Source organism: Pyrus communis, chromosome 8, assembly GCF_041283825.1.
Source record: "Pyrus communis isolate YQ-2024b chromosome 8, ASM4128382v1, whole genome shotgun sequence".
NCBI classification, from domain to species: domain Eukaryota; kingdom Viridiplantae; phylum Streptophyta; class Magnoliopsida; order Rosales; family Rosaceae; genus Pyrus; species Pyrus communis.
Genome location: NC_142572.1, coordinates 13,123,147 through 13,193,369, shown reverse-complemented (window position 1 = coordinate 13,193,369; position 70,223 = coordinate 13,123,147). Strand labels below are relative to the sequence as shown.

The following is a 70,223-nucleotide window of genomic DNA, read 5'->3' as shown; positions in this document are numbered from 1 at the left end:
ACAATCACCTCTCTTTCAACAAAAAAAAAAAGACTAGATATTAGTCGAAAAGTACTCACGAAAATAAGCTTGCAGTATCGAACCCAAAAATAGCTATAATTCCTGTCCTTTTCCAATCTAGAATATCAGAGAAAATATAAAACAACATGAGAGCTTAATGATCAGATCCTGCAAATGAATATGAAAAATATAATCTGCATTGCCTTTGGATTAAGCTGACTTCAAACATGAGTAAAATAACGATGAATGCAGTTCACAATTCATAAATAAATACAAATGTATAATAAGATTGCTGTGATGGAACTTCTATTGATGTAATTTGTACCTGGAAATCATTGCACTGACTCTTCGGAGACGCCAGAGGCGGAGGATATTGAAGTATCCATAAGTCTCGAGAGGAGGAGGCAGAACACGCTGAGCAAGTTCCGAAGGGATTGTGGAGATAATGTCAAAGGCCAGCCATGTTTTGGCATATCTCAGAGCGATGAGCTTGCGGTTGTCAATGAGGAGATAAGTAGTTTTATCAAGGTAGGCCACAAAGAATGTCAATACAATGTCGATAGCGAAAAGTGCATTGACAACATTATCAGCAATGGCAATAAGTCCTTTTGCTCTGTCCAAGAATCCAAATTCAAAGGGACACACCCAAGCAGTGTAGAAAACCAGGAGGATAAGAAATGACTGCCAAAGTCTGCAAATTAAAAACCAAAAGAAAATGTTATACTCGAATTATGTTTTCTTTTTTTGGTAGGACGATATTCTAAATTGCTCTGATTTATAGAGCGGGGATCAAACTAAGTGCAAGGTACATTGGTTGACCAAGTGGCCTAACGCACATCACGCAATTATTCATAAAACAATAATGGAACTACAATTAGAAAATTAAAGTCTCCAAAACAAAACCAAAAAAAAAAAAAAACCATGAACGATTGAAACATCATTTAAGGAGAACAAAATTGGGCAATAAATTCTAGTTCTTCATGATCTTGTGCCGCCATGAATTTATACAAATACAGTCCAAGATTCAAACACAGCCTAAATTTAAAACTTGCTACATGCAATTCATATCAGATCAACCCAACTGATAACACACATGGACGTGTAAAAACAACAAGAAAAATTGAAAAATTGCTAGAGAGAGAGAGAGAGAGAGAGAGATTTGTCACTTGTAATAATAATTAAATGGGGAGATGATGAAACGGCGGAACTTGTGTTTGGGACGGTTTGGAGCAGTGGCGCCAAGAGACGGCAAAATGCCATCGATGAGGTTAAACTGGCTGGCATGGCTGCCGTCCCTCGACATTTCTTCCGCCTTCTCCTGTTTTCCTCCACCACACCCTTGCCCGCACATTGACATCGACATTGCCATTGACCCCTTCCTCATTATTCCCACTTGGTTCAGCAGTCATCATCTTCCATGTTCCTCTCCCTTCAGTCCCTTGAAGCTCACTTTTCCTGTCTCTCTAAGATTTAACGCAAAAGTTCTCCTCTTTGGTATCAGCAATGTTGGACAAGAGTGAAGACCCACCACGGAAGGAAAAGGAGAGAAGCAATGGAAGCTGCTAACTCTCTCTCCCAGTCTGTGTGTGCCTCTCTCTCTCTAGGATTCTTGGCTCACTTTATCTCTCTCTCTCGGTTTCTCTGTGATTTGTTCTCTTTTTTCCCGGACGTTACGTGGAGAGAGCCTTTGTGTGTTGTAGTGTGTACAACGTTACACGACGTTGGCTGAAGGACTAACACAGATCAAGGGCTCACCCTGATGATCTCGTACAACTTAACCGTAATAAGAAATTATTATCCCCACTTTATTATTATTAGACGATTCCACAGTAATAGTACTAATTATGGATTGAATGTAAAACCAATTGGAAATATAGGAAGTGGCCCAAACTTATTTGTAAATGCAAGATTCTTTCTTTCCTCGATATATGATTTATACTCTCGACACATCCTCTCAGATGTGATGAATTTTTAAGTCTAACACGTGCACAACATAAATTGTGTGATGTTCAGCACGTGTTGATGTTGGACTTTACACGTGGGACAACATATTCTGATACATGCAAGATTTTATTTTATTTTTTTTTCTTTCTTTTTTAAAATGTAGAATTCATACTCTCATCAATAACACGTGTATTAGTAATACCACAAGACCTCCCAATTGGCGCTCCGCGTCTACGCTTTCATTTGACAACAACTAAGAGCTTTTATAAAGACGATGAACAAATAGTCCATCAATATGGTGCTTTTTTTTTACAACAAACAATATTATTTACACTAAAGTGAGGGATGTGCTTAGCCTTACAATGGATTAGCAATAATATGGTTCAAACTTTCCACCACTAGACCGTAGTATTAAGTGGCATCAATACAGTGTTTAAGTTACATGCCAATTGCCCGTTAATATACATGGTGTTCATCAGTGAGTCCGTGAGTGCAGAGAGAAGGTAACCTGCTGTAGATCTAAACAATTATATCAAATTCATCTAGACTATAATTCAATTAATATTCTGCTATTCATATAGAAAAGATATCGATTGAAGGGAAATGAAATAAAAGAGGTATTGGATCTTTTAAGGCAAATGATAACCCTACATTATTTTATTTCTCACACATTCATGTTTAATTTTGTTCGTTGATAGTATTTGATTTGTTCAAATTAATGATTAAAAGATGTGAGAGGCTGAAAAAGGTGTGAAAATCATTTTCCTTTAGGAAAAATAAAACAAATTGGACACTAAAAATTCTAAAACCCACGTGCATTTGTTATTAATAGTATACTTAAAAGTTGTTGTGATTCATTTGACTTATAGGACGTGCATGACCTAGTAATATCACGCGACGATAAAACTATTACATTAAAAAAATATTTTTCTTGAGTGTGATTAGAGAAGTATATACACATAAATGCTGTACATGTATGAATTAATTGAAGGCAATAAGAATCTGAAATTTGAACCAATGGATGAATGAGATATCAGTGTCAAGTTCACCTTTCTCTTTGTTTTAAAGCATCGTCTACAAATTAGAGTCCATTAATTTGTCTTTGGACAGGTTCCTGTAAACTTTAATTGCATCAGTGATCTTACATGAGCCAGGCATGCATCGAATGTCAACGATTTAAGTAAGAAGTTTGAATTTAAGTTTAGATTGGTGAAGGAGATTTTTTTTGTTAGTATATTGATGAATTTAACATAATATTTTATGATCTTATAGAATGGTTGATTTCTACTTTTCAAGTGCTAAAGGGAAAACACATAGAATCAAAACAAGTGTTTGGGTCTGACAGAGGATAATTTGAACAAATATCTTATTCGTTTGAAGAGTTAAAACAAAAAAGTAATAAGATCATCTGCCTTTTGATCATCTTGTTTTAGTGTTCAAACAAAGGGTCGTCGATTTAAATTTTTTAAAATATTATTTCTAAATAAAAATCTAAAATGGTTTTTTATTTTTGTCAAACAATAGATTTTTGTTAGATTAACCATCAACGGAATTCAAACCCATGATGTTAAGTAATGGCTCAGCTCATTTCCACCACTGTAATAAAGAGCCACTTGCTGAAAAGCTTATTTAATTTCTTAAAAAAATGACATAAGTTTATCAAGCATATTAGTGCAGCAGTGCTTTTCTTATCAAAATTGAAAGTGATAACAAATTCGAATATTTTGGCTGACCATCTATCCTCGACAAGAAAACAAAAAAAATCAGCAATTAAATAAATTTCAAGAGAAAAGTACAAGCAATAATTTGACTGGGTATGAACCATTAAGAACAGAACTTTTTTTTTTTTTTTTTTTTGAGAAACGATAGTAGTATTAGATTCAAGTAGTTGCGGGTTACAAAAGAGCCATACTATGGTTGAGGAGTTTCATCGACCAGTAAGTCCATAATGAAAAGGGTTGGGGATTCAACCCAATTACAGTCATTGGAAAGCGAAAGACCATAACGAGCAAGTCGAAAGGCAATACCATTGGCTTGACGGCGAACATGGGAGACCATAGTGATCGTCAAGAGCGGTGCTTTGATGTCCTCAATGATATGACCAATGGAGGAAAGATTAACAGCGAAGTCACGAAGTGAGTTAACGATCTGAAGCGAGTCAGATTCAAAACAATAGCTATAAAAAACCCTAGTTGTCACCCAAATCATAGCCAAACAAACAGCGAGGGCCTTTGCATGGAGGAGAGAGGGAACATCATTCAGTGAACCGGCCGACCCATGACCCAGAAGAATCCCAAGCCCTATTGATGTTTATCTTCAGAGAACTAAATGGAGGAAGGTTCCATGTAATCAAGGAAGGGGCAGGGCATGGGGATCGAGACATCTCCAAATTGATAAAGTCCTACCACCAAGCGATTATTGAGAAAAAAAACCGCACTTCAACTTGTGATGGGATAGATTTAAGTTGGTGTCCAAATGGGAAATCTGACGCAATAACTAAGGGTTCTCCGTCCGTATCCTTGCATAGTTTTTGGACTTCAAGTACAACAAAGTTTCAAACAACCAGATCCACAAATTTTAAAGCGATAATGTAAATAAGTTGCAATGAAAAGGAATGCAAAAGTACGTTCAACTTATAACAACAAAATAAAAGGAAAATTACCTGAAAAGCATACAAAAACTCCCTCAAGTTATAGGAGTCCCGGATTGCAACCCCTAGTTTCTCTACAACTTTTTCTTTTACAACTTGTGGTAGTTGAAGCTATCGAGGATATGCTTGGCATCAACACCTGGAATGATGCGGATCCCCAAGGATATGTTTCCCATTTTTCTTCATTATCTACCAACTGAAGCATGTGGTAGTCAATGGTTGAGTCATTCTATTTGCCCAAAACAGCAAAGTGGGCGAAGTACAGTAGGCCGAGCTTGTACGTATCCTCTAGATTTTGGCACAAGTTGAATTGATCCTCCAATTGTTTCAAGGTTATCTTCTTCTTCCCCCTGAAATAAATGTCTCTAAGACGATATTCATCTTCCTTCTCTTGGGGGAGGGGGATTCTCCGAAATTGAATCTGGTCACCAAACAGTATTTATGGCTCTTGAAAGTCGTGACATGTTCCCCAAAAAGGAAGCAGACGGAATCATCACTCGCTCTCCCAAAGTGTTGGAAAGGTGTCCTAAAACCAATCATATGATGGTACTTTACAAACATTTCACATGTTAAACTAATCTTGTTTAATATAAAGGGCAAAGATTATTGTTTTAAGCTGTCTCATATAAATGTTATATGCTTAAACAATAAGTCCAAGGAATATGCAACTGGGAGAATGTGATCTAAAGAAGTTAGATACATGAGACCATTCTCTTTCGTATACATATCATAAACGTTCCTGATCATAGGATTGCCAATTGGGCATTAACTGTCCGTTAAGATCAGTACGTGTTATGTCTTCTCTTAGGAAGAGTGACTGGTCTCGAGTCATTAGTGTGATTAACATCAAGACAAGCATGTAGGTGCTCAATAGAGAATGAGTCCAGTAAACACGATCAACGAAGAGTTCTCATACTTATGTCACATGAGAACTCATGGTTGGGATAATGCAAAGTAGTCATTTGACCTAAGGCATCATAGTTGTCTTGTGGTTAGGTGCTTGATCTTTGACTATGTCAAAGTCACTCCATCAGAAGGTGTCCACAACATAGTTGTGGTCAAGCCACTTAGCCATGGAGGCAAGTGAATGCACAACAAGGGATCTCTAACCTTCAAATCATTTGAGGGAGAATACTCTATGATATGATTAAGAATCTCTGGCCAGAGTATGAATGAGATTTAGGAAGTCGTTCCAAATCACATTCAAGGTTATCATATAAGTAAAAGAATCACATTGGATAGTAGACATGAATAAACTATCAAACCAAACAATGTTGTCAAGAGTATTGTATTAGAAAAAGACCGTAGTGCATTGTAATCCTAAATTGAATAGGTTCTCCACCTTCTCTGATTTACTTGGGTAACCATACATACTGCTAAGTGTCACTCATGGTTTGTGGAAGCCCTAAACGTGTATAATCACTAAAGGAAGAATTGAAAGTAAGTCTCAATTCACAATCGATTTGAAGTGTTCTAATCGCACACTGCCTCACTAAAGGAACCTAATGGATCGTACACTGAGTAAGGTATAGATTAAAGAAACAACGGAGATGAGTAAGGATAATTAAATGGTTTAATTATTTATGGCTAGTATTAATTAATATGTTAATTAATCAAACGAATATGTTCGTGATAGACAACTTAATGAATAAAGATTCAAGAAGGCCCAAACAACCCAATGACCATAGAAGGGCGGCCATATGTTGAAAGAAAGGCTTTTTGTTCTTTTGTCACTTAAGTGAAGTGACTATATAAAGAATTTTATCGCCAAAATTCATTTAGGGTTTCTTTTGGAGAAAATACGAGAACACAAGCTCCCTTGTCTCTCTAAGAGGTGGGCCACCCTAGGAAGGTTTTACTAGCATCTAAATCTTCCTAGGTCACTCATCTTCTCATCAAAGCTCTCCTTGGTGTGGAAAAATTAGAGGTTCTCTATTTTGGGAACTTGGAGAATCCTTTCAACCACCCTCCTCCAAGAAATCTATGGAGCTAAGAAGTAAGAAATGAAGGCCCTATCTCTTGGGTGATTAGCCTTTGCTTATGCAAAAAGGAATCAACAAAGGTATAATATTTCTCAACTCACTTTGTTCTTGAGTTGAGTCTTGGTTCACGCAACTACTAGGCTTTGAATTTCATGGGTTAAGTTTTGTTTTTGAGTGCATACAAGCATGATTCCGCCTTTAATTGTTAATTGCATGCATAGATGTTGCTCAAATGAACTAGTTTTCACAAATTTATCATTCACAAAGGATGGCGTAGTGGGTGAGCTACCCAAACCAATCAATGCCGTCCACATCAACCAAATGATCGAAACACAAATCCTCAAATTTCTTTAGTAAATCCTTTTTAAATAGGCCTCTAATATTACCAGACACATTGAGGCATATGATAGACAAGAAATGGTAATAGGAAATACCTCATCCGGCAGACACACAATTTCCGACGGAAATGAAGATTTGGCTTTTGACCTGCAAGATTTTCAACATAAGCAAATCAATTCAATAAGACAAACATCCACACAAGATATGCGTAGTATATGCAAATTGTCTGCCCAAATTAAACCAGTTCAGCAACCAAATACAACCAAGTATGCCCAACATCAACGCATGCACAGAATATGTACATAATATTCACATACTATGCACAAAATATGCACATAGTATCTACCATTTCATGAAAAAAATTCAATCGATTATTTCCAATAATATCAAAAGGATATGCATATAATATACATATAGTATGCACAAATTCAACCAATTCATTAACCAAATTCAAGCGTGCCCAATATTTAGACATACACGGATTATGCACGCAATATACACGAATTGATGAACAAATTTCAATCAATTAATTTCCACCAACGTCTAAACCACATGCACAACACAAATTAACATCAAACAACTTAACAGTACAAAACACAAAGTCGCACTCAATTTTACAAAACCTAGGTTCAAATAATGAAATTTCATTTCAAAGAGTACCTTTTCTTTATTTTGCCATTGAAATTTTTTGAAATGATGTGCAAGCGCTGGGGTGGAAACAATTTTTTCAAATTTTTTGGAAGGATGTGCAAATGCACATCTCAAAACCTCTGAAATATATAAAGCAAATTCCAAACTTTACGTCGGTTGAAAACTAGGGTGGAAAAGGGTAGCGTCGGCCGGAAATGGGGTGGAAAAGGTTGTGTCGGTAGGAAATATGGTGGAAAAGGGTCCCGTCGTTTGGGGTTAGGGTTCTTGGAGCTAAGGGTTGGGTGCCACAGATTTTCAAACAAGGAGGTCGAAATGCTAACTGGGTTTGACAAATGAACCCATTTAAATACAAGGGCAATTCTTAACTCTCAAGATTAAGAAAATGGGTCATTTTGGTTTATTTCCCCAAAAAAATATATATATATTAGTTTCATCACTCCAAACTGGTGGTTTTTAGTTTTAAATGAGAAAGTAATGAAGGTAAGAAAAAGAAGAAATAAAACCTAATAAAATGCATTAGATTTATTTTTCTTTTCTAAAAAAGAATGCACAGAGTAATTAATTATACGTAGTAAAATACTTTGTAAATTAAGGGTTGTTCTATTTAAGTCTCAACATTAAGAAAATGCGTCATTTTTGTCTATTTTCCAAAAAAAAAAATCGTTTCATTACTCCAAATTGGTGGTTTTTAGTTTTAAATGAGAAAGTAACGAAGGTAAGAAAAAGAAGAAATAAAACCTAATAAAATGCATTATGTTGCAGTCCTATAAATTAGGAATGTGATTGTATAAATCTTTGTAGATCTAGGAATATGTCTTATATTCCTATTTAGAGTTGATTACCTATTAAGAGTTGTAATCCTAAAATGGAAAGGAATTAACCTTCCCTACTACTATAAATAAAGGCACAATGAGGTGGAATAGAACACACCTCACAATTGCACATCTCTCTCTATGCCGCACCTTCCCTCTCTCTTTGGACTCCATAATTGTTCAGTAAATTATGCCTGCAATACATTATCAGCACGCTCTTGACGCTGCGCTAAAGAGAGTTTGATCTTTAATCAGGGGAGTATTACGTTTTAATCATTCTTTTATGATTAATTTAGTATTTTATTGAATTAATCCACATGTTATTGATTCAATTTAATTTTTCTATGTTGAATATGATACAATGCATTAGAGATGCAATTCCGGCTTTCCAAGAAGGATCTTCTACAAATTCAAAGGTTTTTATTGTTTTCTGCCAATTAGATATGCTTAAAATAAAGGAAGATATTTGAAACGATCTTGAAGCATGAAAACATTCCTCATGATGCACAAACCCCCTATGTTTATATTTTCCTTACGATATATATATATATATATATATATTGTATATGTACATATATTTGTCAATATATATACACGTTTCATGCATTACGTAATTTTTGCTATGTGGAATTTGTGAGTCAAAGCATCAAAATAAATTAGAAGCAATTAGGGTTTTTCAAACCCTAAAAAATTAGGGGGGAAAAAAAGATTAAAAATTGGGAAATTTTTTGGCTAAGGCCACGGCCTGGGTTTTTTACTGTTGCAAGACCCGAATGCTTGGGTTCCACACAATTGAGCCTGCAACCTCAATCTGTGCGTCGACCCATCTCACCAGAAGCTAGCACTGCTGGGCTTCATCCATGCCATGATCTGCCTCCAGCAACCCATGTTGCTGGACCTTTGCTTTTCTGGTTTTCCCCACCCCGGCCCACTTCACTGCTGCCTGCAACAGTTTCACCCAACCTGTCAGCCACCCGCTGACTAGGCTTGCATCAGCAACGAGCCTGCATTCAATGGCAAGCTTGTAGCTTGCTTTGTACGCTGGGCTGCACAGCAGCCTTTCCAAGCCCAAATCTCGGCCCGTGGCATTGCAGTAAGCATGCATCTCACTTTGAATGTCATTGGGCTGCCCGATGCAGCCTACCCGAACCCCATTTGGGCCTAATTTATTTGTATGGCCTGCAGCCAACATTAAATAATAAATGGGCCTAGACAAATTTTATTTTGCTTCTACGATTGACCCCGAATAGTTTCGATCTATTGAATTAATTAAAAGTGACCTGCAGTCCATTAATCTGATAATTAATCCAAAATTATTGACCTGGATATCACTTTTGGACATTAACGATTCAATAACTTATTTTTATACTTTGAACCGTTGACGCACTTTCGTAGTCCCGAAACACTCACACTTGAGTTCCTGAAGTAACTCAAATCCACTACACTTAAATCAGCATATCGCATTTTGTGTTCATGTAGGAACCTCACTTTTGTGAACTAAACGTTCATAAACTAAATTGAACCTGTAGTTTCAAATTTAGTGCCTTTGAAATCCGAAGTTTTCATAAAACAATACACCTATGAAAACCTAGCGTTTTTCATGAAAATCATGTCTTAGAACTCGAATGTTCTAACCTTGATGCTTATGGATGATTCATTCTCATAGCACTAATCACAATCTTGTTCCCTCTAATTCAGTGGATTGTCGAACCGTCACACGTTCGATTTTCCTGGTTTGGACATTTCTAATAGAAACCACTTTATGTGAGGTACAAGACATTGCCTGAAGCACACTATGATTACGTCCATAAATTAGTACAATTCTGAAGTTTATAAATTCGATTGAATTTTGACTGGAGAATATTTTTCTCATTCTTCCATGTTTCTAACTCGCTTTTGACGTAGCAGTGTAGAAAGCGGAAGTTTACCAAATTCTCGGATCTGATTACTACCACAAACGTGAGAGAAAGGTATAAACCCAGTTCGGTCAAAACCTATTGAATGGGGGTGCCCTACTTCAGCAGAGGTGCACCGAACAGTAATACTCTACTTCGGTAGGGACCTACCGAACAGACCCCTCCAGCTTCGGCTGAAGCCTACCGAATCCAATTTTGGGTCTGTCTCTCACAATCTAATTTCGAGTTTATTTTTAGAACATATGGTAGAATCAGGGCCTGCCAAGCTGTGGCACCATGCCCGAAGCATGATCCTTGGTACATAAGACCTAAAACTTCAAGAATAAGGGAAAATATTCCTGAACCTTAACCCTGTAGAATCTAGTTACGTCTCAATGGAATGGATCATTGGTTATGCATATGTTCATGCCCCTACCAATGTCATTGAGGAGTACCATTCTTATAGCCAATCTGTGAGACTAATTTTGCTTTACCAAACATCATTGGAAGAGCAGAATTTTGACATGGATGGCCTTGTTAGCCGAATCCCCTTAGTAAACCATTTACTTTGTGAACATTTTTCCATGTTCTTGGATTCAAGTTTGGTGTATGTTTTACTTATGGATAATCTTATTGATATTGTCCTCGAATATGAGTTAATTGAATCATGTTTTAATACATGTGACTCGATTCAATTAAACACGTGATTAGGTAGGAATGTAGGAAAGTTAGTTGTCTAGATGAATGCGATACTACACACACTAACTTTACACCTTTAACAACGACTTCAGGTCTATCCAACCTGACTAAGAGCATTGGCACACTCCTCGTTGTATGAATGGTATTGGATCACCATTTAAGGGACCTTAAATTCTCCCTGTCGTTGAGTTTTTAAGGATATTCGAGATAACAATGTTCATTAATGAAACCAATGAAGAAAATAAAGTGAAATATCTTTGCACCACCTCCAAAAATGAGCCTGAAGCTTTGATTTGGGGCTAATGGGTTGTCTTCTAACTGGAAACACACCACATCTGACCGGCCTAAAGCCGAGTGATTCGAGCAATTTACTTGTTTTGGCACGACCTTTTGGGACACTTAGATTAAACAATGATGCTACGACGCATCTCCTTACCCGAAGTAAGGATCTTATGCCTACAAGCACACGTTGGCAAGCATGCTCATTAGGGAAATTTGATTTCTAAATCATCCTTAGCAATGATACAAAAAGGCTCTCTTTTCACAGTGGATTCAAGGGAATATATGTGGACTAATCCAACCAAAATATAGGCCATATAAATACTTATGATTTTGGTTGATGAATCGACAAACTGTTCACATATTTGTCCGCATAAATTGCTACTAAACCTCCAGGCCGATTAAAGGTTCACCACCCTACTTATCCCTTAAAGTCTGGGAGACTGGATAATGCTGGAGAGTTTATATCAACGATTTTCGATAAAGTATTGCATGTATTTTGGGTTTATAATTGAACATCGAATTCCCATGTTCACCCCAAATAACCTCACCTAACGATCATAAAGCGCAATTTAAATGATCGCCCAGATTTTGGTGAACATACCAAGTTTTCGGTTTTTACCTAGGGCTATGCAATCTTGTACACAGCTATGTTGGTCCGCCTTGAGGCCCATTGCCACCCGACCTATATGATGTTATAGTTGGTTACTGGGTACGAACCTGACGTTTTTCGTATTTACGCATTTGGGTGTGCATTCCATGTGCCAAGTTGCACTGCCGCAACGTACCAACATGGCCCTCAATGAAAGATATGAATCTTTGTCAATTATGATTCTCCTTTACACTAGCTCTCTTAGACCCCTTGCATGCGATCTCTTTACTACTCATTTGCGGGTTGTCACTTTAATGAGACAGTCTTCCAGCCATTAAGGGGATATAAGAACGTCAACATTTCTGGTGAACAACGCAAATTTGCGTCGACATTGCCCATTATGTCTTATCTCGATCCCCATGCAGGGGTGTGTCGCCCCTGTTAGATAGTCTGGTATACCGCCGGATAAAGAATCAATCTGTCTTGGCCTGGAGCATGACAGATCACTCAGTTCGTAGGATTCACTTCCTTAGAAAAGGAAGACACGGCACAATAATGAAACCATACTTGATGGCTGTCTCAAATCATTTTCATCTCATGAGATTATTCCGGATTACTCCTGAGACTTTAAGTTCTTGGTCTAGTATACTAGTTTGGATTAGCTAAATGGAATTGAAATGAGATTACCATCGATGATGTTTTTACTTATATGGTAGCTACCAACATAAATGAAAAACGATGATATCAAACTATGTTCCATTGATTAAGTGACAACGTAGAACTGATTGGATAGCCAAAATAATAATCCTCAAATTCTTTACCAAAGTGTGTTTGGATCTGTCGTTCCTACACTGCCCAAGGTAACCCTGTTGTGTTACAAGTGGGAAAGGAAGCATTATGAGATGAATGAAATAGTGTGATATGATGCACGCCTTACGGTGCAAGGTTTCTCTCAAAACATCTTGTGATTAATAGCAGCATGATGAAATGTGGTTAGCGTTTTCTCCATATGGATATAGATACGGAGATTTACATGTAAGTTCCTAAAGAATTACATGGACTAGTTCAAATAGTTCCAAGACCACGGAACACTCTCTTAACTTGTTTGAGGCGTTCACTTACAATCTGACAGATGTGGTATACCCGTCTAAGTGATTATTTTATACCCTTGCATGTTAAACTATGAAGTCTTATTTCGAATTTCTAGAGTTACAATTTATGTTGTTGACACGAATCTCACTAAGACTCTAGAAGAGTTTGAGAAAACTGTCTTGCACCTAAAGATGGAATTTGAGATGAATGATCTTAGGAAAATTCATTTATGCCTTGACCTAAAGTTCAAGCATTGTTTTGATACTACCTTGGTCTACCAGTCGAACTATAACCCAAATGTGTTACCTTTGAGTATACCTATGATCGTCCATACGTTATATGCAAATGAGACCCTTGAAGAAGTTATGGAATCTGAAATTCCATATCTAAAGTTCAACTTTGCACTTTGTTGTACTTAGCTCATTGTATTAGACAGGATATCTCATTTGTTGTTGATCTATTAGTAAAGATACAGCACCACACCTACACGCAACCACTGAATTGCTATTAAAGACGTACCCTAAAGGTACTACGAAGGCAATCTCAGTGGATCCAACCCCCTTGATCCTCGAAATGATGCTTGCCTTGTTTGTTATTCTGACGAAGGTTACTTATCAAACCTGAACAAGGAAAATCCTCAAATGATTATGTCTTTACTGTTAGGGATATCGCAATATCTTGGAGGCCCACAATATGACCTTAGTTGCGAAATCTTCGAATTGTTCCAAGACTCACCTTACTTCACTACGCCACAAGTGAGACATGGTTTGGAGTTCATGTTAAGCATATTCGAAGTACTTGCTGTTTTCATCCATCGTTAAGTCCCAACGACGATCCATGAAGATTATGCCACATGTAACCACCTGACCAAGCCATGATACATCAATGAAGTCAACACCAAGACATATTGTGTCTACATCTACATCAGCAAAGCATCAGAAGATTGAAGTCATGCAAGCCGATCCCAGACAATCTTGCCGACCTCTACATGACGTCACTGCCGAAGTCAACCTTCCAGAAGCTTGTCTGAAGAATTGGTATACCTAACTATTCATATGCAATGTTTGTATTTCTCATTTGGAAATTCTGTCAAACTCAAATGGAGTATCCAGAAGTATACTCATTTGATCTTAATGTACTCTTTTTCCCTACGATTAGGAGCATTTTTCCCACTGGGTTTTTGCTACCTAACTAGGTTTTAACGAGGCACCCATCTTAGGATGATCATACCCTTACCCTTGTGAGCTCTTCTACTTACGTCCAAAAGACGTATAGTTTTGACTTAATGCAACTTCTCACTTTTCTCCTTAGTCTATGAGTGTTTTCCCACCTTGGGTTTTACCATAGTAAGGTTTTGTAAGTTTTACTTTTTTATGCATTCTTCCGTTCATATGAGACTCACATTCGCTCATTGTGCCGACAACTTTATCAATTATACTTGCTTCATCGCTGAAGACCTGATGTGTCATTTACTTAAGTATTTACACATTCAAGGAGGAATGTTGCAGTCCTATTTGCTAAGGAAGGTGATTATGTAAATCCTTGTAGATCTAAGAATATCTCTTATATTCCTATTAGGAGTTGATTACCTATTAAGAGTTGTAATCCTAAAAGGGTAAGGAATTAATCTTCCCTACTACCATAAATAAAGGCATAATGGGGTGGAATAGAACACACCTCACAATTACACATATCTCTCTTCTCTCTCTATGCCGCACCTTCCCTCTCTCTGGCCTCCATAATTGTTCAGTAATTTATGCCTACAACGCATGAGATTGATTTTTCGTTTCTAAAAAAGAATGCACATAGTAATTAATTATATATAGTAAAATACGTTATAAATTAATGGCTTGTTTGGAATAGTTTGTTTGGAAGTGCTTTTAAAATGACTGAAAACGCTTTTGATGAAAATATTTTTGAAGCCGATCCTTAGTAAAAATTCAATTGGATCATAGAAATTACTTGAAGTGCTTCTTACAAGAAGCTCATGTCTGATACTTCTTCCAAAAAGCACTTAAAGTGTTTTTGGAATCCAAAATAATTTTCATCAAAAACGTTTTCAATCATTTTAAATGCAATTCCAAATGAACAGCATTTGTTAATTTAAAAAGTTACTATTCTTATATTGTGCCCGATTGAAATTTATTAAATTAAAAAGAGTTACTCTTCTCAGACTGAACCCGATTGAAATCTTATTCAGCATTGATTGACATAAAATAAATCTTAGAGTAACTGCATATCGTACTAAAATGGGTGGTATGGGGTTTGAATACAGGTCGGCAAAGGCAAACAATGGTTGGGATCTTAGCCATTGGAGAGCCTAATGAGACTTTGGAACTCTCATCATGTGGACAAGCAAGGAGGCGAGTGACGGGAGAAGAGGGAGAAGAGGGAGGATAGACTAGCTATGACGTGTCGGAAGATAATTATCTAGTTATAAAATAAATTAAAAACTTAAAAGATGATTGGTTAAAATAATAATTTATTGTGAAATTAACTGCTTACAAGTTCGGCTTAATTGTGGACAATTTGGACGAACATTTGTATGAATGAGGTTGCAAAATTGACGTAAAAATAATGCCTTTGGACGTTTCAAATATACAAGAATTTCGAATGCTTTTTCAAAACAAGTGTAATTGTTTTTTCCCCATTCAAACAAACACAGTTGCTTGAATTAATTTGAAATTTATAAGTAATCTTTTAATTAAATTTTAACCAAGTTAGTACAGTCCAAGAGATCCAAAAACCAAGACCCCCAAAAGCTAAGACCCTAGTCTTTGATTAATGAAATATATATTTATTTTATATATTTTAATTCATCAATAGGGATCGCAATTCTAATCACTAAACTCGATAACTGTGGATAACCGTCCGAATGGATTAGATTTGGATATGAAAATTCGGGTATATTTTGGGTATGGGAAAAACCGTGAATATTATTCGGTTATGGTTTTGGATATGGTTATAGGGATCCCCAATCCATATCCATACCCGAATCCGAACCGAATAATATATAATATAGTTATTCATAATATTAAAGTATTAATACACACACACACACCCACGCATATGTATATTCATTATTCGCCAAATCCCTTACTTTGAGTGTAAATACAAAAATTGCATTATGTGAGTTGCATTTTGTGGGAAAGTTCATAAGTTTTGATATGAATCAAAATTTATGAGAATTCAATGGTACTTATGGGTGATATCAAAGATCGGCCAACATGATCAATGTTTAACTTTAATTTTTATGCTCCACAAGATCCATTCTTTAAATTATTTTATACATCAAATATTTTATGACGAAATTAATATTTACTAAGTTATCATGCGTTAATTGAACGAATATATTTTTTGTATTGAAAAAGATGGGACATATCCGTTAACCGATGGGGAATCCGTTATCTCGTGAGTATGGTTATGGATAATACCCGATGGTTAATTTGCGGTTATGGATATAGTTAATTTTCGTGATTATGGGCGGGGCGTGCTTTGAAATTTTAGGGGCCGACCGGGTCCAAATGTATAGAAAAACGGGTATCTAGACTGGCCCGTTTGTAATTGTAATGGATGGATGAGATTGAAGAGTAACCTACATCCAATCTGAACCGTTAGTTTTACCTTAAGAGCTATCCGACAAAATCACACCATCAGACACCACATTCTCTCCATCACTCCTCATCCTGCTCGACTGCAATAGTGCCTCCCAGATTGCCATTCACCATAAGCTCAACGTTAATCTACATCATCTAAAACTTCAACGCCTAAAACTCCAACGACGACACCGTCTACAAATCAGGTCCAACGCCTGCATCGTCTGCAACTCAGGTCCACGGGTGACGCCGCAATCGATCTCGCCAATCACAAAATCTCGATGCCGATCTGCGCATTTTATGCCTTCTGCACCTTCCTTCATGAACCAATCTACAAGTCTTTCAGGTTCTGGTTGGTGTTCATCTGGCGAGGTGGGTCTTCACCTCTTTTGCCGTTTCTTCTTCTTCTTCAAAGCCTTCACGAGCACTCATTCTCTACTCCAAGCCCAGATGTTGTTTATGCGATGGCCTCAAAGAAAAACTTGAGGCCACTATCTTACTTTCCGGCCCTGATTCCCTCCACAACATCGATTTTCAGGTGAGGTATATTATGAGCAATCCAGAGTGAGAAAGAGCTTACCAGTATGATATACCTGTTTTGGCCAGAGTGTTATCTAATGACACTGAGGAAACTCTACCCAGATTATCTCCTCGCCTCGCGCCATCGTCGTCAATCGGAGTCGAGAGACAAAGACCTTGATTTGGGATTGGGAGAGATAAGCAAGAGATACGGGGACCACCACCTTCACCGATTCACCACCGTTCAACTGTTGGTGTGAGTAGAGGGAGCAATTTGGAACAGTGGAACGTTTTGGAGCTCTGTATCAAAAAAAAAGAGTAATTAAACTTGTCCCGAACTACCTCGTTTCAAACAGTATAGGTTAGGTCCGATTCCCAAACTCAAAATCCTTTTACCCGATTCGACCCGCCCCGGTATTGTTTAAAACGGGTACGATCCGGTTAGTCCAAAATTGGGCCCAGCCCTAGAATTTACCAGGTGAAAGTTCTATTCTTCCGTCTCGCTACACCATTATGTTGTGATGTATACATACACCATTCTTGAGACCCAATATCCTTGCATTACCCAATAGGCTTATTCGGTGGCCCATAAAACGACCCGATTTAGGACCCGACCCAAAACGACGACGTGTCAACTCTGGAGTCATCATAGCCATAGCCACCCCAACATCGCAGCCCTCAGAAACTCGACGATTCGTCCAGAAACTCAGCCTAGAGAGAGAAAGAGATAGAGAGCAAGAGAGGGAGAAGGCAAAAATGGCGTTGTTGCTGAAATCTTTGGTGGATCCAAGGAAGAACTGGTTCGCCCGCCAGCACATGAAGGCCGTCTCCCAACGCCTCCGCCATTACGGTACACCTCCTCTTTCACAAACCCTATCTTCTTTCTCTCTCTCTATATGTATCTGTGTATGTATAGACCGATTTGATTGGATTAGATTTGAACTATGCTAAATTGGTAATGAAAATTTAGGGCTTCGATACGACGATCTGTACGATCCCTACTACGATTTGGACATAAAGGAGGCTCTGAGTCGTCTGCCGAGGGAGATTGTGGACGCTCGTAACCAGCGCCTGAAGCGCGCCATGGACCTCTCCATGAAGCACGAATACCTCCCCGAGCATCTTCAGGTGCCTTTTGCTTTTACCTCTTTTCATTTCACTTATTAATTTCGTTTCAAGAATCGAATCCCTAATTTGATTGGTACCGGATTGTCTTATGAGAAATTTGATTCCAATTTTGCATTTTTATGATCGATAATGATTTAATACGACTCAAAACAGAATCATGAATGATATAATGTTAATTGGAAGCAAAGATTGTGTATTTCGAATGGTTATGTTAACGATTCTATCATTTTTTGTGAATTTGTATGCATATTGTAGTAGTGTGCGTAGAGTCTTGTGTTTGAATGTGTTTTCCGATGCATATTGTAAAGTTCGTGTTCACCGTATATTTGTATACTGTTGAAATGGCATTGTAAACAACTGCCTTTGTTTTGCTATTTTGCAGGCACAGCAAACACCATTCAGGAGCTACCTTCAGGAAATGCTGGCTCTGGTAAGTACCGTTCATTTTCTCCTTCACTACAATTATTTCTTGGTTGCTTCAGCTTGTGTTTGTATCGTCATCCATGAAGCTCCTAAGTCCTATATACCAACTGTGTTTGATTGTCTAACGAAAACATAAAATTTCCGGTGACTCTTTATTTTTTGAAACAAGTTCATGGGGAAGAGTACTTTGTGTATCACATTTTCATTTGTTTACATGAAACATTCATTTGTTTACATGAAGGGTATTTTTGTACATGTATTTTGCTAATTTGCTACATGTGTGTAACTTGGCGATGGAAAAAAATTTCAGTTTCCCTTTTTGTTATGGTTTCTGTTCTCTGACATGCCCTTGACAGAAGACATTGAATAACCAATATAGAGATTGATTTGAAATTGATGGATGTTGTACTGCTTAATATGTTAGGTACGTTATTTGTCAGAAACTGCTTAATTATGCATATGTCTGCAGGTCAAGAGGGAGAGAGAAGAGCGTGAGGCTTTGGGAGCTTTGCCACTCTATCAGCGCACCATTCCATAAGTATGTTATTGCTTCTTGTAGCTATTTCTCTGTTGGAACGAGTCTTGGGATGAAATGTTAGCATTGTTTATGATAGATGTTTCAATACCTAAGGGAAGATTGTGTTCTGTCCTAGAAGCTTTTCCAAATTGTTGGCCATTTGAGGATCCAAATTGAGACTTACTTCATGGTTGTCATATTCTGGGAGTCTGTTTTCCAATAATAATGTGTGATCCAACTTTCAACTTTAATACGTTTGATTGCAATAAGCTGCTTTCTCTACAACGGTTCTTGAATTCTTTCTATAATGCTCATTTTTTGCCTTATACTCGTTTTGAGTAAAATATGATTGGATCAAAATGGATTTGAGTTTTGCTGTTTCTCTCAGTACCTATGTTTGCCTTCTTTATAGCCACCAAGAATGGTTGCCTAGGTTTTGGTGCCCTTTATTATTTCTGTAGGCTGTAGCAAGGTTATTGTTGGCTATGAAATGCAGTGGAAGGATGACTTATGATGGGTATTTTACCCCCTGCAAAAGTAGGGATAAAAATACTTAAAAATACTTGCAAGAGTACAAGGTTGTCGTAGTATAGTAGCTCAAGCAAGGTCGTTTTCTACAGGGATTGAATGAATAATTTATGTTTAAAACCAACTCTTAATTAATTATTGAAAACAAAGTTTGAAAAATGTTGATTCTAGAATTAATATAATAAAAATAAATTTTAAAATAAAACAATTAAAGAAATTAACTAGAGAACAATTTAATGAAAGTCAATTTCTAAAACCTAGGGTTCAGTCGTCATCCTAACAATCTTACGTAGTTCTTCTAATTCCTTATGAATTACACATGCATATTTCGAAAGTTAGGTTTTCCTAAAGTATGCCCTACTTGGAACCTCCAACATAGAACGTATATCTAACATGCAACTCGTCCATGGCGTCTAGATCAAATGTGAACATGCAAGACTCATTAAGTTTTGTGAAAACCTTTTGAAAAACCATACAACCCTTAAGATGTGTCGTCCATTCTAAAAAGTTACACATATTAACCACAATAAGCCAGCGCCAATTTCAGGAACAGCCCTCTGCCAAAATTGCATCAAATTACTTTTCTAAATATCCTAATGGTGGCCAATCATCAAGACAAATAGATAGTTTAAAGCACAGTGATTAATAATTCAAAACTTGCATGCATAATATCATAAGTAAATTGAAAAGAAACTACATATTCTTGCTAAGGCTTGTGGCCTTGCCCTAGCAAACAAAACTAGTTACTAACAACCATAAAACAAAATATTATTAAAAACATAGATAGAAAACACTTTGAAAATAAACTTGAATAGCTCTCTAAAGCCAAAGTATTGCGTTCTCCCCCCTTTGTTTGTTGCGCAAAGAATCCTAATGGCTAACAAGCTTTATTTATACTACTAGAAAATAAAACCCTACCTTGAAAAGGTGTTATAATAAAACTAGGAAACATAATTAAATGATAAAACAGAAAATAAAAGGTTTCCTATTTGAACTAGAATTCGGAGTTCTCAGAAAATCACATTTTTGACCGACCAAATCAACTCCGATTTGGTCCCAAAATGTCTCTTTTGAAAGCTGAAGACGTCCCCTACAAATCCTCAGAAGGAATCTTCCTCAAAATATGCCATCTTGACCTCCAAAATACCCAAAACGTCCAAAAACATTAATCTAGGAAAGCTGCGCGCTGGACCTTTATTTCATATTCACGGTCAAACGACTTGGTAGAAAAATCTGGAATTTTGACACAATCATCTTGAAAGGCACACGAACATCTTCCAATTAGAATCACTCCAAAATTCATCCGTTTGATCACTTTTTGCTTCAGAGGAAGTCGAATGTCCTATATTGAAAATATATAACAAAGTATCAAAATTCTACAAAAATAACTAATAAATTAATACTAAAATTAAGGTAAAATATATAGTATAATATCGACTCATCAACTTACATGGCACAAGGTCATGTTGGTTGTGCACTACTACTCGTGTCATGTAAGTTGCTTTGTGCTAGGAGCGGTTCCGAAATGTGGATGTGGATGTTGATTGCTTACAATTTTATAGTTCAAAATTGAGCAATTACATCAAATTTTAAATTGCCAAGAATGATAGTTTTGCTATTATATTTTCGCCCTGGGTATTTAGGTTTGAAAAATGTGTAGTTGAAGATGGTTTCTGTGTGTGAGCCATGGAAACTCCTCCCGTGGGCCTAAGTGTACATACAATTTATTTGGGCTTGGTGAAACAAAATGGTTTAGATAGCAATGACGACCTTTCAATTGACAATTTTTTTTCCTCACGTTCTACTTAACCCTAAGGGCGTCGAGTTGAAAGTGTGCAAAGGTTTGGAACACCTAATTCAGCGTCGAACCTCCAATTCTACCTTTGCTTTGGCGTACATTTGACTTCCGAGACAAATGTACGTCTCATGTGGAACAGGCCTACATGTTCCACATGGCCTACATGGAGAGAGGGATTAGTCCACCATTAATTTGTGGTGGGATACTTTCTATATTTAAAAAAATATATATATGGAAGGACATTTTGTGTCATGATATTGTTATATCGATAATTAATTGATGCATATAACTGAAAATTTGGTTAAGTCAAGTTGGCTAAAGTAGTAATCCTCCTCTTCACACGGTATAGAAGGCGTGGTGGCGATTTTTTAAGTGAATCAGATTAGAATCCAAGGTTTCAGTTCCAACATTATGACTTTAGGACTGGAAATTGTCTATGAAAGTTATGTTCCAAAAGGTTTAGGACCACTGGCGGAGCCACATTAAGGGCTACCCTCGGCTATAGCCCAGGTAGCTTTCAATGAAAATTGAAATTTTATAAGTAATTTCTATTGATTTTCGAATGTAGCCCGACATATATTTAGTTACTGATCCGAATTATCTCACTTTATTATATAAAATTACGTAATATAGTTTACAAACGATCTTTTTTTTCTTACATCCTTTTCTCTTCGCTTGGATTTGTTTGAATCTTAACACTTATTTGTTTGATAACAAATATTCCTGGCTCACCTTGTGAAATTTTTCTTAAGCTAAGTGATATTGTGAAAAATACAGTATCAAGTTTCTTTGTTTATAAAGATTTAAATCTTTAAACCAGTCCATCCGGTAAAAAATTTCTGACTCTGCCATTGTTTAGGACTGACCTCGAGCCAAGGCAAAGGCCCGGTGACTGAGATGTTCAGTTTGTGGTTTTCATTTTGGGAAAAAGAAGTTATGGTCATCTACGTTGGAACTAGATGACACTTTGGGGGTCCAGTTTTGCTCACTTCCCCTAACTCTTGCAATATAACCACCTCACTTTGGGGCTCCAGAATCATGCAAGGTCTCTAAAAAAACTGGCTGTGATCAGTCTATGCATTGCATTCCGATAGGAGGAGAATTTGTTAAGGTATTAAAGATCCCCATCTATTATTTAAGAGCATCTCAAATAGAGAGATGAAAATTTGGAATCTTATCTGCCATTGAAGAGCTTTCTATCTAAGAAAAAATTCAGGGCATTTTGCATCTTCTGTTGGAGATGCTCTAATAAAGGATGTTATGTTAGCATGTTCATTTCTTCATGCATGTATGAGCTCATTTTGACATAATCAAAAGTCTAGATTAATTATTTAATTTTTAGACACATCATTGGGCTGATGAAATTGGGTACTAGACGGAATATCCTGCAAATAAAAATTAACTTTGCACAGTAGACTAGTCAAACGAGCTAGTCAATTAGTTACAAGTTAGTCAGTGATATAAAGTGCAGTTGTAAGAACAAAACCTAACTGACCAGTACGTTCAACTAATCAGAGTTTGCTCAGATTAGTTTCACAACAATTTCCTAAGCTTGAACACATTTATATATCGGGTCATTATGCAAACAGCAATAACAAAGCAATTATGAATTAAAGTATGTTGGATTGACTAGTTAAGCTCACCAATTAACTAAGTACAGACTAGTCAGTTAATCAAACGCAAATCTACGGATCAAACTTAGTTCACTACAAGTTATCTTAGTCAACAACAAATCAGTTCATTGCTCATAATATGCAGTGTAAACTTAGTCTCTAACAAATATCAAATAACAATTCATAGGATGAATGAAACATATAAAAGTAAATAAGATATGTGGACAAGCTTAAGAGACAAAAAACGCAAGAAGTTTTTGGCCGAAAAAAACCCACATTTGGGTTAAAAAAAAAAACTGGGGACTCTCCACTGAGTCCAATCCACTAGTGAAATCAATATTCTTACAAAGTAACCACACAAACTCAATTCCGAGATCCTAATCTACAAAGCAGCTTGTACCTTTATACAACCTTACCTTTCATGCGATGGATTCCTTTGGTCTTCACAAAGTGGTAGCTCCTCCTGAGCTCTTCACCCTGTGGCACCGAAATCAAATCAACTTATGCAAATGATGTTATGATGAAGTTGATGCAAATCTAGATTCGATGTCTAGTCAGTTTCACCAGTCAAACATTTGAAAGATGAAACTGACGCGAATCCAAAAAGAGGTCTGTTAAAAGATTTGAAACTTGAAAAACTTGACCACAAACTTAAAACAAAATCACAATGACCATGCTACCTAATATGCAACAATTTGGGTGTTTAATGCATGAGTGTGATTTTTTGGCTAGGGTTTCTAATGAGGAACTCAAGGAGGCAGCTCACAACTAAAACAACTCTTTTCTGAAAATGTAAAACTCTTGCCAAAACAAATGAGCATATAAAACGAATTAAGCAAGCAATTTCAAAGATAGGTTTAGAAATATTCAATGAAGAACATTACACATAAAATATGTTTAATGCTCCTAGGAGATCTGAGATGGAGATGAAAAATAAAGCTTTCAAAAATTTTCCAATCTCAAACCCCAAAACAAATGAACCCTAGATTAGCTTTTAAAGAGGGCTTGATGTTTAGACAAAAAAGAGGACCATAAAAGCCACGTGTCATGTGCAAAATCAATCTGGAAAGATCTAGGGTTGAAAAGCCATTTTCGAGAAAAAGTTTTTAGATGGCCCACGTGGGTTGTCTTAAAGTGTGTGCCCAACTCACATGAAAACAACAAAAAGTTTTGACGAGCCGGAACCACTAGACAGAATAAACTGGAAATAATAGCGTGAAATGCATATGAATGAACAAACTTTTGATGTGAGAAGTTAAGCTCTTGAAATGATATTTCCAGTAGCAAGATCCCAAAATAACATTTTAACCCTAAATCTAACTAGAGCATGATGGTACAATTTACAATATTTGACAAGGGAAACCAAACAATAAATCTAGACTTCACATTTCAGAATAATAGTATTCCAGAGTAAGGGAGGTGCATGTTAAAATCTCAATACTACTTAGGTATGGTTTAGGGTTGAGGTGATTTTAAAAAAAACTGGTATGAAAAAAAGCTAGGAGAGTTTTTGGTGTTTGGTAAACACCCCAAACCAGCTTTTTTTCAAAGTTTCAGATGAAAAAAAGCTAAAAAGTGGAAGCTGCAAAAAGCAGCTTCAAAAAGTGGCTTATTTTCAAAGTTTCTCCTAATTCCTCACACTTTCAAGAGGAAGAACAACATCGCCACGTCCCGGCGACCCAGCTCCAATCCGTTGATCAAGAATTGCAAATCGACGGCCCGATCATCCATTTCTTCATCACCGCCTTTCTCTTCCCCTTCATTGCTTTCTCCGTCGCCATCTTTGCCTCAAGCTCTGTCATCAAAAATGGTGAATTTCTCAACCTTGAACGTGAGGCTGGAGCGCACAATTTCAGAAACCCTTGTCCCGTAAGTTCCATTAAACCCTAATTTGGAGGTGGAGTGAGAGGAGGATGAGAAAATGAGGATTGGGGCGATCCGATTAGGGCCGAAAAAGGAGCGAGCGTCGTCGTCATCGCCGGATAAGAAATCGTCATCTAAGGTTTTGATGTAGGTGAGGTGAAGAAATGGGCGGTGTCGGCGGCGAAGAGAGATCGGAGAAGGGGACTTAGTTGGAGATCTGGGAGAGTGGTGGTTGGTATTGTCGGCACCAGCAAGGTCGAGGCAGGAGATGAGGGATTTGAGAGAAGGGTCGCGGTAGACGAAGGAGGTGAGGAGGTGGGTCCCATTTTCGACGACCGTGCGAAAGTAGAAGACGAGGAAGGAGAGGAAGACGAAGGTGAAGAGGTTGCCAGCGAACGACGTCGTGGCTTGTCATAGCACATCTAGTATTATACCTTTTTGGTCATTTCACACAGTCACAACTATTTTACAAAAAAGTTTACCAAACACTATCATATTGCTTTTTTTTTTTTTTTTTTCCAAAAGCACTTTTACAAAAAAGATTACCAAACACTCTGCTGCATTATTTCACAGCTGCTTATTCTCACAACATAGCAGAAGCAGTTTTTTTTCAAAACACGGCGATACCAAGTCAGCCCTTAGTCCTTCTGGGCATGAAATATTTAAATTTTGAATTAATTAAATACAAAATAATCATGGTTAATTTTTTAAACATGTGACACTATTATGAAGAGGACTTAGAGGATAATGCTACACTAGAAATATGTACGATGAGCAAAAATGGAAATGATTCGGCCTTGTGCAAGAATTCAACTTTTTCTTTCAAATTAAGGGATAAAATAATTTTTTTGAGAAAACACTTTTTTTCACATTAGAATTATTTAGTTGACGCGGATTGGAATACCTGATTAGGGAACTTCAATCTACCGACATTAAAAATTATATCATGTTATGAAGTATGAAGTCGAACCCGAGAAAGGAAAAAGTGAAGTTCAAGATCCAAAATCTAAATGGGGATAAACAACAAAGAAGGGGAGAAGACCTTCATCGTAATGTATTGTAATTATTGGTAGCTCTGTACTGGAAAACCTAGATGGGCAAACATTTAGCTAAATGTTTCTTTCCACCAAGTACCTATCAGAAGAGACGGTGTCTGCCCACGTACAGATGTGATGCATGGTTTGGTCTTCCACTTTCACAGTCAATCAAAATTGTCATCCCCTTTCAACAAAGGTGATCTACGTCCACTCATTTTCCATGCAATCTTACATGCATGCCTCTCCATGAACATGTCCATGTGTGGCCACGCCCTTTCATGTTTCTATTAAAACATGTTACCTAATTTCGGTACTTGTTTTCACAATGAATCCATGAAAAAGTTCAGTGGAATTGTTTGCATATGCTAGCATTGGTGATGTGATGGTTGTGGTGAATTGGTACAAGTCGTATTTGCAATTTGTTATCCAAATTAACGTGGTAGCAGGTTTCATTTGTTCATGCATATCTGAATTCATTAGAATCTTATTATTTATGATAAATAAGAAATTGTCGCATCAACTGATAACAATGAACCATCTTACGTATGGGTGAAGCCCTACCTCTTTATTATTGAGCATTCCACCATGAGGCTCATGCTTTAAATCATGCATCTCCCACATCGTATAGGGTTATGATTTTCACCAGGACCTCTCTCTCTCCCATATAAAGTATTAAGAACCCAAACAGATGAACCCGTATATCTTAAGTAGGGGTGGACGTGAGTTGCTGTGGTCGGGTTTTGGGCCAAAACTGAAATCAAACAAATCTAGTCGTTTGGGTCAAAATTGCAAGCCAAAATCGACCAAGCTGGGTCTAAGACCAATCAGGTTGGTTAACCAACATTGGTGGGTTGGTTTGGATCAGTTCTCGGTTTGAATGAAGATGAAAATACATAACAAATTTCTCCTCCAAAAGCTACAAAATGCAGCATCAATATGAGTGATTGCTTAAAAGAAAGCACAAATGAAGCAGCCCAAGGAGAGCACCAAAGCAACAACAACTACCTTCTCCAAATGGTCCCCTTGTCCTTCTCCAAAGGGACTCTTAAACTAATTAGATTTTTTTTTCATGTGGTGAAAACACGGTAACTCATAAATAACTAATCATTTATATTATTACACGTATTAATTATGATTAAAAAAATTAAATTAAATATATGCGGGTTGGTTCAGTTAATTACATCCCAAGAATTTTGAGAACCAATTACCAAACCGATTAAGGTCGATGTGGTTCGATTTAACCATTGAAAATTTAAAAACAAAAAGAAAAAAAAACCAAACCAAACCAATATAAGCCGTCGATACGGTTCGGGCAGTTGATTCGGCTTTTTTTTTTTAAATGCCCAGCCCTATTCTTAAGTTCTTAACCCAAACCTCATCTGGCGGCCAGTGAAGTTTTGAAGAAAATTGGGCAGGCTAGGCCAAACCCAATTATTTTTTTCATATCATTGAACAAAAGGTAGGGTTGTGTTGTGTCACATCTAAAATCTTATAATTATTAGTTGAAAACAACCATCTAAGATATGCTATTCAATATTGAAGATTCACTTCATATGTACAGATGCTTTTGGCGAATTAAATTCAGGATGGACGGTACATTTCATGTCTCTTTCTTCAGTTGCTGGATATATGCATGAATGCTCCCGATATTACCCGAGACTGGCATGCAAATACGAAAATACTTGGCTCTAACGTACCCATGTAATATTTCGGTTTACAATTTTCTTGTAAGTCACTTAATAAAGTCAACTTGTAGTTTGAAGAAGGATGGTTCATTAGCCATGCCAGCCAAAAGGGTTCCTGCAAATAATCGCATAGCAAAAGTTAATGGTACAAGACATCATTTATCACGTAATGTATCTAAACAAGCGAAATTGCTTTTATTTTAAGTCTTTATTTAAGGGTTATCTTTGCCAAAAACAAATCGCTCAAATTTAAAACTATTAGTTTGGGTCATCAATCTTTTGCAAAAAAAAAAAAAAAATCGTTGAATGAAGTTAAAATGAAACTGCAAATAATCAAACAATTAAGCCCAAATCAATAAACTAAATCCTAAACCCTAATGCAGACAGAGTAAAATGTCAAATACTTTCCTTATTGGCAGATTGTAGTTTACTGTGGTGGTAGAAAAGAATATTTTTTTTTTTTCAGAGAAAAGAATAATAATTAAAGAAAATTGATGATAAATGTTTGAAAACTTTAAATTTTAACGATAACGACAAAATAAAGGGTAAAGTGAATAGTATCAGGATTAACTTTTTAGTGTAAAAATATGGTTTTTAGTTAAAGTAAACAGTACCTGAAGCTTTTCGTTAAAATTCTTTAATAATTATGCACCTTATAAGGGTTCAATCACTACCGATTCTCTTTTACTTTAACATTTAACTATCTAATCTACTAATGATACATTGGTTATGAAGAAAAAAAAATGATATTTTCCCTCTTGTTAAAGTTTTAAATTTGAATAATGATAAGGAACCTAAAATTTTAAACTAAATTTGCAAAAGCATATTAATCAACATATAAATAATAATTTAATCATCAACACTAATAAAATAATCATCACATCCATTTTTTTATGGTGGTTAGATGTTAGATTAAAGAGCCAACAGATTTCCAACCCATGCCAGAATATAAAAACACAACTCATTTCCACAATTATAGTAAAGGACCACTTACTTTACAAAATCCATATTATTTGATTTACAAAACTCGATTTAAAATTTTGATCTCCTTAACATTATTTTTAAATTTTGCTGTTTGAAAAGAAGTGGTCTAGATCGATCATTATCTTATCTTGAGACAACTTCATTAAATGCTGCCACCAGCCACCGTCCGATCTATCCAATAAATGTGCATAGGTTAGCCTGTCATTTTCCAGGTAAGCTAAAGAAAGTGCAGCTGTTTGATTCGAAATTTATTTCAGATACAAGCTCAAGATCAAACCATCCATGGTTATCATTCTCTATAAACCACAACATTTGTTTTTCAAATTTTGGGGTATTATCCGTATGTGGTAGCTTCCATTGGATAATATATGCTTGTGTATATTAAATTCATTCATGTCAATATTGATAATACAAGTGTGAATTGCAAAGAGATCTAGATGGCATATATGCAGAGTGCAGTGTCGTTATCACACTATAACATGCATGGCACTTCAACTTCACGTGCAAGTGTGCAACCATGCATGAACTCTAAAAGTCGAGCTTCGTTTTCTTGCTCTAATTCGATCTCCAAATTAAACATGAAAGATAAGTATTATCTATTGAGATTACTCAAAGATTATTGCAGAGAGTTATTAGGTACTTAATAGTGAATCTCTCTAGAAGAAACTTGCATAGTTGTAATTGAGAGGAAAGTCTTATATCGAATAGATTGACTGTCATTGTGACGTCTTTATCTAATAATATTTTACTATGTATAAGTTTTTTTTTTTTTCCCTCACAATACTACTGGAACTAGAACGATATGTAGGGACGAATCCATGCAAATTGCTGAGGGAGTCTGCCAAAGTGACGATGATACTTAATCATGCATGCAGTTCGTCCCGTGCCCAAAAGACATTGGAATAGTCGTTTAATTTGGGAAAAGAAAGGGCGTGCTTGTTTTATTGTGGTGGGAATTGGGAAAGAGGAGAAAAAGGTAAAGCTGTGTTTATCATTCTGGGATTCTTTCTCCTCCTTTTTCTATTTTTTTCTTTTATATTCTCTATTATATCTTTATCTTTCTATAAAAAATTAATATAAGATGTTAACGTGATTTAACAATGATCGTTCAAATAGAAAAAGAGAAAATGAGAGAAAAAAAGAAGGGAAATAATCCTGCTCCTTATTTGAGAGTTGAAGTTGCTCGCTACTTCTATGCTTGTCGCATATCTAAGAAAACAACCAAATTTGTTGAATGAGACTTTTGGACCCATTAAGTAGATCTTGTTTCAAGTTCACATTGTTTTAGTATTGACTAATGATCTTTATTATTGTGATTGATAGGAAATTTATGGATATCTAATCCAGTTTAAATTTCAACGTATCCCAAGATTTGCATTTAGCATTATAGCTAGGGCTAGTGGATAGTCACATCTTTCTTTGATGAGAAAACTCACATCTTCAGTTTTTTTAACAAACAATATTATTTACGCTAAGAGGAGAGGGCGGGCTTAACCTCACAAAGAAAAAGATGACCAGCTGGATGAGCTGTTATTCTAGTCTCTTTCTTTGCTACTTGATAGTCGATCATCACACATATATTTTAGCGACTATGACACATTGATGGTATAGATCTTCGTTTTGAATTTGGACGGTCAGATAATGATTGTATTAAATAAATAAATATATATATATATATTTACATAATTATATAAGCTCGTTAGATGATGATTGTATTAGATATATACAAGTTTTGTAGTGAATCCCTTTAATTTTATACGCTGATGACACATTTAATTGAATTAAGATATTTTCCTCTTTGGTGGCCTTTCCATTCTACGAGGAAACAGACTTTCCTATATCCAACTGTATACAACTTATTTTATTAAAGATTGTCTCGTCTATGGACTTGTCATTCTTATTTCTACATACCCTCCCCTTTGGACATGAATCACTAGGGAGGTAATGCTTCATTTTCAAAAAATAATAATAATTTTATATGGACACTGAAAACTGACACACATGTTGATATAGTCTGTAATAGACGTGAGCCTCATTATTGTACGTGGATCAATAAAATTATGAAAACACATAAAAAGAACTTTCTTTATCGACCAAAAAAAATGAAATATCAAAATTTCCCTTATTGTAAAGAAAAGTTTTAATAATTACTCCTAAAACAAAGAGCATACAGGTAATTTAGTTTCAATTTAAACTCACCCGCATACTCTCCTAAGTTTTCTCTTCTCTACGACTCTTTATAACTTCTACATTAACATATGTATATAATTAAAATTTAGACATAAAATGATTGCCTATCTTTGTTCCTGGTTCGATATTCTGATGTCCTAGACGTAGAGAAATCACACCAATCCATCCCAAACTTGGTGGTTGAACCTTACTGCAGTGACGATAGTGTAAGGGAAGTCCTTGTTTATTATTTATTGTACATCAATCTTCTTGAGAAATACTTTAGGGTAGAGAAATTAATATGGATTTAGATGGTTGGTAGTCAATCATAACTTTGGGCCAGTGAGAGTTGAGAAGAGTCCAAAAAGGAAAAAGGACTAAGGTCCCTAGATATCCGGGCCTACGTTGGTCCACCACATGCAGCCGATCCTAGGGGTTGAGGCTCAGGATCAAAACCGGCCCACTTCATCAGCTCTTATTTGTAATATTTTTTTAAATGGTAAAAAAGGCCCACATAAGCCCAAAACCCCGCCAGAATCATGGGGTTAAATCTTATAATTGGCAATATGTGGGTCCCCCCACCCAACACACCACCCCCTAATCACCTTCACATTTTTCTGGTCGATCCTTAATCACTGTCCCTACATTCCTGGTGATGTAATCTTTATGGGTTAGGGGTACTTTGGTCTCTCTGAATTTGAACCTTTGTCTTCTGCGCCGACTTCGTAAGAATTTTTAAAAATTAAGCATGTTAAATTCAAAATACTAATTTTAATTGACATTTTGGTTAACGACTAAAGCAGCTACAAGTTACTCAAAAAAATTATGTAAAATAAAAGCATTTTGAATTTAGCCACGGTTGAAAATACTTACTAAATTTTAGTAGAGATATGTTGATATGTTTACAAATGTTATATTATTTTATAACAAACAAACTAATACGTAATGTTGTTAATCTGAAATCTCTTCCAAACGAGTTGCACTAACAGGCTTACGGAAATAAAATCCTATTTTACTCAGCCGAAAGCTTTTGCTTCTTCCTTTACTTCTTAATGTACGGTCATAATTCACAACTAAGCAACTTAGGTCCTCGCCATTATTCGTGCATGTTTTTCTCTAAAATTCAAGTATATATTCATCTAACAAATCATATATTTTGTTCTTCAAAAGTTCGTGATCTTAGATAACAAGATCCGATTTTTAAACCAACACCATATCTCAACACACAAATTAATAACTAAGGAACTAACAGATGTTCGTTGTCAATGGAAGGGTTGCACGTAATCCTAATTACTAATAATGCAGATATAATTTGATTTATCAAATCTGATCAGTTTTATTTTTATTTTTTTTAACAAACGACATTATTTATACTAAAGATGAAGATGGTGGACTTAATCTCACAATAAACTAATAATAATGTAATTCTAATTTATTTTTAACAAGAATCAAAACTACCATATACCATAATACTAAATGGCAATCTAACTAGCACATATAAAACAAAACAAAACAAAATTTTCAGAGGGACACAAAACAAGAGAGAGAAAGAGCTCTCCAAATAAAAAGAAGGGTAAATCTCTGTTTACTACCCTCATGTTTCGTGGTTTTCAACATTTAGTACATCAAGTTTTTTTCGTCCCAGAGTCATACCTAAAGTGTAAATTTTGGGACAGTCTCATACATCCATTAGTCAAACTGTTAAGTTTGCCGTTAACTGATGACATGACGCCTATGTGGACAATGAGTGGACGCCATGTGTCATTAAAAATATTAAAATAATTAATTAAAAAACTATATAAAAAATAAAAAAGAAAAAGAAAAAAACCCTTAACCCCATTCGTCTTTCCCACCCTCCACCCCTCCATCCCCTCCACCCCTCACCCACCAACACCCTTCCTCTTCCACAATACCCACCCTACCACCAAGCATTTTCTCCTTCCCCAAAAACCCAGCCCCTTCCCTTCCCCCAAAATTCCCTCCCTTCCTTATCTTATTTGCAAATCAAAACAACAAAACAGCCCTTGGCGTGGAAATTGAGGATCGGCGTAATGCAGCCGGTCAGATCTCGACAGAAAGCACCAACAAACGGCGGATATGAGGTCTCAAGAATGGAGAGGGAGTGGGTGGTGGTGACGGCGACTTGCTTGAACCCAAAACCTCCTTCATCGTCTTTTACCAGAAAACCCTAACAACCACATCTCCATTTCGCAGAAAACCCAAACAACGCCTCTGATTTCCTTGATTTCTTCAAAACCAACGAAAACCCTCAATCTTGGATCTGCAATCAAGGCGAGCTACCGTCATCTGACCTAAGTCGAGGTTGTTGCCATGCGCGATTGATGGGGTTCCCTTTGTCTACTTGGAATGCCGCTACCACTAGTGGAATCGGGGGACCCAAACTACCATCCCCACTCAACCCGAGAGACGCCGGCACTGAAAACTGGCTGGAGGCATTTCTCTGAAACTGCCGCATATCACCCACTGCCTAGAAGAAACCCACGAAGAAGATATGACCTTTATATTTTTCTCAAATGGATGATGGTGGAGTGAGGGGTTCACAGTGGTGGTTATGAGGGTTTCACAGGGATGGAGGGGTGGAGGGTATAGAGGGATGTCGGGTGGGGAAGATGAAGGGGGAGTGAGGGAGACAGGGGTTGGTGGTGGTTTGAGTTCAACATTGTCTTTCAGTTTGAATTTTACTGAAACTTTGAAATTAATTGAATTGGGGTTATCCTTTTGATCTGAAAGAAGTGAACTTTAGGGTTTGAGAGTGGGGGATTGAATGGAAAGATTGGGTTTTGGGGATGATTTGATCGGAATATTTTGTTGTTTTGATTTGCAGAGAAGGGGGTTATGGGTTTTTTTTTCTTTTTTTTTTAATTAATTTTTTAATTTTAATTTATAATATATATATATATAGTTTTTTTAATTATTTTTAATATTTTTAATGACACATGGCGTCCAGTCATTGTCCACATAAGCACCACGTCATTAGTTAACGGCAGACTTAACATTTTAACTAACGGATGTATGAGACTGTCCCAAAATTTAAACTTTAGGTATGACTCTAGGATGAAAAAAACTTGATATACTAAATGTTGAAAACCATGAAATATGAGGATGGTAAATAAAGATTTACCCTAAAAAGAATGACACATGGAATCTTAACAACTAAATAATAAATTAATTAACTGTTTTTCTTCTAATGGAGTACTACACAATTCTATTTAATATTTAGTTAATAATTAATTCATACCTACCTGACACGGAGAAAAATATATATTGCCGTTATTTTATGAATATTCACAACAATTAACAAGGAATTTTAGAGCTGGTTTAGTATTGCTGTGTTTTGAAAAAAAACTGCTTCTGCTATGCTGTGAAAATAAGTAGTTATGAAATAAAGCAGCAGAGTGTTTGGTAAACTTTTTTGTAAAAGTGCTTTTGAAAAAAAAAAACAGTATTATAGTGTTTAATAAACTTTTATGTAAAATAGATGTGAAAAAAGCCTGTTTTTTAAAGCTGGGTTTTGTAGCTTCTTGTTTTTGGCTTTTTTTCACCCAAAACTGTGAAAAAAAGCTGAAGTTGAATGTTTACCAAACACAAAAACAGCTCCCAGCTTTTTTTGATACTAGCTTTTTTTAGAGTCACCTCAGTACCAAACCAGACCTTAAAACTATTGCAAGTGGTCCATTGGTAAAAGCGTGGATTTCGACTCTTAAAAATTCAAAAAAATAAGGAGGTCCTTGATTCGAGGCTCCAAGCTAATGAGTCTGCTTAACTGTGGTCAGGGAGGTTGAAATGTCTCTTTAACTTCTTAGCCCTCGGAATGAGTGGATAACCATGATTTGATACCAATTGTTTCTTTTTTTCCAAAAAAAAAGAAAAAAAAAAAAGAAGGAATTTTAGAACATATATGAGTTTGTATGATTCTCTCTCTCTCTATCACTGCACATGCACTGCTTAATTAGTCTTTTAACTAATACTAAAGAAACCTCATTTCGTTTGTATCTTTGCATGACTAACCTTTTTATCAATTAGGTTGACATGTTATATGTTTTCGGTTGATGATCAGAATTTTGGCAACCAAGACTTGAGAGGCTTCTTTAAAATGCTTAAAAGCATCTACTTTTTGCGGTTTTACGTTTCATTCTCCATTCTCTATTCTCTCACTATTGTAAAAAAAAAAAAAAAAAAAAAAAAAAACCACTCCTAGCATAAAACGTACAAATAAATTGAAAATCTATCATTTTTCTCATATCACTCCAAGGTAATGTATCATAACTAGCTAATTAAGAAGTGAGATGTCATTTAGTACTATGGTCTAATGTTATTCATTTTACTTATAAGTGAGAGGTTTTTGGTTTGAGCCACATTACTGCTAACTCATTATGAGGCTAAATATACCCTCTTGGCCTCTCCCTTAATGTAACAATATCGTTTTTAAAAAAAAAATCGTTTGTTAAAAAAAAAAAAAAAAAAAAGTAAGAAGTGAGCTCATTTCTTTCATATGATCTCGCCGGCAAGAATACTAGTATACCATACAAACATTAATAATTTACATACATGCACTTTGGCCATACCAAATAATTAAGACCAAATTTGTCATTAACCCTAAGAATATTCCCTACCAAGTGGCAAATTTCCCTTCACGAAAACAATGCATTGTCATCAGTATGGTTAATTATATAACAAATTTAACTTTCATTTCTTTTCTTTTCAAGTGATATTTCACACTAATCAACTTTAAGAAAAAGAGAACGATTTAAATTCGGAATGCAGTGAGTTAAAAAGAAAAATTTTAATCGTTACGGTAATCCACCACTTGCATTTAAGTGCCATTTCTTAAAGATAATCGAACATATGTAAGTTCGTCGAATCAATTAATCAGAACAAAGCGTGTAACTATGTTCAAATCCTCTTGCTATAAAATAATAATTTAAGACCCGTTTCATAGTACTTTTGTATAAAACAGTTTTACTAGTAAGCACTTATATAATAAATTTTAAAAACTGCTTCTACATCTCAAAAATGCTTTTAAACTTTTTCACTAAATATAAACAAAAGTACTTTTAATTGTCACAAAACCGTTTTGTCAAATGCAATCTCAAACATAACCTTAATATCACTTTGCAACGATGAACTTGGATTGCAAACATGGATCAAAGATTCAAACGTGATGATAAAAGGGTGTACTCGTGAGCATGCATGCTTCGCAACAACCAAGGTCGAACGAAACCATGTGACCTTAAACAGCTTTTGTCTGCACTCCCGCAAGGCACACAGATTCGGATCACATATTAACACAATCACTTCACTCCCCATAAAAAAACAAAAGAACCAAATTAAGAATAAAAACGTCACATAGTACTACAATCAGATGATAGTTCTTTTTATTTATAAATAAAAAGTTTTAAATTCGAATATCGTGAATGATAAATTCAATACTTGCACACTATGTGATTTTACTAAACTCATCAATTTCTTAATATAAAATATATCGTTTATACCGAAAAAAATAAAAATAAAACTAAACACGTCATTTCAGAGGCCACGTGAAGATAGTCAGAAAATGGGATGGCAAACTCGTTATATTCGATAAAACGTAAGGGCCTTTTTGGACGTTAGCATGCATATAAACCCTTCGTCTCTCCCTCTTTCCTTCCACTCTGCATAGCTCACCAGCTTACACCTCAAAAATTTGCAGACAGGGTTTGAATTTTGATTGATCAAAAACTATGAGAGGGCTAGCTTTTTTGTTGTCGGTGCTGTTGTTTGCCACTTGCCACTCAGCCTTCTCCCTCATCGATGGTAAGTTTTTATATCACAAAATTTCCATTTAATTATTTATATAATGTTTTTTTAGAGGTTTATTAAAAAAAATCAAATTAAAATCTGCATTTTATGTGTCGGTTAGTTGTTCTTTTTAAAAATTCTTGGTCTTTCTCCTTACAAAACTGAAGTGTTGGTTCTTGAATTTTGAATTGAATTTCAGTTTTGGTTATTTAACTACAAATCAGTAAGTATTGGTCACAAAATTTGTTACAATGATAGTTTTTTAGTAGCTCTGTTAGAATTTTCATCCAAAAAATACTATGTTTTATGAGAACATAAAGAAGAGGGAATTCTAGCGAAATTATCCAAAGAGACTTGTGCTTCACATTATGACAAATTTAGGAACTTATGTTCACAAAATTTTAATTTACAGGCCAAAACTCTAATTGGACTAAAATTAATGAATTAAGCAAAAATTTTCAGTATATCAAGGTTATGTATGAACGTTATGTTAAAAAGACCAAAATGGCCTAGTACCTAAGCATAAGTTCATCTCTTGAAGACTTGGATGGAGGGTGCTTTGGTCTGCTCACATGGTCGTAGACTCATAGAATAAGAAGGGTTACTGGAACTGAAGTTTCAATCCACCTAGCTGCTGAAGATTTTCAGTATTTTTTTCTGTTGGTAGAAATTTGAATTCCTTGAGGGGTAAATTTGTCATTTCATTTCTCTTCAGAGTCTTCTCATTTTCTGAGCCGTGGCAGCCCTTAATTTATCTATAGAGGATTTTGGATTTCCTCGGATCTCTAGGAGTGAATGTTTGGGCGGTTGTGATTAATATATATTCTGTGTAGGTACCCAATTATTTACTGGCTCTGCAGAGTGCACAGGAACCTCACATGCGTGCCACTGTTACAAGCACAGTAGATCCCACTAGATTTGTATAACATCAAATTTAGGGCGGCAGATGGTCGCCCTCTTGTTTGAATACCCTTTTTATTTTTTTCTATTTATGCAGTTACGGTTAAACGACATCAATATTTTATATTTTTATTATCTTTTATTTTATTATTTTTATAAAAAAATTAATATAAAATATTAACATAGCTTAATCGTGATCGTACAAAATAGAAGAAAATGAAAAATACATCTAAATAGAAGGACAGACAATCTGCCTCTCAAATTTAGAGTAGTGTTGTTGAGCATCTATTTTTACTTTTCAGATGCTTTTTTATTTATTTTTAATTGTCCAATCGAATAACCTAAAAAAAAAAAAATTAAAAAGTAGAACAATTAACAAAATAAGATCAGTAGATTAAAAGTATTTATTTTTTTGTACTCTGTCGTACTTTTGGAGCCCAACAAGATTTTCCGCGTTCGTTCGGTTATAATTTTATCATATAGTTTCATGTACACGTATTACTTATACGTCACATGAGTCATACTCTTGTACCATATTCTATGTTTGCTTGTTTGCTCAGAAGTAGACATGCATGTATACTTCTACATGTCAATCGCTGTTTAACACGTGTTATTTTTTCCGTTTTGTATTGTATTTTTAGTGAGTTATTTCAGCATATATGTCAAATTATGATTATTGCGATAAGAATGGTTTCTTCCCTAAAACATTGTAATCCAATAATGCAGGTTACTTAGAAAATGGCAATTTTGAGCTATCCCCTAAGCCATCAGACCTCAAGGGTTCCGAAGTGATTGGCCGCTATGCCATACCAAAGTGGGAGATTTCTGGGTTTGTGGAGTACATTAAGTCAGGTCAAAAGCAAGGGGACATGTTGCTGGTTGTCCCTGAGGGAGCCTATGCAGTTAGGCTCGGAAATGAGGCATCGATTAAGCAGAGCATTAAAGTGATTAAGGGATTATACTACTCAATCACTTTTAGCGCAGCCAGGACTTGTGCTCAAGAGGAACGTTTGAACATTTCCGTGGCACCGGACTCTGGAGTGCTGCCTATCCAAACAGTGTATAGCAGCAATGGTTGGGATTCATATGCTTGGGCGTTTCAGGCGGATTATGAGACAATTGAGTTTGTTTTGCATAACCCCGGCGTCGAGGAGGATCCGGCTTGCGGGCCTCTAATCGATTCGGTCGCCTTCCGGACTTTGTACCCTCCTCGAGCAACCAACAGTAAGTTCTCTCAGCAAATATTTGGCACGTTATGTTTCGAAATCTAAATTTAACACTGCATATTTAAATTCGCCGATTAAATTGATAATCTAATAATATAATATTTGATAGTGTAATTGCTTAATATAGGTGACCTAGTTACATAAAATGAGATATTCTTATGTCCATCTTAAGATAAAAATGGGGTCCTCTTATTAGGAAGGACCACACTATTTGTATAGTTGTATGGAGCCACTGTTTCACCTCCATTTGAAAACCAACAGGATTCTCTTTGGATCATTTTGGTGAGGATTTTGTGAACTCGTGAATCGTGTTCATTAATTGTGCATTGTGCGATCAATTTTTATTAAATACTTTTTATGTTTAAATTTTAAATAAAAATATTTAAAATAATTTATAATTTCACGATATACGATAGACATACACGATTTACGGATTATTAATATCTTCATATAAGAATCTGGCGAGAATCCCGATTCATTTAAAAAGGCTAAAAAATTCTGAGCTGTGGATGCAATTATTTGATGACAAATGTCCTCTTTGGGTATGCAGCACCTGTCCCTCTGCCTAAGTTTTTGGCATGCGTGACATCAAATAGTAAAGAACTAGGAAATGGTGCCCGCGCGTTGCTGCGAGATAAGAAAGTTCGTAGATAATAACAATTAAAAAAATTATTAAAAATAGATTGAGCATAATTTGTAAGTTGTTCAGTTTTGGCTAATATTATTAAAAATTATTAAAAATAGATTGAGCATAATTTGTAACTAACATCTCTGCAACAGTTTTAGCATAAAAAAATTTGCCTTGCTGGCTAAATTTTTCAGCTAATCAAATTGCTAAGCAGCATATATATAGCCAATAAATTAGATAAATTAGATATTTCATGTATACTTAATATATTAGAGTATAAAACTCAGACCAAATGTGTAACCTTCGGGCACTTAATCACATCAGGACATTATTTTAACAAAAACAGAAAAATATTGCATGAAATTTTTTTTTCTGCGAAAAAAAAAAAAAAGGAAACAGGGGAAAGCAAAAGCATTTCCCCCTATACATACTTGCTAAAAGTTACCATAGTAAACCACAACATATAAAAAAATTTACAACACATTGATAAAAAAGACCATGTGTCAATACACTTTAGCTAACCATTTTCTGGGCATAAACAGAACCACCACTGACTAAATAATAATGTTCTGCAAAACTAACATAATACTACAACCGCAGAATAAGAATAAGTCCCAAAAATACATGACAATATGAGAAAGTAGAAAACAAAGAAAATTGTAAGGAAACCAAATAATCTCAACTAATTGAACACCTAATTTCTGTAAATCCAAAACTAATAGCTCCTTATACATAGTTGCCAACTTATTACAATAAACCACAGCAATGCATAAAAAGCTTTACAACACATTCTAATTAAAATCTAAGGAAAAAAAAATGTTAAGTTTTTTCCATTTTAAAATCAAAGAAACAAAACCCACAGATTTAAATAACCATGTGAATCTTACCCTCAAATGTTTCATAAGCACAAAAACTATCTAAGATGTTGTTCTCCCTTTGCAAATGCAACCTGCAAAACAAATCAAGCAACCAAAAAAAAAAAAACGAAAGGGTAAGTAACAAAGCTCAAAAACCCTAGCACAAAAATGTCATAAACAGGATAAAAATGGCCAGCAAGTCTAACTACGACAGATAACAGTGTAAATGTTACTAATATAACTTGTCACACGTAATAAACAACACTATTGAACTGGAATATTAATCCAGCAGATTTATATACCATTATAAATGTTATCAAAATGAGCTGCAATACAAAGCAGTGAAGATTTATACCCACCAGATCCTTCTCACAGTCCAAAATCCAAATAACGACTTCAAATCCAAAAAATTACAATGAAATTAATACCATAATGTACCAAACAACTGTAAAAAATAAAATGCAGCAAAGGCAAACATGAATTCAACAGGCCAAATAAGCAAAAAGAGTCATACCTCAATTGAATTTTGAACTTGATTCTCTCGCTTAAAAATCTTAATCAACAAAACCAAATTAGTTTTATTAATAATAAAGTAACACAATAATGCATCAAACAACATTGAAAAATAAAATCTGGTCAAGATAAAGATCAATTCAACAATCTAAATAAGCGCAAGCATTGACACCTGAACTGAATTTGCAGGTTAATTTTGTCGTTTAAAAATTCTGATCTACAAAACCAAATCAGTTCTATTAACACCGATAAGTTAAGAATTGATACGAAAAACAAATCTATATTTGAGGCCTTAAAGTATATTATAAGCTCAATTAATACAAAGAAAGAATCAGTACCACACTCACAACCTTATATTTTCACCAGTATATATGCATATTGCTCCAGGTTGTTAAATCAGATCTTAAAGACCATGTTCCTAACACCAGAACTAACGACTTCAAATTCATATGAATTATAGCCAAGCCAAACCATACCATTTAGGTTGTCAATAATGCCCAAATAAGCAGTTTAGCTTGGTTTCTTGAGTAGATCAGGTTAGTCAGGTTGCTGAAGAAACAACTACACACCAATTCTCAAACTGCACAACTACTAAATTACAACAGTATTGTATCGATGACTGAAAATGATCTCTAGAGCATCTAGGTACCCAGGTTTTCAATTAAAAAACTTATCCAATTGAATTCAATTAAAAAAAAATGATCTCTCAGATGAGTTATGAATTAACAGAAAACATACCAAAGGCAGTGGAAGCAGTACGTCGATGTCAGACATGAAACTTAGCTGATTCAACTAAGCGGGCCTGCTAACCAGAATGCTCAGACCTGGATCATATTTAAAAAAAAAAAAAACCCATAAATCATCATGACCTCAATCAAATATAATCAAGATAAGAAGAACATAACAGGCACAGATCGCATAATCGAAAAGAAGTTTCGCAACTCATCCACAATAATCAACAGCTAAATTAAACCCAAAAATTAATCATGATCATCCATTTGTATTGCTGGAAATGTTTAGCCCTTAATTACAACACCAAAATAAAAAATTCCTCACTCACAGTACAAAACCGAAACATACAAAGCAAAACCCAAAAATTAATCATCAGTATTCCTCTTTTTTTTTTCTTAAGTTTGAGAGAAAAATCGAAGCACAAAAAAAAAATAAATAAATAAAATAACACCAAAGAGATAAATTATATACCTGACCCAGAAAAAGCTAGGAAGAATAAAACCCTAAAACTTGAAGAAAAATGTTTCCTGCAACCAAAATGCAAAATCAGAGATAACAACCAGACGTAGAGCGCGAAAAAACAAAGAAAACGCTGGGCACAAAAGCCGAATAGCCCAAATTCACAACAATCAATCATAAAATTTTCTTCCTAACCAAACAGAAAATAAACCAACAAATGAATCAACATACCTGAACGGGAGCGATTCGTTTGTGCAAAACAGGGGAAAAAACGCCAAACACCTTCGAGAAGATCCGATCGGAACCGAAATCAAAAGACAGACGGGAAAACTAAAGAGAAACGGAACGACAGAGAGAAAAAAGAAGAGGAAAAGAAAAAGTCGACGGTACTTCCGGCATCTTTCCTATAAAACGCAACGTGGCCAAAGCTCAACCAAAAACACCAAAACGCACCTTTGAAACGGGAGCAACAGCTGCAAACAAAAATGAAAGAGGGGCAAAATAGACAATTTACTGCACAATCCCACCAAAGTCCAAAAACCATGAATAAAATGAGGGTTAAAACCGGGTGGGCACTGTTAATGAACAGTACCCATCCGCTGAGCTTTAGTATATATAAAATTTAAAAACATAGAAACTATACTGATTTCTGGATAAGAGAACAAACAGATCAAAATTAGGAAAATCTGTTTTTTTCTTTCGGTTAACAAATTAGGTAAATCTTGGCTATTCTCAGTAGATCTCTTATTTCCATTTAATTTCAATGTCATGGCTCATTAACAATGCTCATTTATTAGTTGGGTCCAAAACCCCATGAGAGTGAAAGATTTTCCAGAAGTGAAAGATTTCCAATGAGTTTTGAACATTAACACATACGTCATTTGTTATTATACAAATGGACGGACTTTAAAAAAAAAAAAACTTTTCTTCATTTATATAATAACATGTGATGTATGTCCTGTCCGATATTACAAGTCGAGGCTGGCAATTTAAACCTCGCATGTAATAATCAACTCTAGAAAGCAAATCTCATAATTAAAGCTGGTGCAGTGCCTAATTTTGGGTCACATTGTCTTGGACATACACAGCCGGCCATGACCCTCTTTCTCATGCTGTATTAAAATTGTAGGGTCTATTATGTCTCTCCCTATCGTACATTGATGCATGCATAATTTAAGTGTACAAAGTTGGAAAAACATTGTATTGGTAGATTTACTGTAGATTTAAGTAAATTATGACAAATTAACATGATTAATGGTCTAGATTTACAATCTGGTCAATAATTACCTAATAATCCACCTCTACTGCAGAGAACTTGATCAAAAACGCCGGATTCGAAGAAGGTCCATACGTGTTCCCAAACGCATCTTGGGGAGTCCTAATCCCACCAAACATAGAAGATGACCACTCTCCATTACCAGGCTGGATGGTGGAGTCCCTCAAAGCAGTGAAGTACATCGACTCGGGCCACTTCTCAGTCCCGGAAGGCAAAAGAGCGGTCGAACTTGTGGCCGGAAAAGAAAGCGCAATCGCCCAAGTTGTCCGAACCATCCCCGGAAAAACCTATGTGCTCTCGTTCTCAGTAGGAGATGCAAGCAACTCATGCGAAGGCTCCTTGATCGTGGAGGCATTTGCAGGGAAGAACACTGTGAAAGTGCCTTATGAGTCCAAGGGCAAAGGCGGGTTTAAGCGAGCTGTGCTCAAATTCGTGGCGGTTTCGACCCGGACACGTGTCGTGTTTCTAAGCACATATTACACCATGAGGAGTGATGATTTATCTTCTCTGTGTGGACCTGTGCTTGATGATGTGAAGCTGTTGAGCCTTCGGAAACCCTAGACAATGAGGGCCAATTTGGTAAATACAAATTGGGTTGGAGCTAGGGTTTGGAATTTGATAATATGAATGTGAGGAAACGAGGCCATATATTTATGATATACAATGAATGAGGTCGCATAATTTGGGTTATATGATGATGGTGATGAACTTTTGGTTCATTTTTTAAAAGAAGATTAGCGGCGGGATTAGCGTGTACAATTATAGTTTAATTTTTATGAATGGTTTATGTACTTTCATGAGCAAAATAAATGAGAAAATAATGATATTTAGTTATTTTCAAAACAAAAGGAATTCAAAACCATTATCGAAAATTGCAAGTGATAAATTGTTTTAGTGTATAACACATTTCTCTTCAACCCAGTCAATTCCATGAGTTCTGGATTTAAACCCTCGTTCTTTCGCGTAATGTAGCTTAGATAGTAATATCGTTTATGAGAAAGAAAAAAATTCAAAGAATTGTTCTTTATTGTATAAGGTCTGAGAACGTGTTTCTCAACTATTTTTGTGCTTTGTTAAGGTGAATTTTTTAGGCACTTGCGAGTCCAAAAGGCACAACCAAATCCCTGAAAAACCAAGAATTAGAATAATTAGGAAGGAGTCAGTTTGATACCCCTTCCTTCTCATTCTTATTCACTAGCCCTTTTTTTTTTTTTTTTTTTTTTTTGGGGGGGTGGGGAGGGGTTGTTATGTTCACGACTTCTTTGATTCAAAAGTCAAAATGCCAAAAGCTTTAACTTCCTATAATCTTAATTCTATGTGTATATAGTGATGGGTAGGATCCTAAACAGTTCAAAAGTAATAATCCACGACGTAATAACAACATTATTTGGAATATTTAAACTTAGTTTTTATTAGAATATAAATATTTAACTTAAAATCAATTAACAATAAAAAATAAAGACCCAAATTATATGCTCCGTACGCAAATCATTTTTTTGATGCGTGACTACTTTCAAACCCATGAACCCAATGCTAGAAACTCGAACATATTGAACAAATAAATGAGACTTGGAAAGCAATTTTTCATGATAAAAAATGTCACACTTTACGCCAGCCCAAGCCCAACAGCCCAACAGCTCAACATCCCAATTCAATCTTTCAAAACGGGTCCGACAAAACCCGGTACAGTCCAAAAGGTCAAACGGATCCCGCTACGTGTCAATCAAATCTCATTTTAGTGTAACAATCGGACGGTCCAGAGCGCTGCGTCACGTTGAAGCTAACATAAGGAAGTACTAGGGTCTCTGAAAAGGCTCCGACTATATAAACCCTAAACAAATCTCGCCCCGTTCCCTCTCTCTCCCCCTCACTCGTTCTGCTCTCTTCTGCGCCACTCAAAGTGTCGGACCAAGACGCAAATGGTAAGTCCTCACATTTTTTCTCGGGAAATTTTATGTTCGTTTCCTTTGATCTTCGTATTGTGTGTTTGGCTGCAGAGAAAACCGGTTTTTGACTAATTTTTTTAAATTTTTTTGGTGAAATTTTGCAGGCTTTGCCGAATCAGCAGACCGTGGATTACCCGAGCTTCAAGCTCGTCATTGTCGGCGATGGTGGAACAGGTCTACTTTTTATTTTCTCTCCCGATTCATGATCTGCTTGGTTTCTGTGAAAATTTTCGTTTTTTGAATTTTTTAAGTTTGTTATTTGTTTGGACAATTCGTTTGGTTTCTGAACTCAAATGAACAAAATGCAAACACTTTTGCTCGGAAAATATGGAGTTTGAATTTAATTTTGGTTAAAGAGTTGAATTTGGTGTAGCAGTTGTAGATACATAAATTATTTATTTATTTATTTATTTATTTTTTTGAGAGCTTGACCTAAATGGTAGACATGAAGTTTGGATTTTTGAGTGATTAGGTAGTTATAGGGTGATTTCCCATGACGTTACCTCATCGATTAGGGCAATGGAAATGAACTAAAGTACATCTAAACTTGTTGCTTCTCTAGAAATTGTTTACCGGCGTTTCGGTTCTTGGACCTTGTTACAGTTGTTCTAATGCAAATGCGGCTTAAATTTTATGTTTGGTGGTTTGATGCTGTTTTGGTGTGATGGGGTTGCTGGTATTAGTAATTTGTTTATAATGATGTGGTGTTTCCCTGATTGAAACTTCTGTCGATGCAGGAAAGACAACCTTTGTGAAGAGACATCTTACTGGTGAATTTGAGAAGAAATATGAACGTAAGTATCTTGCGTACTGCTTTTCCCTTTTGATTTGTCTTTGGTTTATTGACTGTTCCCTTTCCATTTTGTGATCTATGGAACTCATTCGCATTCTTGTTTAATGGACAGCAACTATTGGTGTGGAGGTTCATCCATTGGACTTTTTCACTAACTGTGGAAAAATTCGATTCTACTGCTGGGATACAGCTGGGCAAGAGAAGTTCGGAGGTCTTAGAGATGGATACTAGTGAGTTTTTTATTTTAGTCTTAAATTTCTGGCTGAAGTTTGTTATCAAACTTGTTTGCATTTGTTTTTTTTTTTGGCTGTGTTTAGAGCACAAGTATTCTGCTTTCTAAATTCTTGTCAGCGTTAATTGCTACTCAAGATTTGGTTTGTTATTGGATCAGTCAAGTCTAAAGCTGGTGCTTATCCTTGTATGGGTGCTATGTTGATTTTTGAGTCGAATGATTGACATGCTTCATTGAGATATGATAATGCAAATTTGGATGACAAAACCTTTGTTTTATGGATTATGACTAAGATTAGTTTCTTCCGACCTTGTTGAAAGGATTTTTTATTTATTTATGCTTTATAGCTTTTAGCATTCATGTCACTTTCTGTAGTTCCATTCCTAGTGGATGCAGGAAGGTTTTATAGTTATTGCTCACCATGCGTATGTCGATTGTACTGCCCAAAATGTGATATTTTCCTACTGTGATTTTGAATTATATTGTTGTGCAGTATCCATGGGCAATGTGCTATTATCATGTTTGATGTTACTGCTCGGTTGACATACAAGAATGTTCCCACATGGCACAGGGATCTTTGCAGGTGTGCTGGCAAGGTTCTGTTTATTTGTTATTGCATGTATTTCTCTCAATGAGGTTTTGGGTTTTGGTATTTGACTTTTTGGGTTCTCGTGTTTTGAATTCCAGGGTCTGTGAAAACATACCGATTGTTCTTTGTGGAAACAAGGTTGATGTCAAAAACAGGCAGGTCAAGGCAAAGCAAGTTACTTTCCACAGGAAGAAGAATCTTCAGTACTATGAGATATCAGCTAAGAGCAATTATAACTTCGAGAAGCCTTTCTTGTACCTTGCCAGAAAGCTTGCAGGGTAAAATCTTTTAAGTTGTGAATAGGTGTAATTTTCTTGTGACTTTTTGATGTGCAGTTTAAGTTACTGAAAGTGCTGCTTGTTGCAGGGACCCTAACTTACATTTTGTTGAATCCCCTGCCTTGGCTCCTCCAGAAGTGCACATTGATCTTGCTGCACAACAACAGTAAGCCTTCTTTCGTACCCAAATTTTCTTAGGTTCTATCTTTCTTTCTCCACACCACCCCCCACCATCCCCTCCCTCCCCCCGCAGCCGCCGCCAACCACCCCCCACCCCCCACCCACACACACACACAACTACAACCCACACACACTTAGGCACACATCTAATGTAACAAGGAATATAAAGCCTTATAAAAAGGCAAATAGTTTATGATTGGACTCGACGTATTAGTGTTTACTGTTTTTTTGTTAGTTTGTTTTGCAAAAGGTAAGGACCTTACATTAGATATTGTCATTGATAATACAGGCACGAGGCTGAGCTTGCTGCAGCTGCTAGCCAGCCCCTTCCCGATGATGATGATGAAGCATTCGAGTAGATGTGGAAGTTGTCATCTGGTTGAGAGTTCTCTTAGTATTATTCGTGGGTCCTCGGACCTTTTCTTTTGTTTTTCTGAAACTGCTGGTATTGTTGTTTGTAAGTGTTGATTTTCCTGGTCAATTGAGGATGTGAATTGGAGAATGCCATGTTTTGATGTTTTCATGTATGATTTTATTTTGAACTGGCTTCCTATCAGCCGTTTTCCTACACTTTGTCCAGTCTATGTTATGCAGTGGCGTTCTATTTAGCCCATGTTTTTATGAAAATTATATGGAAGGTGTTGTAGGATTCGTAGCCATTAGATATTGGGCATTTGCATCTTTGATCAAAGGTTTAACAGTTAAAAACTCGTATAGAAACCTGAGAGCACATTAAAGAATTTCACTTTTTTGGGATCATAAGCTTGGTGAATGCGGCGTTGGTAGAAACAAAATTGGAAAAGAAAAGTCGGAGAAGAAGAGTTGTCATAGGCATAATTGATTTTTCAATATTTAGTGAGGGTAATGTTGTCCTAGTAAGTACCTATTATACCAACCTCATGAAGTGGCCCAATGAAAGTAGTCCACTCGTCCTATCAAACCTCTCTCAAACACTTGCTAGCTATGTAATCAATCACTTATCGATATTGACACAAGTGGAAATATTAATATGCAATTTATGAAGGGAATTGTTATTAGCACTCTAAAAATCTTATTCTATATTCCTTACAAGTGTATTTGTCTTTCTAATTATAGAAAGTTTGGAATGCCAAATGAGATTTTTGGAGTGCTAACAACAATTCCCTTTATGAAAATATCGATGAATATATCAATATTAGTTGCTTTTGACGGAAATTATGGAAATTTGTAATGGAGTGAATATATCAACTTATTTAGATTTAGCTGAAATTAGAAGGAAAATTCTTAGAAAAGTTCAAAATATGCAATGAATTATGGCAATATAGAGTGAAGTAAAGTGCTGCCTTCGTTTGGAGCTTTTTGCACTCTGGACTGTCTGCGGAGAGTGTATGTGTCCCATTGACTAAGTAATCCACAATGGGGCATTGCCAGCTCGGGTTTGTGTTGACTTGCCACCTCGGCTGCTAGTTCCGTCTCTATGCTCAGTTCCCCAAGTACTTGAACGGAATGGAGCGTCTGAACTGATGATCCGAAGTGGAGCGTTGACCTACTAGGACGTCCACGTGAGCATTCTATGCTCATGGAACCTGCGTGAGGGTGTAGTTTGAAACACTGTGAGCTGCTCTTGTACCTTCTCCAGGTACTGCGCTATCTTAGGAGGTTTTGCTGCGTACTCCCCTACTGTTTGGTTGGTTATTAGCAGAGAATCAGAATGGAATGCAAGTTTCTTCACCGTCAAGTTTTTCGACATTCGAAGGCCTGCTAATAGGACTTCATACTCTACTTCGTTGTTTGATGCTTTGAAGCCTAGAGTGGTTGCCCACTCAAGCATCGAACCGTTTGGGGTGACAAGAACTAGACCTACTTCTGAGCCCTTGTAGTTGGATGACCATCGACGTGTAAACGCCAGAAATCTCCTATAGATGGGGCTGGTGCGGCTACGGCATGCTTAGTTGCCTCTAGGGAGTTTCTCGGTTAAGTTATTGCGTCATAGGATTGGGAGCAAATTCCACTATGAAATCCACCAATGCTTGGGCCTTTATCGTCATAAGGGGTCAGTAAACTAAGCCGTATTGGCTAAGTTTCAACGCCCATTTCATCATTCGTTGAGAAGGGCCTGGACTATGTGTGATCACAAAGGATATTGGGTCATGACGATAATCGTATACGCCTGAAATTCTGATGAGCTTCTGAGCTGCAACAACTAACGTTAAAATTAAGTTCTCGATCTCGGATATCTGGTTTCTACATTTAGAAGTCTAGAATACAAGCAGTTGGGCCCCAAATTTTCTCGTATAAGGGCAGAGCTCACTGGTACTTTTGATATTGCCAGATAGATGCATTGTTAGGTTTTGGCTCGTCAATTAGTGTCCTTTTCTGTTTAGGATTGTTTTACGGAAAAAAAGGGTGCACCAATTCTTCTCCTAAAAGGGCTAGGAAAGAATCTTAGTTTCCTTATTCAATTTAGATTAGAAATCCTAGAAATCTATTTGGAATTGGAAAGAAATTCTAATTTCCTATTCCACTTAGAATAGGAATTATAATCTGTAAAGGATATGTAAACTGCACCCTATGCCTATAAATAGGGTGCGGCAAGGCTTAAATTTTAGAGAGAAAAACTGTGGCAATTGAGACAAGTGAGAGAGATTAGTTCTAGGGTTTGCAAAAATTCTGCAATCTCTATTATTAATCAAAGGAGCGGTGATTTCTTTACCTAGAGAAATCACAATTGGACGTAGGCAAAAGTTCAGCCGAACCAGTATAAGTCTTGTGTGTTTCTAAGTTTTCTATATTTGCTAGTTTAGTCTATTGCTGTTGGTTACATTAAAGAACAAGGTCTAGTGTGCAATTTTTCAACATGTACAAGTCCTCTGCTACTTCCGATTTGAATAGTAGCGGAGGCGCTTTCTCGCACTCGTCGTCCTACTTGTCTCGATGCGCCTTCTTGATTACCTTGAAAAAGGGCTTGCATCGATTGGTGGACCGTGAGAGGAACGGTTGAGTGCAGCTGCTCGTCTAGTCAGACTCTGGATCTTCTTCAAGGTAGTGGGTCATATCCATGATCGCTTGGATCTGCTTCGGGTGTGCTTCAATTCCTCACTGAGTCACTAGGTACCCTAAGAATTTGCGTGAGGATACTCCAAACGTGCACTTGGTAGGTTTGAGCTTCATCTTGTACTCTCTAAGGATGTTGAATGTTTCTGCTAAGTTGCCGTTTTGGTCTGACACCTTTCACCATGATGTCGTCGACGTAGACCTTCATAGTTACTCCATTTTGTTTCTTGAACATCATGTTAACCAGTCATTGGTAAGTTGCTCATGCGTTATTGAGGCCAAAAGGCATGACTTTATAGTAGTAGGTGCCTTGTTAGATCACGAACGCGATCTTTTCTTTGTTAGGCTCGTGCATGGCAATCTGATTGTAGCTTGAGCATGTGTCCAAGAAACTAAGAAGCTGGTTTCCTAAAGTTGAGTCTACTAGTAGGTCGATCCAGGGAACTGGATAAGGATCTTTAGGGCATGCCTTGTTGAGGTCAGTGTATTGCACTCGGGATCGATGTCGGGCATGTCAGAAAGTGATCATGTGAAAATGTCACTTTTTCCTTAAGGAATGATGTATTGGTACAAATGTAAATGGAAATGGAATGATGACTATATCTTATATACTCTTATACCAAATCTTTCACCGATTCCTGATAAAAGTATTTTTCTTTTTAAAATATAGAAATTTGGAGTTAACAACTAAATTTCTGGAGCACCAATACAAAGAAATTTATTTAAAATTTATATTAAAAAATAACTTTTAATAAACTATCACGACCTAATAAATTAGCTCTAGATAAAGCACCGTAATAGAACATGGTTGTCCATAAAACTTTTTTGAACCAAGAGACCCATAAGAAATTACCCAAAATCTTGCAGGTCAAACCAAACCTAAGACCGAAAGAGAAAACAAAAAAACCCATCACCAACCAAATCCACTTCACCCATTTTTATGTGTAGTGTGTTTGACTCAGCACCCCTTCAACTTCCAACCACACTCCCTTAATGTCGAACCCCACCTGAAAAAAATTGAACCGAGTAGTACTGAACCGTTGGGTATCCAGAATCAAACCATTACCGGAACTCGGTAGGAGGATTGGGACCACGAAGCCATTTCTTCGGTGATACCAAATGGTTGATTTGATTGGCCGTTTGATTTTATGAACGTCTGGGAAGGTTCTCAGTGAGATGGATTTATATTTTTCAATTGAAATATATGTGGGCGTTTGATTTGATTGAGATTAGATCTCAATCGCTCATAAAAATATAAATATTTCTCACAGAAAACCAAGTAGTATATTTCTCACAGAAAACCAAGCCCTCTACACAACGACTCTGACACTCTCTTGTGACTCCGATCCTCTTGGTACATATGTTTCGGTACAAATGTATTAGTCCATATGTTTCAATACAAATGTATTAGTACATATGTTTTGGTATGAATGTATCGGTTGATAAGTTTCGGTACGAATGCATCGATACATAAATTTCGGTACGATTGCTTCGGAATATAAGTTTCAATACGAATGCATCGGTACATAAGTTTTGGTATGAATGCAGAACATAAGTTTCAGTACAAAAAATCGATACATAAGTTTTGGTACAAATATAACATATGTTTTGGTACGAATGTATTAATACATATGTTTCAGTACGAATGTATTGGTACATAAGTTTTAGAACAAAAATTGGTACGTAAGTTTCGGTACGAATGTATTAGTTTTGGTACAAATGCATCGATACATAAGCTTCAGTACGAATGCATCAATACATAAGCTTCGGTACGAATGCATCAATACATAAGTTTCGGTACGAATGTATTAGTACATATGTTTCGGTACGAATGTATTAGTATATATGTTTCGGTACAAATGTATCGGCACATAAGTTTCAGTACAAAAATCGGTACATAAGTTTCGGTACGATTGCATTAGTACATAAATTTTGGTATGAATGCTTTGGTACATAAGTTTCGGTACGAATGCATCGGTACATAAGTTTCGGTACGAATGCATCGGTACATAAGTTTCGGTACGACTGTATTAATACATATGTTTCGGTACGAATATATTAGTACATAAGTTTCAGTACAAAAATCAGTACATAAGTTTCGGTACGAATGCATCGGTACATAAGTTTCGGTACGACTGTATTAGTACATATGTTTCGGTACAAATATATTAGTACATAAGTTTTAGTACAAAATTCGGTACATAAGTTTCAGTACGATTGCTTCGTTGCACCTGCGTAATAATCACTTATTTGGAGAAGTACCTACTTCCCTACAAAAATATGAGTCCTTGTTCCTTCTTGACCTTCACACAAATGAATTTGTTGGAAGTATACCAACATGGATTGGTAAAAGCCTTCCGAATTTGGGAGTTCTCAACCTCCGTTTGAACATGCTTCACGGCAACATTCCTCATGAACTATGCAGTCTCCAAAATCTCCATATCCTGGACCTCGCAGACAACAATTTTTCCAGAGCAATACCAAAGTGTTTCAAGAATTTCACAACCATGGAAAAATTTTCAAACTCGGGATACGCCATTTTGTTCTCCTCTAGATCATATGCTTTTGGTTATGCTACTTTCGAGGACAACTACATAGAGAAAGCAATCTTGGTGAGAAAAGGTCGAGAAGTGGAGCACAACAAAATACTTACTTTGGTGAAAAGCTTGGACCTTTCAGGCAACTTTATATCCGGAGAGATACTCGAAGAGCTGACCAACCTCAAGGAAATCTTTTGGTTGGAAACATCCCTTCAAAGATTGGTGATATGAGATGGTTAGAATCTCTCGTTTTCTTGAGGAACAAACTTACTAGTCAGATTTCTCCAAGCATGTCAAAGTTTCCATTTCTAAGCAACTTGAACTTGTCCTACAACTATCTGACAGAACAAATTCCAGAAAGCACACAGCTTCATAGCCTTGATCGGTCAAGTTTCTTTGGCAATAAACTTTGTGGACATCAACTGGAGAAGTACAACATAAACCATGTTGGAAGTCCAATTTCATCGGGTAATCAAAAAGAGGGAATTGGTCGTTTACTTGAAAACAGTTGGCTCGATCTGAGCTTGGGATTGGGGTTTGCATTTGGTTTTTGGAGTGTTCTTGGCACGTTGTTGTTGAACATGCCATGGAGCACTGGGTCTTCACGGTTCCAAAATAACATTGTAAGCAAGCTCTATGCCATAATTCAAGAGAAACTATGAGCATTCGAACTTGGGTGCAAAGGGAAAGCGCATTGGTTTAACCAACTTGGCTACGCCAAAAAAGCTATATGGTATTATTGTTGAACTTCTTAACTATTTTTGCATGTATAAGTTGTACCTGTTTGTGTATGTGAACAGAGTAATTTTCTTGCTAATTTCAAACAAATACACAATTACAATAGTGTATTCCAAACAAACAATTGTATAACAGGAATCTAATTACAGACTGCTCATCAACTTAGCATGCTTCTTTTTCAAATGAGATAACTACAAATTGCTTTAACCACTCATACAACTCTTAATTCAATTGGAAAAATCATATTTCACAACAGTTCACACGTATCGCAAACAATAAGCAACCTTCCAAGACCATACCTCCTCCTTGTTGAATTCCGAGAAGCTCTTGGCGGAATCAAGTTTAGTTCTTTCCTTTCACTTCTCTCTACTTGCGTGAATCACCTCTTGTAAATATGACAATTTCAATACCATCAAAAGCTTAGGTTCACAGCATCGGAATAATTATTTTAAATTGAACATGTCATATGATCGTAATGGCATGACACTATCAAAACAGAAATATCAGTGCCTTCAGATTACTGTGATCGAAGTACATAAACTAATAAGGAAATAAATGCACGCCAAACAGGGGTTTTATATGGTAAACTCGGAGCCATGTAAGGTTGTCGCACAAATGCACAAGGTACCGACAGTTAAGGAGTCTCGAATAAACAAATAGATATGGATCATATAAACATTCCAAAGTTCAATAAGATAAAACAAAAATACAGAAAGTTTACTGGGCAAATTCAAAAAGTGCATGGAAATAGTGCTAAACTAACATAGCTTTTTATGTCAAGCATACGAAAAGTCGATAGAAAATACAAAGTTCATAGAACAAAAGATCAGGTAAACTACATCAAGCAAACTGGAAACCTTTTAAAAGTTCATGTTCTTCTTTGCACAAGATATGTCCCAGTTCCCAGCAGAGCCGAAATGAACCACATCAAAGAAACAGAGGAAACAATTGTACCATTTGCTGGTGACATAGTCGTACACCAAGAAAATTGGAAATAGACTGTCCCACTGTACACGCCAAAATGATAAATCCCAGCATCATCTGGGCCTTTAGAAGCAAGGCAAGGCAAGCAAGGGTCCAACCTTGGCCCTGAAAATGCAGGGATTTGAAATAAGAATCATGAAACCGAACTCTATATGCATTCACATGGTAACAAGGAAACCAAGCACAATTCAATGAGTAAAAAGATAATATGGCATCACAACAGGCTTCATATTCCATGCAATATGCAGAACAAAATAACCAATCTTCCACATACATAATGATACCATCTCATTCAACCAAAAAATTGAGAGAACAGAAAGATGGTGCATGATGCATTAGCCAGCAATACATGCAAGTGGGGTGTCAGAATATGGTGACCCTTGTTCCCGGATCAGAAACTTGGTTTTTCATTTTACCTCGCAAAAAATCTAGAGTCAGACACAGAAGTCCTTATGATAAAACCAAAACCATGCGGAGACAAGTGTTCATCCTTGTCATCACCATCGAACTAACAGACGTAATTGGGTCCCAATAGACTAGATCCTGGATATGTACAAATCCTCTCTGGTTTAATCTCACTAAATACTGGACATGAGAGCTACAAAGCACAAGCCTTCCCAAAAGGAGAAAAGGGGTACAAATACTCAATTCTTAATATGATAAAGTACATAGCTTCCCAAGTACAAATTTTATATACTTACATTTGCACATTGGAAACTAAAATAAGCACAACAAAATGGAGCAATATATCCCTGTTTCTTCCAATGGAAAAAAACTGGTAACGAGATTATGAAAAACAGTTGACAAGAAACAGTACAGATTTCCCAAGACTAAATATTCACTTCTACAAAGGTACATAATTTCCAAAGTACAAATTTCCCAAGTTTAAATCAGTAAAGCTTGAACAATCAAGATGAGCAGGAGAAATCATAACAATTATTCTCTGATTCTTACAAAGTACGAGAGGCAATAAAGCTATTGAACATCATAAAGATCAAAAGTTATCTAAGATTAAAGTTTGTTCCTGGTGAGAGTAAGTTCCTTACTTCCATCAAATGTTCATCATTTGAAATGTGAAGTGAAATACGGAGATTTGTCAACAACGCTTCTTGTTCCCAGCTTAAGGACCCAGAAGCATGCATTGCTACCAGAGTACTGCGATAAGCATTCAATTCTAACATATGTATTCCTGCTGCTACATCCTCTTTCAGAGGAAGGGAAAAGTTTTCTTGCGCATCTTCATAGCAACACAAAGTCTCCGCATCACTAGAAAGGGTATCTGCATCTTGACTAGTACCTACTAAATGACCGGACAACTTATTTGAACTGCTACTAATAACACTGCAACTACCAACAGAGCATGCATCATTAATACTATCATTAAGTTCTGAGCTTCTTTCAACAAAACAAGAAATAACACCATTTAGCTTCTCCCTCTCCTTTTCAAAACATCCAGTTGTACGATTCATAAAGGAAGTATGCATGTATTTTTCACCCAGATTTTCTCGCGGGTAAGCAACAGCATCTACCTTTTTGAGCAAGTAAGATGGGGACCCAGCAAAAACACGTTGACGCTCACACCCCTTCTTAATTGCCCTCACCTTTCGAGAATATCCCTCAATAGAAGAGCTATCTGGAGAAGCTCTCTTCAATGATCCAGATGAAACACGATGGGAATCCTGACAACTGATATTGTACATAGGAGGTAAACAACCATTTCCGCTGGGTAACTTTATTTTTGCATTCATTTGTGGGACTTGCGAGCTCATCTGATTATCGGGACCCTATCAAAAGGAACCATAAGGAATATTAGTAAGCAAATAAAATAAAATAGAGGCCTGAAACAGTTATCAATATGTTCAACAAGATAAAGAATGATAAAAATACATAAAACAACAATGAGCCAGATAGAAGTTTACCTTTCCAATCACAACCCATCTGTCATTATTCCATAATTGGCGCGCCCGGATCCTATACTTGTGGACTCTTAACTCCTCAGAAGATCCAAGTAGGCTAGCCAAGTAATAATTTTCATCCAAGACCTTCAACACCGTGACCATTTTCCAGAAACCATCATCAAACAACTCGGCAACATCACCAACTGCCCAACTCTCCACTCTTTGGACAGGCGGAGGGCAAGGCCTGATATCCTTCCTTGAGACTCTCTGCATATCTGCCTGACTGTCCTTGCCAGACGAATCATAGCTAACACTATATGTATGGCCATTACCAGAAACAATCACAGCACAGCGCCAAGCTCCTGCAGGCGCCTCCTTTTGGCTAAGTACCTCCACTTTGCTCCTCTTCTTGAATCTCATGATGACTACCAATATGTCAAAACCTGTATCAACCAAGAAATTAAATCATCCAATCAGAAACGAAGCATAAGAGTATCGTAAAATCAATAACTAGATGAAAACACGACAATAAATCAGCAGCAGATACACATTTGTTAAACTTAGAAAGGGGACACCTTTTCCAGATTGAAGTGAAACAGTTTACAAATTCAAAGTATGTTGACTAAGCTAATAAAATAAAATAAAAAATAAGCAAAATATACTCAACCCAAAGCCCCAATATATCAAACTGCACCAAGCTAATGAAAAACCCCAAATTTGAATACAATATCAGACTCGGAGTTCTTGGGCAAGCAATTAACACCAAAATGTTTCGCAAAACAATCCAAACGTATTCAATTTAACATAAAAGTAAACGAACAAAGCATTGAGGGCGTATATTCCAAACCCTAGAAATCAAAATTAGAACAGATTTGACCCACCTTGCTTGAGATTTTTCGAAATTCGATCAATACGCGAACAATATTGCTCTGGATGCTTTGTGTACCGGCTTCAATTAGGGATTTCCAGTCTGTAGGGGTTGAGAATTGCGAACTTGGAATTGGGAGGAAAATTAGAAAGTTAGGGTTTGCACTTTCCTGTTTGTGTGAGAATATGAAGAAAATGAAATTGTTTACGAATTTAGAATTTATATTTTGGTTTTTTTTTTTTTTGGGGTCCGCTTGAAGTTTTGCCCCCGGCCAGAAGGGAGCATACCGTTGGGTTAATTTACACCTAATTTATATATAAGGTTGTTTTATGCTTAAAGATGTTTATTAATTAATGAAATCTTCTTATTTCCTAAAAATATTAATAAAAGAAAGGGAATTTAATTGCATATAGAGAAGACAGAACCTTATATCAGACCCCTTAAGGGAAGAGATCCCTATTTTTTAAAAAAAATCTTATATCAGACCTTTTAAGGGAAGAGATCCCCATTTTTCAAAAAAAATGAGGACATCCTCTTGACCGTTAGATTTGGTCGTCACAAGATTTCATTAAAGCCAAATCTAACGATCAAGAGGATATCCTCTTTTTTTTTTGAAAAATAAGGATCTCTCCCCTTAAAGGCTTCCTATATATATATATATATATGTATGTATGTATGTATGTATGTATGTATATAATGAAGAACTGAGCTCTCCCAGAATTAGATAATAGTTTCCAGATTGCATTTTCAAAGATTAGCATATCCTAGACAACAGCCCCTATGCATCCAAAATTAAAGAAAAGAATTAGGGGCCTCAACTATTGTATCAAGCTTTAGAAATAGATCAAGTAGTTCTTTCATTCACAAATAGATTAAAGAGAACCAAATTTTATAATCAAGTCTGAATGAAAAATAGCAATTTGTAATATTTGATTCATTTTGGAAAAAAAAGGAAGAAAATAATGTTAAAGGGAGAAGTAAGTAAACCTTACGTCTTATTCATCTTGTTGCATATGGCATGATGTTAGAACATCTTTATATACAACATTCCTTGCATAAACTCTAGATTGTCATGCAATGACACCATTTTTTATAAGGACCTTGGTTGTCTGTGTGGAAACTCCTCTTGACAAAGCTACATAAAGTTGGCCATGGCTGAACACATGATTAGGGAGATAGACACCCACATATGGAATTGTTTGGCCTTGAGATTTGTTTATGGTCAGCACAAAGCTTAATCTTACAAGAAATTGTCAACGCATAAAAGAGAACGGAAACTTTACATTTTCCGAAGGCTTCAAAGGAATGTGTGGCAGGAAAACTCTTGTGCCCTTAAAATGCCCAATTAATATTTCAGCATCAATGCAATTTGGAAAGAATCACTGACATATCAACCTTGTTCCATTGCATAACCCAGTTTTTGGATCAATATTTCTAAGTAGTATGATTGGTGCACTCAACTTTAATGTCAACTTATGAGTAGGTAAGCCACCTGGAGTTATAGAATTCAAAAACTCTTGTTGATATAAGTTTTGAGGGTCATCGTCAACTCTATCAAAAGAGTAATAAATGTGTTGTTCCCCAGGAAATGAGTTTAACACCACTTCATTTAACTTGTCAACATCCGCATTCCTTGGGGTGATGATAGCCCTATCAACCATATAAGAAATGTTGAAAGCATTCTCCTCTAATCTTGGAAATACAAAACCAATAAGATCACCAATTGATTCATCGCCATGCCAAGGAATAATCAATGAATCCGGGATTCTAATCATATCATCTTCTACAAATGACTCATTTCCATCACCAACACGGAGCAGGAATTCTGCAAAATCAGGGTCTTGTTGAGCTCTCATATTATGTTTCAACCGGATAACTTGAATCTCCTTCCATAATGAGGGCTTTACAATGCATGCATCTATCGTTTACGCATTGGTTTCATGAGGCACAACGGGAAGACCTTGACGAAAATCTCCTCCAAGAATCATCACTTTGCCACCAAATTGTGTTTACATGCCTGTTATATCTCATAAGGTTCTACCTAAAGCCTCAAATGCTTTCCTATGAGTCATAGTGGCTTCATCCCATATAGGAACAACTGCACGCCTTAGAAGTTCCGCCAAATCTGATTGCTTGCTTATAGAGCAAGTGTTGGTGGACAATAAGTCAATAGGAATCTTAAATTGTGAATGTGATGTTCTTCCTCCGGGTAAAATAGTAGCTGCAATACCAGATGTGGCTGTTGCAATAGCTATGAGGTCATCACTCCTTAGCGAAGCAAGAATTGCACGATAAAATTAAGTCTTTCCAATACCGCCGGGGCCATCTACAAAGAAAGCTGCTGATTGATTACATGTAACAGCTCGCATGATTACGTCGAATGCAGTGCGTTAATAAGTGTTTAATGTCTGAATTGATTGCAGGTCTTCTGGGGGAACATGAAATGCAAGCTCATCTTGTATATTTGTTAGAGTTGCTGAGCTATTTACGAACATATCAATTTGTGGAAGATCATAATCACGAATTCTTTTACCATGTTGTTGTAACAATGCATTTAGATCCCGCAACAAAAGATTGATGATAACCCTATTATTTGAGCTGCTGGCTATTGGGTAGTCTTGTCCCATAAATGAATGAAATTCCTCCATAAATTATGCACTCCAATAGGTTCACAATACACTAATATTGTGACAAATAACCTACGCAAAGCTGATGGCATGTGAGTTGTTGCAGCTTCTAGGAGGCATTAGTGAAGTGTGAAGGCGACAGGGAGTACCGCCTAACACCACTACCTAACACAGCCTAGGCCACCTAGGAGCGCCTAGGCAGGCTAACAACTCCCTGATTTTGTCCACCGTTTGGCACCCAATCGGGATCGGGACGACACCTCACCTCTCAGCGTCGATTTTTACAACACACAGGTAATAACTATACATTTCTCCAAAACTATTGGATTTGGAGGCAGAAACAATTCTGGTTTCAAGGCCCTCAAAGATCTTTGTTTTCATCATGTTGGTGTGACTGAGTTCTTATTGTCCAACTGTCTAACATTTTTAAAGTAAAAACAAAAATGTGTCCAACAATTTTCTAAAACGAGGACTTGGTGCCACTTCGTACTACAATCTACTATTCCTCCTCATTTCTAAGTGAGAGGTCTTAAGGTTGATTCTCGCCAAAGGCGATTGAACCACATTATTATGACTCGCCCATTATGAGGCTTAGCCCAACTCTCTCACCCCATAATGTAGATAATATCGCTTGTTGGAAAAGAGAAAAAAAAAAAAAAAACTTGATCAACAAGCTTGGCAAGATGAATTGTCTTTAGGCTCGTTTGGAATTGTTTTTATAGAAAGTATTCACTCTCACAAGCGATACGATTAAGAATATTATCGGAAACAAATTGATTTTTTATTAAAAATTCAAGTGTTCTTGTAATCAGAAAAAATGAAAAATATTTCGAATCCAATACACCAAAAATATTTGAAATAAAAGGTTTATTTATTTATTTTTTTTTACATCAATTCAAGAGTGTTGGTGTGATAATGAAAAATTTTGGAGTAATAAACAAATATTAAAGAGCCTTTAATAGTTTTTTTCAACTCTAGACACGACAGTAGCTCATGCGCATTTAAGTTACTTTCTATTGTTGATGCATCATAAAAATTAACGGCATTCACCGATACACATGGGCGCATTTGTCCTAGTCGTTTACAGTTTTTCCTTGACAAAATTAACTTAAAACGACAACTAAGACAGAGAAAGAGTCAAACTAGATCTATTGAGACAATTGAAAAGGAAAATTAGAAGTCCAAGATGGAAAACATCATTACCCATCCAAGCCAGCACATTTGCTGGATAATTAGTTTCATAAAACGCTTAACTTTCTCATCTCTCTATATTTATCTTCTATATGTCATCTACATTTCTTCCGCATCCCTTCCATCATCCTTCTTTCGCACTTCTTCATTGCTAAACGTACCCTAGGGTTGCCACATTTTGCCCTAGAGATTATTTTCCAAAACAGTTTCTTGGGTCCGGCTACAATGGTATATACCACTCAATGAAATGAACTTTATACAAAATCTAACTGTTGCAAACATTCCTTAATCCCTACATGCAAGTTCCAATCGTTGATTTCCATTACGTTATCATGAAAGAAAAATTGCATTTTCTTCCGACTCTTTCTTTCGAGGTGAAAATTCACTATAAGAGATGCACATGAGAAACGTAGGAAAAAAGTTGAGAAAAGAGTGCAATTATACAACTCTTTTGCTGATAAATCGGAGAGAATTCAAAACCAAATCGGCACCAATTTCACAAAATTATGAATCCTCGCACGTCTACACTGAAAACTTTCATACAACATCGAGCAGTATGTGCTGTGGGTGAGATCTGCATCTACCACAATGGGGTGTCTTAGAATAATCACAATTATCCGGCAAATAAGTATTTGAGTAACGGAGCAACCACTGCTCTACTCAAACTGTTCCCTAGCAATGCATAACTGCAGCATAAAAGAAACGGACAGAAAACGTTAGTCTTGCCGAACAACCACTGTCATGTTTAACAGGAGCTGAAATGTTTGTATTTCTCACTTACTGACAGACACCGAATAATTTTCACCAAGTAAAAGGCACAGCATTGTTCATTTTCTGCCAAAATACACATCAAGCTGAACATGAAATAGTGGCTTACCATTGCCTAAGGCTTATGTGCTGTGGAAACTGAAAATCTTTCGGGAGAGTGCAAATTAGCAACCTAAGTTGGTCAAAGAAAAATTGTCAATTAACACGCCAAAAACATGAAACTAATAAATGAAGGTCCATAAAAGATGTGTATAAACGAAATCAGCATACCACCCCCCCCCCCCCTCTCCCCCCCCCCCGGGGTAAAGTATCTAAGGTGCATAAACATCCACTATTCATAAAATTTCTGATTTTTCGCTCTTAGAAAGTTTCGTCTGGTGGACCCCCAAACTGAGCATATTCATGTTCTAACAATAACGAAAAAGGATACCCATGGCACTTCCCCACCTCTCTACCAAGCTTAATGGAACAATGTACTGATCTACGATGCCACTACAATATCCAATCCCTTCATCTTTCTCCAATATTCCTTCAGTGTTTGTAGAACAAGTAGTGGTGTCCCCAAAATTGGACCTCCGACTGGTCACTGCAATTCTTGAATTCAAGAAAGCTTTCTATAGGCTCACAAGAATCAAGTAACGCATCCCGGCTCTCTTGTGGTTCATCAAGTTCAGAGAACACTGTCTCATCAGCATTTGCATCCCCAAATAATGGCCCTAGCGAGCGAAGAAGCTGATTATCGAAAACTTGATTGTAAAAGGTTGAAGGTCTCCTCTTTGCCTGCAAGATAAATGAATTTATGTGTTAAAACTTTTGGAAAGAATAAGAGCAAGAGGTTTCCAAGAGTTTCTGAATGACCTAGAAAACCAGTGAGAGAGGAGGGTACCAGGCAAAAATAGCGTGGCCTGGAATAGGGTACACCAAACTGTAACGGACTCCATATGAACTCCTGCAGAACAAAATTTGTTCTTCCCAATATCTCTATCATTTTTGTATGCGTATCAGATGTCTGCAGCCAGGAAATAAAACAAGGGAATTGGAACAAAAACAAATCAATATTTTACTTACAAATCAATATTGACCTCAAATCCGACAACATTTTCCACAAATAACACCATCGGAGGTCGAGATGTGTGTGTGGTATCAACTCAAGAATGTTGAGAAATGAAAATGCCCGAGCATCACCGGATTGCTTATGGAGATCTATCCATAAGTAACTAGTGAAAATCTGTTTAAGCCGTTGCCATACCTCTGTAAAGACGAAAATGATGAAAACTAACCCTGTCGAGTGTAAGGTTGGCAAGGAGGAGAAAGAAGCCATGCATTGGCCCCCATAACAGTCGAGATCAGCAGCAGTAAGGCTCTGAATATTACCCTGTACAAACAAGAATATTCAAATTCCAGTGCAAGATGAGCTCAAGTAGGTTTAGGAAACATCATGTCTGAGCAGTTGAAAAGCCAAACATCAAAAAGCAGCTCAAAATACCAAACACCGGAATAAATGGTACTAAGCCAAAACTGACCCAATACAGAACCAGTTGACAAGCAATTTTAAACCAAAATATTCAAACAAATTGTAAAACATCCAAATTAAAGCATCTAAGAGATTAAGCGCCTGTTTGGAACTGCTCACTAAAAGTAATTTTTAATAACCAAAAGCACTTCCGCCTACTTTTTGTAAAAAATCTTTTAAGTAATTCTGGGTCATAGAAGTGTCGGAAGCACTTAAGCACTTTGCATTTCAATAACAATTTCAACGGATAAAGGCACTTCTACAAAAGCAGTCTTAAACGATCCCTAGTACAAGAAACTCAAATTGGCAGTCTTAAACGATCCCTAGTACAAGAAACTCAAATTGGGTAGCCATATATATACAAACTTTTGATCCTCAAGTAATCAAGCACCGCAAATTTGTACTTAGGCTGTGCACACTGTATAAAAAGGAGCTTGAATTTGGATAAATTACAAAATTGAACTAAAAAATGGGAAGAACCTGATAGGGACGGTGGCCGAAATTGTGCTGGTAAACGTCGTTGGCAGTGTCGTTGATGTCGAACGCTTCCACAACTTCGGCGTTCACTCCTGCCCTCACTAGCGAGTACATCTGACAATCGCAAAGATGCAAACTTGAGCAAAAAGCGTTGAAGAATTTAAAAACTGGAAAGCAAAAAGGGGTATTTTAGGTATTTGGGTTTTTGTATTACCATGCCTCCAATGCCGCTGTAGAACTCGAGGATCCGCCATGGCTGCTCTTCCTGTTCCTGCTTCTCTAAACCGTTCGCCATTTTAGCGTTCCCGCGGGCCGGCCTCGACTGTTAATTCGTTGTAAGCTTTTCAAGAGCAAACGACATGCCGTTTGTTCTCCGAAACCCTCTCCGTGCAGAATATAGATGCAATGCCGATTTTGTTTTATTAAATTACTTTAGTTTTCACCTTCGTTCTTTTAATTTTATTTTTGGTTAATATTTTTCATCTTTATAATTTGTAACGTTTTCACCTCAGTCCAACTTGTCAACTAACTTTATTGCGTGTTTATGACCTGATCGGAATCAAAATGCCCAATTAGATTTCAATTGCGAAATACATTGTTGACACGAAAAATTTTAATTATTTAATTTCTCTACCAACAAATAATCTTGAACACGTTAAGAAACTTAAGACATCATCTTCACTCGCTATCAATGAGGAAGGAGGGGACCAATAATAAAACACTTCAACGCTCAAGTTAGTGTTTATTCAGGATACTTGTGAAAATAGAAAATCTCATACCCCTGTCCTTCCCTGTTCTTGTGTGATTATTAGTGTTTTTATAGGTATAAAATGTTTGGACTCCAAGTTCCACTCTCCTTGTATTTCTCCATGTTTCACATTCCATGAAAGTATTCGATCATGCTCCTTTATTCTAGCTACACTCCCCCAAATTTAGGATTAATGGGAAGTGGCTCATTGCTTGAGCCTTAATTTTTGCACCCAAAGATGCCCCTTTTTTCTCTCCAAACTCATATCATCTTCCTTCTTTTGTAAAAAATCATGTGACGTCGTTGGTATGATACCACCAAACATGTGGATGATCTTCAAACATGAGTTTAGCCTCCGCTACGATCATAGTTTAGCCTTTGGCTATAATCACACAATAATTTAACCTTCGGCCATAATTTGAACTAGGGTCTTCGCCCTCAGTCTTGGGCTTCGACCATAATTTGGTCTAAGGACTTGAAACCATGGTCTTGGGCCTTCAGCCTTTTTGATCTTTGGGTTTTGTAGCCTATATTTATGTTCTATCTTAGCCTTTTGACCCCATTTGATCTTGGGTTTCGATTTAAAATCGGTCTTAATTCATTTGATCTTGGGTTCTCGATCTTAATTTGGTCTTAACCCATTCGATCTTGGGTTCTCGATCTTAATTCTCTCGATCTTAATTCAGTCTTAACCCATTCAATCTTAATTCGGTCTTATCTCATTCGATCTTGGGTTTTCTATGTTAATTTGATCTTGGGTTTTCAATCTTAATTCGGTCTTATCCCATTCAATTTTGGGTTTTCGATCTTAATTCGGTTTTAACCCATTCGATCATGGGTTTTCGATCTTAATTCATAAACCTTAGCTTAATTTTATGTTTTCAATTTTTGGTCTCATATTCATAAACATCGGTTCATAATAAATAATGCAATTCATAAGCAAGCAGTCTAATATATAATAGTAGAAAAAGATTGGACCGTAGCATATACGCGGGTTAGTGCAACACACATAGTTGTCGTGCCTTAAAGGTAGCGTTTGGTACGCAGACGGGACGGGACGGGACAGATATTCTGTGTTATGTTTGGTACGCGCAGGACGGAACAAGACGGTTGTTCTGTCCTGCGTTTGGTAGCACATGGACGGAACGGAACCAAAAGATTAAAATGACTAAAATACCCATGTTCCGTCTGTTGTTTGGTACAATTTTATGGACGGAACGGGACAAGACTCTTTTTTTTTTTTTTTTTTTAACAAGTTGTTCAAATTTGAACACTATTATCCATTATTTGTTTTTCTTGGTCCAAATTTTAATAGGTATATGTTGTGTTTCACTTGCAAACCCCTTTAAAATTTGTAATTTTTCCCATTTTCTACACCTCCATTCGAATTTTCACCACAAACCCATCAAATTTTATTGTGCAAATTGCAAAACCCACACCCCAATTCAATTTTTAGTCCCTAATTTTGGTCCTTTCAATTGTGGGTTGTTGTTCAGGGAGTTTAGGTTCTACAAACATTAGAATTGGCCTTGTTTAGAAGGACACCCCTCTAAATATTCCCCATTGCAGGAACAAGGCAAACCACATAAGAGCACATGACAAATGTTGAAAAATATATAAGTTTAATGATCATGCATATCGTAAACATTTTAGGGTTTGAACATTTAGAACTTAAACAAAGAAAATGAAATATGCATTACTTAAACATGAAATATCCGAAATCAAACATTCACCCTGACTTAAAAAACAAATAATGTCTTGCTAAAGTAATAATGAAAACACTTAGAAGTTGATAAAGTTCCCCATACTAAAACCTCAAAGGCTCTCCATAAACACTTTAATGAAATCTGGCTTCTGTGAGTTCCTTGCGGCAATGATACAACTGCCTCTGAATTCCTTGCTGCAAACTTGCCTATTGAAAAGCCTTTGAATTTATAGCCTAAATCAGCATCACACCATTAAATCACATTATTAAATCGGAATAAAAACATTGAAAAACATATGAACTCATGCCCAACTTTGATATCTGAACAAAACAAAGCTTTCAGATCAAAGCAAAAAACTGAAGATGGTTAACTGAATTCAATAAAAACTGAAACATGATTACCCTTAAGCATGCTTTTTTTCAGGAATCAGTAAAACTTGAAAATATCCCAAACAGACTCTTATACCTCATGTATCCAATAGAGCTTAAATTTCTAAAGGAAAAACTTGAAATCATACATATAAGAGCTGTATTCACTTTGCCAGATAAAAGTGAGGAAGACAGTTTTCCAAAATTCTAAGAACTTTACACATTATCAATTTCGCAACAAAACACATTGGTTCCAGCACTAACAACATAAAAAGTTTTAAAATTACAATCTAAACTAATGTTTTCTTTCTTCCTCTCCCTGTTCGTAAAACATGAAGACACAAGAAACATGAAATGCCTTCAACAGAGCACGTATATAGGCAACTAACCTTGTATTGTTGTCAAAGAAACCAGCAGTAATGCTCTGATTCGCAACTCCCAGCTTGTGCTCAGCTGCAGCTCTGACTTGTTCTTCAACGGTTTGAACCTTGTGCAAAAGAAAAAATTCAATTTGTTAGATATAAAACTCTAAAGTAGCAACAATTTAATTTCAAGATATAAACAGAAGAGTTATAGATGTACTTTGTCTTCAAACATAACCAAGGGGGAAAGTGTCTACCGTTTCAAACCGAAGAACAAGGACTTCCCTCTTCTGGCCGATTCTGTGAGCCCTTGCCTGTGCTTGCAAATCAACCTGAAGATTTACCAACCAAAAAACTAAAAACTTGAGACTTGGAATTGTATGTTTAAAACTTGTAATTTAAATTAATGAACAATGATTTGCCTGTGGATTCCAATCAGTGTCAAATATGATTACTGTATCTGCAGCTTGAAGATTTACTCCAACGCCACCAGCCCGAATGCTATCAAAATCATACGAATGTCAGTACCATTATAACAGACAACAGCACATGCAGATAAACATCAAGACATGTGAACAGCACATCAAAGCTTTTATAGTTTCCATTTGCTATTTTCTACTTGTTAGCAAACCCTAAAAGTGGACTCAAGCAAAAATATAGCAGTAGCGTAACTCAGTGACATTAAAAAATTAATGCAGGATTTTTAGAGTCTATTTGGGAGTGCATCTGTTAGAGGCACATACGAACTTTCATTAAAAAAAAAAAAAAAAAAATAAGGATCCTCCATATATACCTAGCAGTGCTTCCTGAGAAAGTACTAAAGGGCTCCTCTCAACCCCAAAAACCTATGCCCATTTCAGACAAACAAAATAAAAGGCACCCTTATCTGAAAGTGCTTTTGACGCCACCAAACATGCCCTTTTTTGCTTCCCCTTCACATGTAAGGTGTAACCTAAATCTCTCCCTTTATGACTTCTCAGGTAAAACAATAAAAGCGGGAAATGGGGGAAGGGGGGATGGTTATCTTAAAACCTCCTAGAACCCAAGGTTCCATTAACTATTGAACCACCTGGTAAAAGCATACAAAAAATAATAATTTGCACAAAACATAAAGAATCACCTAAGAAGAAATATAAAATAGGGAGAATCCGGTTTGTTGAACGTATCAATTAGGGCACCGCGATCACCCCCAGATGTGTGTCCATCCAACCTAAGGTACTGATATTGCTTAATGTTAAGATATTCCTCCATATAGAGGGGAGAGAGAGAGAGAGAGAGAGAGAGAGAGAGAGAGAGATACCTGAGGACCACCAAGTTCGCAGAGCTGCTACACGGAAGAGGACGAGGAGGAAGGTTGCGAGGCTGCACAGAAGAAGATGAGCAGGGAAGGTTGCGAAGGGGAGAGGGATGCAGAGGTGAAGAGAAACGGCTGAGAAGAAGAGAAATAGTTTTTAGGGTTTGTTATCTGATTTTGATGTTGTAAATTTTGAAAAAGACCAGGGGCATTTTTGTCTAAAAATATTGGAAATTTCTGTCCCACGGACGTGGAACAACCCGTTCCACGGGGGGAGGTGGAACAAAAAATCATCCAAAACTTGTTCCGTGGAACAGCGCGTTCCACTCATTTTAGGCGTACCAAACGTGGGACGGAACGCTTCGTCCCACTTTGTTCCGTCCCGTCCCGCGTACCAAACGCGACCTAAACATTCACATGCTGAATTCTACCAGCAACAACGTTCAAGCGCAAGGGAAATCATCAAAGCGACGTAGCCTTGTTTCATTCATGATATTGGAGATCCGAGCTGGCATGCCGATCATCATCATCTTGCCTTTATAATTATTCCATTCAAACTTTCCTCTCAACCAACTTCGCCGCCACTGGAGTTGATGTAGGGTGTTTTTCTTTTGCTCAAAAGCCTTGAGTACACACCATATATAGCATATTGAAAATTGTCCATACTAGCAATAGACATGAATACTTGTTACTGGGGTACAATCATGAGTGAGTTATTCACAATATATAACAAGGTGAACTGTCGATTTAGTCCGTGAATTAACATTCCAGTGAAAATTAGGTCCCTGAATTAATCGTACGGTAAAATAAGTCCATAAATTCATTAAAAACTACTAATTTCAACCCTACTATTATATTCAAAGCTATTTTATCCAATTTTTGGCCAACTTTAAGTCAATTGACACATTTTAGAGTGTAATACCATATTTTCTTACCTTTAAGCTCTTAACATTGCATATAGATTGCGAATCTAAACGTCTAATTTACCCTCTAAAGTTAACTTCATACAACATTCTTTATGAAAATTACCAATCTACCCTCCAATATGTATCATATGCAAGTAAAATGATTTAAATTGATGGAAATTTGAATAGACTAGTTTCAAATCTAATATTAGGGATGTAATTGGCAAACTTTTAAAATTCAAGGACTTATTTTTGTGAAAAAAAATAGTTTAGAGACCTAATGTTCACTCAGGTAATAATTTAGAGATTAAATTTTATTGACAGTTCACCCTATATAATGTTAGTATTTGTACTCATAGTCTAACATCAGTTTTCATACCTTTGCATTATGCATTATTTTCCCTCTCTTAATCATTTTTGCCAATGACCAAACCATTTCTCAAATATGAATCACGAGCAAACATTACCTTTATGAATCCAACATCCTAAGTAAATCGTGGCTTGTCCCACCATGCAAACTTTCCTTCTATAATTGCCCCTAGTCCAAGCTTGTCATGTGTCCCTATATGTTGCTCAACGTTCTATTTCTGCAATTGCATTTCTTCCTCTATTTGGTTCCTTATAGTAGGATAAAGGACGATTCGGGATGGTTCTAGGCTGCAACTTCACCCAATGTGGTTTGACCATTGTAAATCTATCCCATTTGAATGTAGAGTCTTATCGCCAATTATGATTCGAGGATAGGGATCTCCAGATCCAACTATCCGTGTGCATACTCCACACGATTCACTTATCATGAAACTCACTTCCAAATAAAATCACCTGAAAAGATTTAGATCTTAAAACATCCGAGTATGGAATGATAGTTGAGTCAACGTTAGCTAGATATTCAATCCTTCGACAAGTTTCAAAGAGTCTGATTCAAAAGTAACTGACATGTTGTTTGGGCCCAAAATATTATTTTGGGCCAAGCTTAGGATTATTCTCAGCCCAATGGCTT

The 70,223-nt window shown here is 36.4% G+C and overlaps 6 protein-coding genes and 3 long non-coding RNA genes across 28 annotated transcripts in view; 3 read left to right on the top strand and 6 right to left on the bottom strand.

Moving 5' to 3' along the window:
- Positions 1–1,656, bottom strand: part of LOC137717040 (potassium channel AKT1-like) — a 5,085-nt gene extending 3,429 nt beyond the window's left edge. The window contains exons 1-3 of the mRNA XM_088698105.1: positions 1,167–1,656; positions 326–691; positions 60–117 (exon numbers count right to left, since the gene is read on the bottom strand). Coding sequence (XP_088554231.1) covers positions 60–117; positions 326–691; positions 1,167–1,384 — 642 coding nt within the window. The 5' untranslated portion in view covers positions 1,385–1,656. The remainder of the gene's footprint in view (positions 1–59; positions 118–325; positions 692–1,166) is intronic.
- A 15,683-nt stretch (positions 1,657–17,339) lies between these two features.
- On the top strand, positions 17,340–19,403 carry LOC137717517 (cytochrome b-c1 complex subunit 7-2, mitochondrial). The gene is made up of 4 exons (XM_068456905.2): positions 17,340–17,900; positions 18,021–18,178; positions 18,561–18,608; positions 19,071–19,403. The coding sequence occupies exons 1-4, from the start codon at positions 17,807–17,809 to the stop codon at positions 19,137–19,139; spliced, it is 369 nt and encodes a 122-aa protein (XP_068313006.2). The 5' UTR covers positions 17,340–17,806; the 3' UTR covers positions 19,140–19,403.
- A 990-nt stretch (positions 19,404–20,393) lies between these two features.
- Positions 20,394–24,025, bottom strand: LOC148695124 (uncharacterized). Its single transcript, XR_015965700.1, has 2 exons — positions 23,474–24,025; positions 20,394–20,988 (listed from the first exon to the last, which is right to left on the bottom strand). It is a non-coding gene; the product is annotated as an uncharacterized LOC148695124 (long non-coding RNA).
- A 12,427-nt stretch (positions 24,026–36,452) lies between these two features.
- Positions 36,453–44,033, top strand: LOC137717580 (BIIDXI-like protein At5g11420). Its single transcript, XM_068456991.2, has 3 exons — positions 36,453–36,609; positions 38,221–38,718; positions 43,220–44,033. Exons 1-3 carry the CDS (start codon positions 36,537–36,539, stop codon positions 43,744–43,746), a joined length of 1,098 nt encoding a protein of 365 aa, XP_068313092.2. The 5' UTR covers positions 36,453–36,536; the 3' UTR covers positions 43,747–44,033.
- LOC137745696 (uncharacterized) lies at positions 39,087–43,337 on the bottom strand. 7 transcript variants are annotated; one of them, XR_015965238.1, is made up of 6 exons: positions 43,197–43,337; positions 42,141–42,382; positions 41,922–41,977; positions 40,720–41,542; positions 40,236–40,297; positions 39,087–39,347 (listed from the first exon to the last, which is right to left on the bottom strand). It is a non-coding gene; the product is annotated as an uncharacterized LOC137745696 (long non-coding RNA). The 7 variants fall into 7 exon arrangements; XR_015965236.1 differs by having other exon boundaries at positions 40,236–41,542; XR_015965237.1 differs by lacking the exon at positions 39,087–39,347 and having other exon boundaries at positions 40,006–40,599.
- Positions 44,034–44,967: 934 nt separating the features above from the next.
- Positions 44,968–47,811, top strand: LOC137717278 (GTP-binding nuclear protein Ran-3). Its single transcript, XM_068456587.2, has 8 exons — positions 44,968–45,107; positions 45,236–45,305; positions 45,869–45,925; positions 46,037–46,154; positions 46,650–46,739; positions 46,844–47,023; positions 47,112–47,189; positions 47,493–47,811. The coding sequence occupies exons 1-8, from the start codon at positions 45,105–45,107 to the stop codon at positions 47,560–47,562; spliced, it is 666 nt and encodes a 221-aa protein (XP_068312688.1). The 5' UTR covers positions 44,968–45,104; the 3' UTR covers positions 47,563–47,811.
- Positions 47,812–52,278: 4,467 nt separating this feature from the next.
- LOC137717976 (uncharacterized) lies at positions 52,279–57,599 on the bottom strand. 11 transcript variants are annotated; one of them, XR_015965659.1, is made up of 7 exons: positions 57,278–57,495; positions 56,418–56,839; positions 55,545–56,282; positions 54,372–54,603; positions 53,814–53,899; positions 52,890–53,410; positions 52,279–52,826 (listed from the first exon to the last, which is right to left on the bottom strand). XR_015965659.1 is itself a non-coding variant. In XM_088699134.1 (5 exons), the coding sequence occupies exons 2-5, from the start codon at positions 56,814–56,816 to the stop codon at positions 53,894–53,896; spliced, it is 1,278 nt and encodes a 425-aa protein (XP_088555260.1). In that variant the 5' UTR covers positions 56,817–56,839; positions 57,278–57,496; the 3' UTR covers positions 53,605–53,893. The 11 variants fall into 11 exon arrangements, 3 of the variants coding, with proteins under 3 accessions (XP_088555260.1, XP_068313602.2, XP_068313603.2); XR_015965657.1 differs by having other exon boundaries at positions 52,909–53,410; XR_015965656.1 differs by having other exon boundaries at positions 52,279–53,198; positions 53,275–53,410.
- A 3,904-nt stretch (positions 57,600–61,503) lies between these two features.
- Positions 61,504–64,340, bottom strand: LOC137716777 (tRNA (cytosine(38)-C(5))-methyltransferase 2-like). 2 transcript variants are annotated; one of them, XM_088698245.1, is made up of 7 exons: positions 64,055–64,340; positions 63,844–63,954; positions 63,100–63,225; positions 62,737–62,859; positions 62,298–62,630; positions 61,960–62,022; positions 61,504–61,768 (listed from the first exon to the last, which is right to left on the bottom strand). In XM_088698245.1, the coding sequence occupies exons 1-5, from the start codon at positions 64,133–64,135 to the stop codon at positions 62,382–62,384; spliced, it is 690 nt and encodes a 229-aa protein (XP_088554371.1). In that variant the 5' UTR covers positions 64,136–64,340; the 3' UTR covers positions 61,504–61,768; positions 61,960–62,022; positions 62,298–62,381. The 2 variants fall into 2 exon arrangements, with proteins under 2 accessions (XP_088554371.1, XP_088554372.1); XM_088698246.1 differs by having other exon boundaries at positions 62,477–62,630.
- Positions 64,341–66,259: 1,919 nt separating this feature from the next.
- Positions 66,260–68,485, bottom strand: LOC148695123 (uncharacterized). 3 transcript variants are annotated; one of them, XR_015965087.1, is made up of 6 exons: positions 68,325–68,477; positions 68,145–68,242; positions 67,447–67,525; positions 67,282–67,356; positions 67,052–67,149; positions 66,260–66,527 (listed from the first exon to the last, which is right to left on the bottom strand). It is a non-coding gene; the product is annotated as an uncharacterized LOC148695123 (long non-coding RNA). The 3 variants fall into 3 exon arrangements; XR_015965088.1 differs by having other exon boundaries at positions 68,145–68,234; XR_015965086.1 differs by lacking the exon at positions 68,145–68,242 and having other exon boundaries at positions 68,325–68,485.
- Between the last annotated feature and the right edge of the window lie 1,738 nt (positions 68,486–70,223).

Excerpts from the sequence above, each read along its gene's own strand:
- LOC137717517 (XM_068456905.2), top strand. The coding sequence starts at position 17,807 with ATGGCGTTGTTGCTGAAATCTTTGGTGGATCCAAGGAAGAACTGGTTC. Across the intron at positions 17,901-18,020 it reads CCAACGCCTCCGCCATTACG|GGCTTCGATACGACGATCTG; the intron begins GTACACCTCCTC and ends ATGAAAATTTAG. Across the intron at positions 18,179-18,560 it reads ACCTCCCCGAGCATCTTCAG|GCACAGCAAACACCATTCAG; the intron begins GTGCCTTTTGCT and ends GCTATTTTGCAG.
- LOC137717580 (XM_068456991.2), top strand. The coding sequence starts at position 36,537 with ATGAGAGGGCTAGCTTTTTTGTTGTCGGTGCTGTTGTTTGCCACTTGC. Across the intron at positions 36,610-38,220 it reads AGCCTTCTCCCTCATCGATG|GTTACTTAGAAAATGGCAAT; the intron begins GTAAGTTTTTAT and ends CCAATAATGCAG. Across the intron at positions 38,719-43,219 it reads CCCTCCTCGAGCAACCAACA|AGAACTTGATCAAAAACGCC; the intron begins GTAAGTTCTCTC and ends CCTCTACTGCAG.
- LOC137716777 (XM_088698245.1), bottom strand. The coding sequence starts at position 64,135 with ATGGCGAACGGTTTAGAGAAGCAGGAACAGGAAGAGCAGCCATGGCGG. Across the intron at positions 63,226-63,843 it reads TCGGCCACCGTCCCTATCAG|GGTAATATTCAGAGCCTTAC; the intron begins GTTCTTCCCATT and ends TTGTTTGTACAG. Across the intron at positions 62,860-63,099 it reads TCATTTTCGTCTTTACAGAG|ACATCTGATACGCATACAAA; the intron begins GTATGGCAACGG and ends TCCTGGCTGCAG.
- LOC137717976 (XM_068457501.2), bottom strand. The coding sequence starts at position 56,816 with ATGAGATTCAAGAAGAGGAGCAAAGTGGAGGTACTTAGCCAAAAGGAG. Across the intron at positions 56,283-56,417 it reads GATGGGTTGTGATTGGAAAG|GGTCCCGATAATCAGATGAG; the intron begins GTAAACTTCTAT and ends TCCTTTTGATAG. Across the intron at positions 54,604-55,544 it reads ATGATGAACATTTGATGGAA|GGCCAAGGTTGGACCCTTGC; the intron begins GTAAGGAACTTA and ends CTGCATTTTCAG.
- LOC137717278 (XM_068456587.2), top strand. Across the intron at positions 46,155-46,649 it reads GGTCTTAGAGATGGATACTA|TATCCATGGGCAATGTGCTA; the intron begins GTGAGTTTTTTA and ends ATTGTTGTGCAG. Across the intron at positions 46,740-46,843 it reads TGGCACAGGGATCTTTGCAG|GGTCTGTGAAAACATACCGA; the intron begins GTGTGCTGGCAA and ends TTTGAATTCCAG.